Raw genomic sequence first — 71,105 nt, 5'->3', positions numbered from 1 at the left:
TGCTGGTAGTTATCCATTAACAGCACCTTTTATTGCTAAATTTAGTCTTGGTGTAGAGCTTTGCCTTTTATCTTTTTTCTTGTGCTTATACGATTGTACCCTGAATGCCGATGTACATGGTGTCTCAGGGGAACCCAAGGAGACCATCGACGATGGATCGAAATGGATGAATGTGAGGAAAGGCACTTGCTGTGTATGCTGTGATACTCCGATCGACTCTCTTCTGTACAGGTTGGTTTTTTATCCATTATTATTAGGGTGCAAGCTGTTGAAACATATGATTGCCTATTATTATCCAGTAGTGTTCTGAGCATGATTTTTCGTGGGTGGCGCAGATGTGGGCACATGTGCACATGCTCGAAATGCGCGAACGAGTTGGTTCGAAGTGGAGGGAAGTGTCCGCTGTGCCGCGCACCCATTATTGAGGTGATCCGAGCTTACTTCATCATGTAACTAGATGGTACGTAGAATATACAAGGAGGAGAGGAAGAAGGCGATGGAAGCTTTCTCTTGCAGCAAAGGATAATATAACCTGGACTATGATATGATGATGATGATGATTGTTCGATTTTTTTGGACACATTGGTTGGTTGGTGTGTGGGTGTGTGTATAATCCTTGGCCTCACCAATGTGTTGGTTTCCCCCCTCCTCTGATGTAGTGTAAGTATATGTGTTTCTTGGGTGGTCTTCACTGATTTATTCATGGGTTTTTTTCTTCTTCTTACAAACAAAGTTGACCTGGTGAGATTGCTCAGCCCTCTCTAAAACAATGATGTCTCACATAACATCGTCCTAATAATCGTGCTGAAATGAAATGAAATTCGTATTTGGATGGAGAAGAGCATCGTCCTATAAAAGTGCGTTGTCAGGATGAATAATTCTTGGTTGTCTGACATTTTTCATACAACCAATTTGCATAAGAGGGCCCGAGGATCCGTTTACCTGTTTGTTTATTAAATTGGAAACCATTTGGATCTATTTACACAGGAGGATCTATTTACTTGTTTGTTTATAAAATTGGAAACCATTTGGATTTTTTTTTCTACTTTGCAAGTGATTTAGAAGGGAAATTTCTGCTGAGGACCAACATAACATTTTCCTTTTTCTGTCACAACTGACAACCACAATATGCACCTAATCTTCCGGATGGCGTTATATATGGTCCTTAATTGAAATTTTCCTTTGTGTGTTTGTGGCAACTGTAATATGCGCCTATTATTCAAGGAAAGTCTTGGTGTAATGTACACATTTCCACGATTTGAGTTCTCTGTATGATTCAAAATGTCGTGGCGTCTGAATGCTCCATTTCTATTTCTGTGTTTTTCAAATCGTGTGAGCCAAAGATGCAGTTGGATTCTAAATTAAGAGGAGGCTGTTTTGAGACGATTTAAAATGATTTGCAGTTGTGTAGTAGTACAAGAGCAAGTTCAAGCGGCAGGCGTCCTCTCCCACTCTTCAAATTTTAAACCCAATCCCATTGCAATCGCTATCCGATACCGGTTTGCAAAAAAGACGAACTCGCCAGATCTCCTCCGCCGCTCGGCTTTTATCTAGACCTCAAGAGAATCTTTGGAAAAACTACGCCCCTCTGGATGCCTCCTCTTCGTGGCCGCCCGAAACTCACCCCCGACTCTCTTACATAGGCAAAGATGAATGACCCCTGCTTTTTCCTGGCCAGAGTCTATAGAACGCCGTATGCAAAATTAGTCTTTTCACGCATATATAGACGAGACAAAATATGGCCGTTGCAAAATATGGCAGCAGTTTGAAAATAGCAACTACAGTTTCAAGTTTGGCAGCAGTAGTACAAGAATTTGAGAAGTCAAATTTGAAGAGTTTGTTGGGCTCCTCACGGCTATAATAACTCCTCTTCGACCTCTGCCAAGCGGGCCCCACCCCTCGGTGACCGACGGGCGGTAAAAAAAGAAAAGAAAAGAAAAAGGAAGGCCCCAGCTTTCACTTCCAGGCAGCACACGAGTGGAGTGGCGAGCCATGGCGACTCCTGCCGCCGCTCCGCCGCCATTCTCCGACGCGACCTCCTACTCCGACTCCGGCTCCGATGGGTTCGTATTCCTGCACCCTCCTTCCTCCGGCGGGTCCTCGGACGAGGACGATTCCTCCCCCTTCTACGCCCCTAGATTGATTAGATTACAGATTAGAAAAGATAGATCTCTGATGCGTCTGCGGCTGCAGGTCCGGCGACAGCGAGGAGGAGGCATCTCCGATGGTGTGGGATTCACAAGGTACCTACTTTTTCCCTCCCCCCCTGCCACTATCTTCTGCACCATTCAGTTTCACTTCATGTATGGGCCTAAAATTCAGTTTCACTTCATGGAGTATCATTCATTCTTTAGAGGAAATTCAGTTTAACTTCATGGAGTATCATTTTTTTAGAGGAAATCATGGAGTATCATTCATCTTTTAGATAAGATTTCTCTGCATTTTACTTCATAACAGCACATTCTTTGTCCCCCCCCACCCATTCTCATGTGAGATTGATTCTCTCCCTGTATCTGACTTTTGACTTTGGGCATGGAGCTTCAAAGGTCTTGCGATATTCCTATGGTTTTGCTCCCGCGTCGTCGTCGTTGCCAACGTTTCTGTCTGTCCCTGCGCAGATTTACGCGCCCAGGCGGAGCGTAACGACGAGCAGCTGCTGGCCGCGATGTCGGTCGATCCTGGCCGTCTTCCAGCTCTCAACGATCTGCTCCTCGAGGTGTATGCCGTGCTGCGCCCCAAGCCCGCCGACTACCAGCAGCGGAACGCCTTGGTTGATGTCTTCAACAAGATGGCAACCAGAATCTTTGGTAAGAGATGATATAGCTTACCTTTCTTACTGATAATGTAGTCACTGAATAGCATGATGAACTTGGCTCGCTGAAAAGGAAAATATATACCATGAGGAACTTGGATCCGAGATTTTTTCAAATACTCTCTTTACTCATTGCTATATCACCAAGTCACTGTTAGAAAGGTGTATCAGCACAGCTTGTATGATGCTGTCTACAATAGGCAATGTCCCAGGCTTGCATTTTATATATTCTAGGACGAGAACATCACATGCCAATACGGATATTGCGGAATATATTTCACTGTATACTTTTTAACAAGTGATGTTCTGATTATTGTGTGAGCATTTGTCTCAATTTGACCTCCCCTCTTAACAAACTGTTGCAGGTAACGACAACGGGTTTCCAGTCGTGGAAGCATTTGGGTCATTCACAATGGATTTATTTACTCCTAAAAGTGACCTGGATCTCTCTGTCAACTTCAGTGCAGACATCGAGGATCAGTGCCCTCGCAAGAAAAAGATGAAAGTTGTCAGGAAATTCGCCAAAGTTCTATACTCCCTTCAAAGTAACTACTTCCTTGAGCTGAACATTTTCACATTAGTCTCCTGTGCGTCCATTCATCGGTTATAAACTTTCAAGCTCTTCACTCTGCATTCTTATGTGGTTTTATCTTCATCAACATAAGTATCACCCGCTCTTATTGAGAAACAAACTTGATACTGAAAACTCTGTAGAACGCTTATATCGCAACAGTAATTACAGTTTGGGGCTTGACAACATTGCTTGTTTTTGGTCCTACCATGTTACCATAGTTTGTTCAGAGTTTTGTCGAGTACAGATGAAGGAAACAACCTTATATTCTCAATTTCAGGGGACGGAATTTACTGTGGGGTTTTACCTGTTGTAAGTGCTAAGGTGCCTATTGTGAATGTTATTGATCGGGGAACTGGCATCGAGTGTGATATTACGGTTGAAAACAAAGATGGCATGACAAGATCGATGATCGTCAAATTGATTTCTTCACTTGATGAAAGGTTTCAGATACTAAGTTACTTGGTAATGTATCTTCATTTGATCATTTTCCTAGCTGTAACATACCAATGGCTGCGGGTTATTCTGAAGCTATGTGACAACAGTAACTCTTGGTTTTTCTGTTTATGCTGCAGGTCAAGACCTGGGCTAAGATACATGATGTGAATAGCCCGACAGCGCAGACAATGAGCTCGATGTCAATCATTTCCTTGGTTGCTTTCCATCTGCAGGTACCAAGAATGTATTCATTTTATTTAGGCTCTATTATTACATCACAAGTAATTATACCCCCAGTCTCTCGTTTGTTTTGACTAGTGACTAGTGACAAGTCACTGCATATCTAGTACTCCCTCTGTAAACAAATATAAGAGTGTTTAGATCACTATTTTAGTGATCTAAACGCTCTTATATTTCTTTACGGAGGGAGTACCTAACATCTTAGCTCAGCAGTCTTGGCATTTAATACTACTTTGATTTGTTTATCTGATTAGAAGTTGAATATTCTTACTGCTTTTACAATGGGCAGCGCAGACCCGCCATCCTCCAATATTGCCCGCGTTCTCTGCCTTGTTAAAAGGTTTGTGTTCTTACCTTTTCTTCTGCTGCTGTATCTTTTTTACCCAGAAAGGATGATGAGATAACTATCTTGTTTTGGCCCCTTGCAGATGGTTCAGATTTCGCAAGTGTTGAGAAGAACATCTCGCTCTTTAAGGGGTTTGGGAGCGCAAATAAAGAATCGGTAGCTGAACTTTTTGTAACACTAATGAGTAAGGTGAGTAATTTTTATGTTCATTTTCTATTCTATTCATTTTTGCTGTGTAAGTTATGTTCATCATACTTAAAGAATAGCTGACCTTGACCTTGTGCCCTGCAGCTACTATCAGTGGAGAGTTTATGGGAGCACGGGCTCTGCGCTAGCAATTTCGAAGCATCGTGGATCTCCAAGACCTGGAAGAAAGGAGTTGGTAATCTAAGTGTAGGTGTTCTGCACATTGACTAGTACTACTAATAATAGGTAACAGAATGCCAGCCAGACTCATTGTGCCCATTATTATTATTATTTCTCTGGTCCTTCTCATCATATAGGTTGAAGACTTCTTGGACCGGTCGCAGAACTTTGCGAGGGCTGTAGGGAAGGCGCAGATGCAGAAGATCTGCACATGCCTTGTAATTTGCACTTCGAACCTGACAGATTTCATGAAGGGCCACATCGACGCGTCGAAGCTCAAGACCCGCCTGTTTGGGCGCCTGAACCCCGACGATCTGGTCAGCAGGCCTCGTCCGAGACGCGGCAAGAGGGACCTTAGCCCGGAGGGCAGACGCGGGATCCAACAAGAGAGGACAAAGCGTGCTGCACGCCACGAGGAACCGGCACACCAAGTTAATGCTACGCCCGGCACTGCTCGTGTTGCCACGGTTCTGCCTCCCTTTCGACATTGTCGATTCCCGGGCATCCAGTCTGGTGGCGCGCAGTATGTGCATAAGCCATGGTGGCCCTTTAGGATCGTCCCTTCAGGATTCGGCTATGGGATATCCGTTCGGTTGCCCCCGAGAGCCCCCCATCCTGGGCCGGGAATATTGGGGCGAGCCCCGGGTGATCTGATACGACCGAATAGTGGAATTCAGCTGCCGAAGCAAGGCTCGCTTCTCCCGACGCCATTGCGGGAAAGGTCTGCCAGCACGCGTCGTCCGGGCAGCGGTGAAGACGAGCAGCTCCATACAGCACCGTGAGCGGAGGGACGGTGGAGTTCTTCATATTAGCTTGCTGGTCTAGGAATGCAGTTTTAGCTTGCATATGCTTTTAGAGCTGTGCTGACTGCCAAGACTGTATTGATGTATCCTTGGGCCTCATTGTAAATGCCTTTCGGTTGAAGAAAAACTGAAGAAGCTCCTCAACTAATCGTATTATTAGCTACTAGTACAACACTTGTTTTTTATGGTTTTTTCTTGAGGGGTAGCTACAACAAACGCTCTTTTTATTGCACAGCCAGAGAAGAGTTGCAACTTTGACATATAATAACTATCATCACCTGCCGTTTCAGTTTTGCAACTTTGACATACAAAAGTTTACAACTTTAACATATAAGGGTTGCAACTTTGAAATACAAAAGATTGCAACTTTGGCAAATAACTATCATCAAGCACACGCGCAACAATTTGCTTCCAAAATTGAAGATCGCAAATGACATGGCGGGAAAAAAAAAGAGAGACGATGGCAAAATAGGCACCCAAGAGTTTGAATCTGTAAGCTAGAATTCTGAAATCGAATGCTTCTCCCACTGCCCACAAAGCCACTGCTATCTAATCCACATACATAATCCCTCACCAAAAAGGGCATATTCAAATTGATTGCGAGCAGAACAAACCACTGAAATTGGATTCATGCAATTGCTTCGTGCTTAGTCTTCCTTATTACATGGCGATTTTGATTTCGTCACATGCGCGCAAAGACCAGACCTCCTGGGACTGGGAGGGACTTGCGCTTACAAATTTGCTTGCCCGGGGAGGGCTACTTTGCGTTTCCTACGGTAACAAATATTGATCCGCTGCTGCTCGCGAAGACCCCTCTTTTGTTCAAGCTTGGTTTGCGACTCACATGTCGCTGAAGCCTCCTTCTGCTCTTCCTCCTCGTTGCACAACTGCTCCTGCTCAGCACACAACATCCCGCCATTTTGATTTCGAAGCATCTGACCAAGAGCACAAAGACTCATGGCAGCATCATTTTCCTCTGTAGAAAATGGTGGTGCATCCTCTTTGGCAGCAACATCATTTTCATCAGCACAAGAATCACCCCCATAACCACTTTGGTCCAGCGGCGCCCTCTTCTCTTCATTCTCGTATCCATCTTGGTCCATCTCATCATCAGAATCCAGAGCCGACGCCTCATCATCCGCCATAGAGGCCAACGACAGCTGACCGAGGCATTTTGGTGCTACTGTGGCATCCCGAAAATTTCTCCATCTCGACAACGCCCACATGGATCGCGGTGTAGAAAATGGGTGGCTAGATAAGAGGTGTGCTCCTCCTCCTCCCCATGGCTTTGGCTCCGGATGGAAACCTCAGATCCGCTGGATCGGGCGATGGAGGCGTCCTCGCGTCTTTCTCCTCCTTGGGGGCATCGTCTCGGAGCCGGCTATGACCGGGAGACCGGTGGATGGTGGCATCTTTGCCGTGTGGTTTGCTGAGGCAGGGCGCTGCTTGTTTCTGTTTTGGCAACGATGATGACGTCGAGAGGAGCTCGGGTCGCTGCATGGACTTCGGTAGTCGGTCCTTTCCGGCGTGTCCGAGGTGCTCTTCCGTAGGTTGCTTGGTTACTTTGAAGTCGGAGCTGTGGTGGAGTGGATCCAGGTGGTGACGATGGCAGACACTCGGTGGTCGTTTGCGGAGGGCATGATCGACGCAAGTCCTGCATATTTCCCTTGCGAAGAAAGGACCGACAAAGTCATTTCGTCTCTGGTAGCAGTGGCGTGCCATCAGTTCGTCCTGGGATAGAAGACGATCAACTTCCAAGGAGAATACAGTTTTTTATGGGTGGTTTGTGATGCTGGACTTTGGTAATTGATCTAGTCTCTTTTTTTATTGAAGAAGAAAACTGCTAAACCTCTTGGTGAGAATTCGCCTTGGCTACTGTTAATTCATGCTTACCTAATAGCGCTTGCTCACATACATATTACAACCGCAGTATAATTGGATAATACTGGGGTCATGAGGTGAAGTAGGTACCACATGCCCTGCTCAAGGGATGAGATCAAAACGTCTAAGTTACTGATCATAACTTTCTTGGTAAGGTGTAGTTAGGCCAGACAAGCGACAAGTTTTCTAAATTAACTTTGTACGCTTAACTGATGTACATAATCTTTGAAGAACCCCATCGCGAGGGCAGGTGATTCCTGCAGTTGATTTAAAAGAAAAAAAGATGGTCCAGTCTATAAGGAAAATGCAGAACATAAAACCACACATTCCCGGATAATTAGGAAGGAAAACCGAGTGAAAACCCAAAAAAAACACTAGTATTTTGGCTCGCGACATCACATCAAGGAACGCCTTCTAAGCCAGACATAAGAGTGCCATGGTCCAAAGCTACAAGGCATGGCTCAAATGCAACTGAACTGGCCACTAGCCGCTCACAAATCTAAGCCATATCAAGCCTCGTCACCGCCTCTAAATTGAAGCACCATCGGCTAACATTATCGTGTTCGAAACATCCTGTAGGGTTCAACTTCGACTTCCCCCAATAGGATTTGGACGGCGGACAGATTGGAGAAGTGCGGATGGCCAAATTGTGGCCTTTGTACACTTTGCAAGCGGGAGCAAGAGTCTGTTGATCACCTTTTCTACAAATGCGGCTTCTCTATCCGCCTATAGGGATTAGTCAAGGACTGGCTGCAACTGCTGAGCATCGATACATCCTCATGGCACCTCTCGGACAACATCGAAGAGTGGTGGGTCGGCCTCTCCGACACATCTACCCCCAACAGGAAGGCGATGGCCTCGCTCACCATGCTCGTCGCCTGGACCATTTGGAATGAGAGGAATGCGCGAGTGTTCCGTCACAAGAGTGCCCCACCAACGGTCCTACTCGCCAACATCAAGAAGGAGGCCATGCTTTGGGTAATTGCGGGTGCTAGAAAGTTGGGATACTTGATGAGCGAGAGTAGTTGGTCACATTCACTTGTGTTGTTGCGGCGCTGTCTGTGTTGTAATACAACCATAAACTCTATTCCTCTTATTAAATGAATGAGGTAAATCTTTTGCCTCTCTTCAAAAAAAAAAACTTCGACTTCCCAGCCATGCCTGCCAAGGTGCTCAACGCCTCTATCACTTGCAGCGCGCGAGACTATTTTTCCTGTACTTGTCGAGGTAGGTTTTCATCTTTTACTCAACAACCTCCACTTTGCTCATCTCTGACAAGTCGCCAAAAAACCTCCCAACAACATATGCTCCATGTGCTTGGCCATCGGGACGTGTTGCATGCCCTGTTCTTCTTTTCTACACTCGTGCTACGTCGCTGAGAGTGAGAGGCACCATGCATCCTTCTCCCGGTGCAAAGGCGTTGGGATCCCAGGCAGAGGGCATGGGAGACCACACTACAAACCCCGTGGTGAAATTCCTTCACAGGTAACAGTGGTGCATCAACCTGTGTCACCTCAGCAAAGGCTTGCCGAAGATCCCTATCATGGTCGAGCTGCGTACGTCGTGCATACAACTAGGTACGTACTCGTGGCCTTGACTTGGACTTGGAACTGCGTGCATGCATGCTGCTACCAGTGTACTACTACTACTTAATCGATTGGTCAATTCCTCTAGAATATTGACCTAACCACGTGATGAAATGTTGACTTGACATGCATCCCTAAATGTCTTTTAGCGCCGGATGTAAGAGCATCTCCAGCCACGCCCACAGGGAGACCTCACCAGACGATTTTTTTGCATCGACACCGAAAAAAGGGCCCAGTCGCGTCCCAGGAGTCCGATTTTCGCCGGCCTGGGCCGAAATCAGCACCGGCGGATCCAGGCCGAACCCGGCGCGCTGAGGGGCGCCCGGGGGCGCCGGGGCGAGTGGTTTTGGCGCGAAAAAGCCGCGGGCCAGCCGCGTCAGCGACACCGCGCCTCGTCCTCCCCCAACGCCTCGGTTTCCCTCGCGGGGAATCAATGGCAAGGCTGCCGCCGGTCAGCCTTGCCATTGATTCCTCACGGGCGGCGCGTCACGGGACGGCGCGCCGACGCCTCCCCTCCCTCGCATGCGTACACACGGGCGCGACGCGGCTATATAAGCTGGTGGCCTCGCTCGCCTGTGGCCACACTAGCCCCGCCCTCGCCGTCGAGTTTTACCTCTCCCGAGCGCCGCCGCCGAGCCCTCCCTCTCCCTCTCCCTCTCCCGTGAGCCGCCGCCCAGCCCCTCCCTCTTCCTCCCCCTCTCCCGATGGCCGAGCGTTTCCCCAGAGACAAGGCGGCGGCCAACGGCTTCGGCCGCCGCACTCTCCGCGAACGGGAGTCGTGGCTCCTGTTCCAGGCGAACATCCCGGCGCCGCCGGACATGCGCGCCGGGCCGACGGGCTGGAAGCTCAGCAACGGGGGAGTGCCCATTTCCCCGTTGCCCGACGCCGTGGCTAAACCCTACTACTTCGCCGATGAGGTCGAGGTCGTGCGCGCCTCCCTCACCGACGCCCAACTCTCCCTCCCCCAGTATGCCGCCGACAACCACGCGGCTTGGGCGGCGTACTCCCAACGCCGTCAGCAGCAGCGGCTGGCGTCCACCAACGGCGCGACGGTGGTCGGCGGCCTGAAGAACAGTGAGGGGCGCCACATGTGGTGGGGCGTCCCCGGCCGCACACTCGAGGGCGTGCTGACGCACCTCGAGGGCGGTAACAACCCGCCGTTAGCGTACCCCCCGGCGAGGGCGGACGCCGCGGCACACCGCCGACGCGACGTGCCATGGGCGCCAAGGAGGTTCGGCTCCTCCTCCTCTTCCTCCTCGCGCTCTTCCTCGCACTCCTCCGGCACTCCGGTGCTGCTCGGCGTCAAGGCCGAGCCTGCGGTGGAGACGCCGCTCGGCCGGCGCACTCGCAGGGCCGGCATTGTCATCAACGAGGGCGGCCGGCGCGCCTCCTCGTCGGCTCCTCCTCCATGCTTCGTCAAGCCAAAGACGGAGCCGGGGCTCGCGCCGATGAAGGCGGAGCCGGGTCTCCCTGCCGTGAAGACGGAGCACGGCGAGGTCGAGCTCGACGACGACGCGGCCCTTGAATGGGCACGCCAGGACTCCCTGAAGATGGCGAGGGAGCGCTAGTGTGTCGCCCTGCGGCGCTTCGTGGAGCGCCGCCGGGCCGCGACGAAGGAGGAGTCGTCGTCATCGACGACAGCGACGTGCCACCGCCGCCACCAGTCCGTCATGGCGACGTCGGGTCCAGCAGGGGCGCCCGCGTCAAGGAGGAGAAGGCCGACGATGACAACGGCGGTGACGACGACGGCGACTACTCGGCGTTCAGCCAGTTTCTTTTTTAGATTAGTTTATATATTTTCTATGTAATGAAAATCCATAAACTTTGTCGAAATATATGCCCAAGTTGAACGAAATTTGTCGTGTTTAGTCGAAATTTGCTATATACTTTTATTTTTTGAACGCGCCTGGGGGCGGCCCTGGGGCGGGCGGCTGGGGACCAACTCGCCCCCAGGCTGATTTTTTGCGCCGGCTCACCCCCAAGCGGCGATTTTAGGCGCCCCCTGGGGGGCAAACGGCTGGAGATGCTATAATACTTAAACTTTTTAACTAATAAAACGCCCTTTATCAGAAAATAAATATTTTTAGGGGTTAAAATTGAACCAAAAATTGCATCCATATATTGCATCGCGCCTAACTCTGATGTACTTAGGCATGCATGCGTGCAGCATGCGTACGTACGTTGTTTAGGTCCATGGCAGGTATGGTCTACGTGGATCTATCGATCTGAACGCATGTATTGATGGTCATAAGTAGCTGCCTCCTGCTCATGCATGCTACTCGCGACTTTGACTCTCTATATAGGAAGTGCATGTTCATTGGTCCATACATTCCTTCCTTCCTCTAGAATGTTGACTTGACCACAAGAAAGAATCGGAAGAAATGTTGACTTGACATCCATCCATGCATGCAACTGCAAGCATGGATGGACTAGCAGAAATGACCAGCTCGACCATGCATGCGCGCATGCGTTTCCACTAACTAACTGTTGCTCGAACATTCCTCGCCGACCAGTGGTATGCATGGTACCTCCTTCCTGTATTCTCGAATGCACAAGAGCATGTATACTAGCTGGTGTATTTCGTTCCTATAATTCAGACCAGAAAAGTATATATGCATGCGCATTTGACCTTTGAAAACTCTCCTCTCTCCAAAAGAAGATTCATTGTTTACAAGACAAGGGCTATGCAATATCATACCATGACAAGTTAGTAACTGACTTAATACTCAACTACCAAAACATTTCATATTTAGGAACGGAGGGAGTAGATGACATGTTGTTTAGCACACGGAATTGCCCACTAGAGATCGTCAAGCACACTGTGTGTATCACATATATAGTATGTGTGATAAGCAACTTCACATTTGAAATTGAGCTACGATTCTTTAGGTCGTTACACAAAAAAACACAATCCAAAAGAACAAAAGCACACCGTGTGTCTCATTAAAGTCAGGTGATGAACTTAGGGCATCTCCAGCCGTTCGGCCCTCCAGGACGCCTAAATAGAGTGGCCTGGGGGCGTGCCGGCGCTAGTTCGGTCCCTGGGGGCGACCTAGCGCCCAGTCACGCCCCCACGCGCCGGCCCCAGGATGCAGGAAATTTAAACTTGGTCGTTCCCGCTCACAAAAGACGCCGGAAATCCGGCGATCGGACGTAGTTCGCATGCGCAATGATTCACTCGGCGGGGTCGGCTCCAGGCATTGGCGGAGTCGGCGTGCGCGGGCTCGGCGGTGTCGGAGCTGCTTCGGTGCTGGGCTGTGTCGGCGCGGCTTCGGCACTGCTGGGCGGCGACGTAGAGGCGTCGTTTGGGATTGGCGTCCGGGTGGTCGTGGGCGTCGTGGGCGTCGTCGGCGTCGTCGGCGTTGCCGTCGGCAGCTCGTTCAGGATGAGGCCGCGCTGCACCAGGTACCACGCCTTGAGCTTCTCGTCGTTGCTCTGGAGCATGTCCGCCCCGCTCATCAGAAAAGCCATGTCGGTGTTCCTCTTCTTCGCAGCGACGTTCGTCCGGAGCAGGTCGAGTTTGATGGCGTTGTTCTTCATTAGCGACGACCACCGCGCCTCGGTCTTCTCTTCGCGCAGGACGGCCCGGGCCTGCGCGTCGGCGAGGCAATGCTCGATGGACTCCTGCACTCGCGCGGTTGCCGCGTCGGCGTTTTTCCCCTTCTTCGCCAACTTGTGGCCGTCCGGCCGCCCCTCTGACGCGCCCGGAGTCGGCGCGTCCGGCTTGTATGTCTCCTTGGCCTTGTCGAGGGCACGCCGGACTTCCGCCCACTTCTCGCACTTGTCAATGCGCTTGTAGACGTGGAGGTGCTTGAAGTCGGCGTCTTGGTTGTCGCCCCGATACATGGCGAACATACGCAGCAGCTGATCCTCAACGCTGGCGCCGCTCTCCGGGCGAGCCGCGACCTCCTCGACGATTCCATGCCATTTGTTGCACGCCAACTGGACACGGCCCCAATGGTTCGCCATCGCTTTGGAGCCGCGCTGCATGTAGACGCCTTTGAAGTAGGGGTCGACGAGCTTCCGTTCGTCGAACTCGGCCTTGATGCGGTCCCAGTACGTCTCCAAGCTCTGGTTCGCGCCGGTGGTCGGGTCGAGGCAGACGACTTTCCATGCTTCGGCGAGGCATTCCTCCTCCTTGGACGTCCACTTGATGCGCGGTTCGCCTGACCTGGCCGCCCGCTTCTTCTTCTTCTGGCGCCCCTTCGTCGGAACAGGAGCCGGCTCCTCCTCCTCCTCCTCGGGTTCCTGCGCGTCCTTGCCGTAGACGTAGCCAAGCTCGGCCTCCATGTCGCCTCTGAGATCCACTACCTCGTCCTGGGTGGCGAACCCGGGAGAGGCGGCGGCCGCGGTCGATCCTGTCGCGATGATGTCGTCCATGTCGGCTCCCGTGTCGTCGGCGTCGCCGAGGTGCGAGAAGGGCAGAGGTCCACGGTAGAGATGGGGTGTCGGCGTGGACGCGTAGGAGGCGGGCGGCGAGTAGTTGTATGGAGGGTACTGCACGCCGACGAAGGCGGGCGAGGGCGTGCGCGTAGCGGGGTGACCATGAGGGAAGGTCACGTTCGAGTTGAACCCACCGTGCGCGTCGCCGCCGGGCGACGATGAACCCCATGGAGATCCGGCGCCTTGCTGTCCCCAGGGCATGTACTGGGCGTGGCTGACGACGGGTGGATTCATCCCCGCATGGTCGACCGATGAGGAAGACGCCGCCAAGCGCGCCGCGTTGTCGCGGGCCCTCTTGGCGATGGCCCTGTTCTGCCTGTCGGCGGTGACTGCTTCGCGCCGCTGAACTTCCACCCTCCACTCGGCGTTCGACATGCCCGGCGGCTTCGATGGCGGCGCCCTCGGCTTCCTCTGCTTCGGCTGGACCACGGCGCCAGTCGCGTTTGCCGCCGCGCGCGGCATGGTGTACTTCTTCGGCGGCATGGCGGCGACTGGAAGGCGAGCGGGAGGGGGTTTGGCGGGAGAAAGGGGGAGAATGGCGGGAGGAAGGCGAGCGAGCGGGAGAGATGCGAGGGAAAAGCATCAACAAACGGCGGGAAAAGGCCCTCGGGTCGCCTCCAGGGCGGGCCCACGCGCCTTTTTCGCTTGCGCCGGCTCCCCAAGCGCCCCCCAGGGCGCCGGGTTCGGCCTGGGTCCGCCGGCACCAGTTTTGGCCCGAGTCGGCGAAAAACGGCCTTCTGGGGGCGCGACTGGGGCCTTTTTCTGGCGCCGGCGCGACAAAATTGCCTGGGGAGGCCCTGTTGGGGGCGCGGCTGGAGATGCCCTTAGCAAGAGACGATCTATATTTCGGGTCAACAGCGAGAGGCCTATGATGTGATGACCTCATCAACCTCAAACCTACGGTAGTGCGAGTGAGTGCATGACAGTGTGAGTCTACGTCATTAGCTCTACCCGGCATTCGAAAACTATGGCTAACAGATGCCTTGCGCACACAAAGTAATAATTCAATGCCCATTCAGAGCACTCGACCGAGCGTCATTGAAAATAGCAATATCTTTAGGCATCCTGCTTGCAGATTAAGCTAGGGTTTCGGATACCGTCCGTTGCATGAGAGCCTTTCGACCACTCTGCTTAGTTAACTTGTTCACCTTAGTCAAACCTAATCAGTATAATTTAGTTAATTACCACTAGATAGGGTTTCAGATGCCATTCATTGCATTTGCATACGCTCAATCGAAGCCTTGTTAATTAACTAGCAGTCTAGTTACGTTAGTTTTTCAGCCTCTCCGCAATAAATAAATAAATAAATACCTTTTTAGTTTAGTCAAATCTAAGCTAGAAAGGCTCGACGGAGAGAGCCTTTCATGTTTGTGTCCGGACGTATATGTTTACATGAGCAAAAACAGAAAAGAAAGAAGAAGAATGAGATTATAGTTTTGCCGGCCGGGGCCTTTTGCATGCCCTTTCTTTCTTGTCATGCGTGCCAGCTGAATTCAGTTGGCATCTCTATTTCCTTTTCAATATGTGCATGCATATTGGATCAATGCCCTAGCTAGAGCTAGATCATAGCTAAGCATAAGCAACGTATATCATGTGATCACATGTTAGCGGCTATCAATGATTCAGAGCACGTTATAGGTCGCCGATCTCTTTGTCATGTCATGCAGGATTTTGTGGACATGGATGAGAGCGATGTCTCGCCCATGCCGACTCAGAAAAAGATCGAGACCAGCATTTAAGTGGAATTGTGTGTGTGGAAAATTGAAGTACTATAGTGGCATACTAGTTTTGTTTTTCATACACGTTTTTACTTAATTTTTTAAGAGGGGTCATGAATAAGTGATAGGCAAATTTCATTTCAAAAAGGAAGTTACAAAACATTGACACCCTTGTTTCCTAAATAGACGATGTTTTGGACACCGACATGATCTCCATTCTCCAATATGCTTATTTGGCTTTTCATATATAGTTGCATGCCTTGAAGCCTTGAAGGACGACGCCTGGATCTCTAAAATCAACACCTCGACCAAATTCTCTATTGCACACATCCGGGAGTTTGTTGAGCTCTGGGCTACCATTCATGATTTCCAGCTCCAAGATGGCATTGATGATGACATCTCCTGGAAACACACTGCTAGCAGCCTCTACTCGGCGGCCTCCGCATACAAGGCCCAATTCCTTGGCCTGACTCACTCCCCTATGTTGGATATGGTTTGGAAGGTTTGGGCGCCGCCTAAAGTCAGTTTTTTTTGCTTGTTTGGCCATGCAGAACAGGGTTTGGACCGTGGACCGGCTGTCCAAGCGGGATTGGCCAAACTGTGTCCCTTGCCCTCTTTGCAAGCAGGTCCAGGAGTCCGTCGACCACCTTCTCTTCAACTGTAGGTTCACGGTCAGAGTTTGGGGCATGCTCAAGGCATGGTTGCAGCTTGATCACCTTGACACCTGTTCCCGGCACCTCTTTCGGTCCACTAGGGAATGGTGGATTGGGCTCTCAGACAATTCGGTGCCAAATAGGAAGGCCATGGCCTCCCTTGTCATGCTAGCCTCCTGGACCATCTGGAATGAGCGAAATGCTCGCGTCTTCCATCAAAAACGCGCCGCCAATGGTTCTCCTAGATAATCTCAAGAAGGATGTGGCACTTTGGGTGGCGGTAGGAGCAAAAAAATTGGGGTCAATGATGCCGCGAGAATAGTTGTTTTTGTTCCCTAGGGATGTTGCAATTCATTCAAACTCTTTCTCCTTTTGCCTCTGTTTCAAAAAAACAAAGTTGCATGCCAGCAAGAAGATTATGATATTTCGCATCATGAAAACACTTTCCAGGGTGAACGCAATGGTGCAATTTTCAGTATTTTAAAAAAAATTAATAACAATTACCGCACATTCTGTACGACCTCATCTATCTTATCTATTTACGATTGGAGAGGGAAAAATATATTAACCGGCGAATCACATAATGCTTGGAAATGTCGACACAAACGTGTGGCACATATAAATATACCTCCCTAGGATAGGAAGATATACATAACAAAGTGACGGAACAAAGAAAAGCAGCTAGGTAGCTGTAAAAAAGAAAAGAAAAATGCCAAGAAAGATCTTGCATGGATCCTGTCGATGGAAGAAGCAAAGTGATGAGGGCGTACGTGTGTGGCGGTGCGCGGGCACACGCAGCAGCCGGAATCTGGAAAATAATCCGACGGTCGACCGGGACCAATCTCCTTTCCTTTCCTTTGCTAGGGCATCAATCATTGCCGCATCTGATGCATTTTTTTCCCGCGCATGCAGCAGCAGCAGATGCATTGCATTGCATGCGTAGAGCTATTGCTATATGCTACCTTTGGAGAACACAACTCGTGCTAGGCACTACGTCTACGTATGTCTGAATAAAAATCTCATCTCAGCTCCCCGGATGTGTGGCTGATTTAGTTAGTTAGCCAACACACTCCCCGGCGCTTGTATTCTCTGATTACCAGCTGGCAGGCCCAGACCTCCTGGACTGCTTCTGGTGTTGTACTGCTCTTCTTCTTCTAATAAAGATCGGCTTTTGGCCCTTCGGAAAAATCTCAGCTCAGCTCAACTCAACTCAAGATTTGTGGTGGAGGTGAGATCATGGGTGGGTATATATATATATATCGCACCATCACTATCTATATATCACATGCTAGACTAGTCTCAGTGGTCGTTTCCTATTCGTGATTCGTCGTATGTGTAAGCTTGACATGTCACTTTGATATTCATCACTGTGTATATATATAATACCTCTTAGCTCTCTTGGGTGCATATGCACATGATATATATATATAGGGAAAAATAGTAATTACAAAACAAAAGTTCAAACCTTTTGGGAACAAACTTGATGTTATTTTGTACCCATATAAAAACGTTTTGACCAAAAAAAAACTCTCGTTGACTTCAGCGCAAAAATAAAAAACTTCCAAGGACAAAAGGCGTAAATAGTACTCTCTCCGTCCCACAATATAAGAGCATTTTTAGCACTACACTAGTGTAAAAAACGCTCTTATATTATGGGACGGAGGGAGTAACTTGTATATTGTGTTGTTGTGGTGGTTTTCGTCCACAATACCCTGACAGGTATTCCTTGGCAAAACTTATTATAAGAGTATACGACTTGATAAGGGCATGTACAATGGTTGATAAGATAGTCTTATCTTAAGTTTTGCATGTAATTTAGAGATAACAAAAAAGAGAGTCTACAATGGGTCATCTCTTAGTCTTATCTTCAATAACTAGCAATTCCTAAAAACGTGATGAGACATATTGTGCTAAGAGATCATCTCTTGTCTTCTCTTAAATAAGAGAAGACAAGCCTTTTCTTATGAGTTCTCTCTCCTCCAACTCATCATTGATCCTACGTGGCACTACTAAGATAGCACCATTGTACATGCCCTAATGCATATGCACCGGAGAGCCAAACGCCCGCCTCCAGCCTCAGTGGTCGTTTCTTATTCGCCGAATGTAAGCATGACATGTCGTGTTGCCTAGATATACTATTATGTGTGTGTAGCATATGCTAGGATGCAATATCATACTATTTAGCATAAAAAATCTTTTATTCCCACTTGTTAACTACACACCACAGATCGTACGGTGGGGGTTAAGAGCTGATGCCACCTTCAATCACCGAGTTTATAAAAAAGAAAAAAGGTACCAAATTCATATGTATGTGTAAGTTATGGGGGCACATTGTTTTGTCCTTTAAAAACCGACCATTATATATATATATATATATATATATATATATATATATATAAATCATACATGTAGATAGTGGGGTTGGGTATGTACATACATGTGAAATTCGGTTGCAAAGTATAACCGTTCACGACAAGGGAATAAAAAGCAATGTAGTCAATTCATATGTATGAATGTATGTGTGGATGTACTTGTGCTAAATTAATCGATGACGCAAATCTTTTGCCTCTCCTTTCGGAAAAACTCTTGAAGAATTATTTCGGAAAACTGTGGGCGTGATTTGGAAAACAAGCGGCAGAGAAAGCGGTCAGAGATGAGATACGGTGGTTTTTGTACAGGAAGGAAAATAGACCCTTTTTTGCAAGAAAGTGATGGGATGAGCCTCCATCTCCATGTGTTTTCTTTCAACTGTAGCAAATTCCTATCAACATTCAACAGTCAGGTCAGGTCATGTACTAGTGTAGTGTCGTGTAGGTAGGAGGAGGTGCACGTGGCAGCTCCTGGGGCGTCTGGTCCTCCGGCGTGGACAGACAGATCAGCTACACGTGTCGTCCCTCCGATGTGGGTGGGTCAACGCAGCCAGCAATGGAAAGCAGAGCGCCTTCTCTGCTTCTTCTTCCTCCTCCGGCCTATAAATAGATACCCTCCTCTGCTCTCCCTCCAACTCATCCGCAGGCTCTACTCTTCCCCACACACCCCACCTTCTGCGTGCTTATCAATGGCCGAGAGCACCAGCAGCCATGCTCACCATCCTCAGCAGCAGCCCACCGTCGCCACCTGCAAGGCATCGGAGGAGCCGAACAAGGGCGTGCGGCACCTGTGCGAGCGCGGGGTGACGGCCCTCCCGCCGCGCTACGTGCTCCCGCCCTCCGACCGCCCGGCCCCGGCTGCACCGCGCGGCATCCCGGTCATCGACATGGCGCGCCTCCGCTCCACGGCCCCCTCCGAGCGCGCCGCGGAGCTGGCGCGGCTCGACGCGGCGTGCCGCGACCTGGGCTTCTTCCAGGCGGTGAACCACGGCGCGGGCGACAAGGCAAAGGCGATGCTGGACGTGGCGGCGCGCTTCTTCGCGCTGCCGTTCGAGGAGCGGGCGCGGCACATGTCCCCCGACATCCGGGCGCCGGTGCGGTACGGCACCAGCTTCAACCAGCTCAACGACGGCGTGCTCTGCTGGCGCGACTTCCTCAAGCTGCTCTGCAACCCGGCCAGGCTCGACGACGTCGTGCCATCGTGGCCCAACAACCCATCCGACCTCAGGTACGTACGATGGCAATGCCACTTACTTCTACTAAGCTCTGACTAATCACCAACTTAATCAACACATTACTTGATGATGTGATGTGTATCAACATACATATGATTTGTCGCTCTATGTGTGGTGTCTTGGAGTATTTAGCAATTTGGTATTCCCTCTCACTAAGCTAGCTGATAATGATAATATTACTATCTAAGGTAGCTGGTAATAGGGTCGCGCTCATGAACTTCTCTATTATAACATCACTGCAGCATATTTTTACATCATATAAATTTTATCTTACGTTACAAGTCAAACGAGAACGTAAGAAAACCTTCCTTCGAAAATTCCAAACGGAAGAAGTATATATTAGCTGCAAAAGAGTATTTTATATTACATAAAATTACAAACGTAAAAACATACTTCCTTCATCCCGTAATATAAGACGTTATTACATCCAATATACACATATATTGAATGTAATAACGTCTTATATTATGGAACGGAGGGAGTAGTATACATCTAAATTTCTCATAGTGAATCCATGTGAACAATACAGCATACATAAAAAAATGCAATTTTTGTGGTCTTATGAATTACATTTTGAATTTTTCATGTTGAATTTCTCATAGTGAATCAATATGAATATAACTATTTGTATGCCAAAAGCAATTTTTAATGAAATGTTGGTAAGAATACCCCGGGTTAAAAGTAGCTTATTACGACCCTCGGTGATGAATAGCATTACTAGCTGTAGCTGGTAATATTATTCTGTTGTCATTCTCAATTTTTTATATTCTGCTGGTATAGCAATTTGTGCGGTTGTGGAACTCACTTGCTTTAGTTATTATATTTTGTAGTAGTAATTAACTGTGTGGTTGTGGAAGTCACTTGCTTTGGTATAGTAGCAATAGTATTCTTCTTGTATAGGAGTAGTATTTTTGCACATAGGAGGGGATATAAAAGAGATTCTCCTGATAACAACAAAAGCTAACCAAGGCAGTAAACTAGAGCAGTGGAAGCATCACACTGCTTTTATTCCTCTTTTAGGATTTTTTTTTTAAAAGGCCAATCTCAATCTTGAGCAATCTCACAATGGCAGTGAAAGTATACATGTGCTGTCTGCTGATGCAACCAAATCCAAATCCAAATCCAAACACAGAGGGTATCTAGTCTAGCAAGAAATAATTGAGAGAGAAACAAGCAAGAGAGAGTGAGAGAGAGCGCAGCCTTTTGCATCGTAGGTGTCAGTCTCAGTCAGCAGGAGCCACGCCACAAAACAAACTACTTTCCGGCTGGACGGCCGGCGGCAGCATAGGAATGGGATAGATAGATAGATAAAAACGAATCAAATCCCCAGGAAGATCCGCCACTACATATATTCACTTTGTCGCCTGCCAATCATGGATGGATGTTACTGTTATTTTCTCTCCATTCACTTTCTACCGGCACCCTCGGCGCTGACCTGTGGGCCCCTCTGTTGTTGCAGGGAGGTGATGTCGGCGTACGCCCGCGCGAACCAGGGTTTGTTCCGGGAGCTGATGGAGGCGGCGCTCGAGGCGATGGGGATCACCGGCGAGGGCGTGCTGGAGGAGCTCGGCTGCGGGACGCAGATGATGATGGTCAACTGCTTCCCGGCGTGCCCGGAGCCGGAGCTCACGCTAGGGATGCCGCCGCACTCCGACTACGGCTTCCTCACCCTCCTCCTCCAGGACCAGGTCAATGGCCTAGAGGTCTGTCAGGGCGATGACGATTGGCTCCTCGTCGACCCCCTCCCCGGAGCCCTCATCATAAATGTCGGCGATCACTTCGAGGTTCGTACATACACACATCTCTCGAGGCATACAAAATTTAAAGACTATACTATATATCCGTATATATGTGTGTGTCTAGAGAGCTGGTTGTAATTTGTTTTTATTAGCTAAACACATCTTCCCGTCGTGGAGATCTTGATGCAACCTGCAAAAATGTTTAGCCCCGAGACCTCTGCATATTTGGAATGCACATGACTAGTAGCTCTAGCAAAATAGAGTAGAGTTGCCGGAATTGCAAAACTGTTTAGCCCCGACCTCTGCATATTTGAAATGCACACGACTAGTAGCTCTAGCAAAATAGAGTAGAGTTGCCGGAATGGCGTCTGTTTTTGCCGATTATAAATAAAGATACTTAGTTGAGCAATCAAATCAAGGCAAATCAGACCGGCCTATGTTTGTGCTAATTAACAAATGTGTAGCCTAGATTGCTTGCTAGATAGCCCGACGATTCATGATGGGCAGACAAATATATGGTACAGTAGTATGGAAGAAACTAGCTCGAAAAGTCAATCAGTTTGCCGACGCGTCTTGTTGACAAAAGTTTCAGTTCCAAGAAGCTAGCTACGCTAGCTAAGCATGCATGCATAGACTATAGTCTTTGATCACACTCTAGTAGTTCAACTCACATGGAAAGATAAGATAATTTAAGATTAGCAATATATGTATAGCAAGTCTTTTGACTTTGCTCCATCATATCACTTCATAATTAAATGTGTGAACTCCACAATATACGTATGCATATATGCTCAACTTTTGCTCTCTGTAAGCAAACCAACATGACGATGCTTCTTCTTTTGCGCATTAAGCAAAGGTGCATCTCCTCCTAATTAATTTTTTAATTAAGATGAAAATATTCTTACACGATCTAGCCTAGCCTATCCACCAGAGAATGTATTCTTATTCGACACAATGAATCCAGCATATTTTTATATTTGCACCATGTCACTCACATCTTACGGCTCACACCACTCGTCACTCCACAAGCATATACTTTGGGGCCTTTTAGCTTGTATGATTGTTCATAAAAATAGAAGGCTTGGGATGCCATGTGCTCTTAAATCCTACGGAATCAGAAAACTACATGAATTAATAGCAGACAGTGTGTGGTACCCTGGCAAAACAATGAGAGTGAATCAAAACCCTCTAAAGTTTTTCCGAAACAAAAATAAAACGTCTAAAAGTTTCTAAGAAATACCTTTGAAGTAAACAACCCCCATGAACTTCCTTACCTGACGGTATGTTCCATAAATATATGTGTGTGCAGATATTCAGCAACGGGCGGTACAAGAGCGTGTTGCACCGGGTGCGAGTGAACTCAACGCAATTGCGGATCTCGGTTGCGTCGCTGCACAGCCTTCCACCAGAACGGGTAATCGGCCCCGCACCGGAGCTTCTCGCCAATGGCACCCCACGGTGGTACATGGACACCGACCTGACCACCTTCCTTGACTACCTCGCCTCCGCCGAGGGGAAGCACAAGACCTTCCTCCAGTCCAGGAGGATCACTACGTAATCATCTCGTTGACCGAACCAACTAATTGATGTCGTTCAAACAGACCATCGAGGAGGATCATAAAGGATTGCGATTGCCGAAAAGTGCCCTTAATTAATTAGCTAGGTTCATTCTTGATTTTTAGTTATTTAATTATTATGAAGAGCGTCCATCAATTGATGAACGTTCTTATATAGTATGTATGTATGGTACTCCCTACGGAGTTAGCTAGTGTTGTGACGCATTGAAGATGTATGTATTGTTTTTGGTATCTATATATCTTTTTTGTTAGAAAGCAGTACCTATGTATGTGCCAATATAATGAGTCTATTCCACTTTGGTCATGAGTTTGTTGCGGCAAATTAACTAGGAAGGTTGAACATAGTTGGTTTTTCTAAGAAACATGCTCTTGCACCAAGACCGAAGGGTTCTAAACTAGCACGGATAAAAATATGTGTTCAATGGTCTACGATTTGGGTTTCACTTTTTGACGTGTGTCGTTGACTCGTGTGTGGCAGATTCAATCTTGTGCGATTTCTTGGCTCTAGGAATGGAGAAATAAATTTCGACATGTGAAATGTGTAGATAGAGACGGCTCTTCTAATGATCTTGGTACATAGTATCGTTTGGTTCTCTCGCTCGAAAGCCATTGTGCCATCCGGTTGTTTTTTCACGGTGTTTCACGATCAATAATAAAAATAATACATGGTCGAGTGCCAAAAAAGATAGCTTCTAGCATCAGACTCCAACTGGGCCGACCTTTTTAACTAAACGGGCCACTATTGGGCTTGTGTAGCCGTTTCATTGGCGCATATCGTTCATTGTATGGGCGATACCTAACACAACATAAAGCTGACGCATGGTTCCGTTGGCAAATAAGAATTTGTCGGAACCCTTTCACGACAAGTCTAGCTTTATAGATAGTAAGACCTGGAGCCATAGTATGATATATGTAGCTTGGTCATGCGTGTGTGGTCAAATAATGCTCGAATGGATGTGTGAGTATCATATATCACTAGTGGCCGGGCGCGCCTCTACCTCTTCTGCATGCCTGTGCATACCAACCTAGCTATCGTAGGTGAGAACGTGTTTGTAGAGTATTAATCAGGCGCAACAGTTAAAAAAAAGAATGCTTGGAGGAGCACTGTAGCAAGAGATATTTTAGCCATAAAGCATAGGTCTATATTAACAGACAAGTCTTATAAGCCGGATAAGTGATTTGAAATATACATCCGGCAACTGAAATCAAAGCCGAACATCTAGCAAAAGGCGGGCAATCTCTACAAGGGAGACACAGTTCATTGCATTAGCAGAAGCAGGCATAATACGGAGTGTTAACTAAACACGATAATGGTTGCTATATATAGGCGGTAGGTACTGCCATCGGTATTGCGCCTAGAGACGATGGACGGTGAGGGAGAGGCGGCGCCCTACCTTGCGCTTGAAATGGAAGGTGCAGACGTCACCTTTCTGGATGTTGGCATGGTGGCGAAACCATGAGCAGTTCATCATGACGGTGTCCCTCTTGTCGGTTCCACAGCAAGGAAAGGAGGTTGCATCCGATGTGAGTCTTTGGGGAAGAAAGAAGGAGCGCGACTTGAGTGGATTTTCTCTTCTTCTCTCTCTTCTGAACAAAGATATTTGGTCTTTCCTAGCAACTGCAGAGTACCTCGGGCTCCCTCCCGCCCACATGGACAGCGCCATCGAACGCCCATAATTTCCCTCGTGAAGAGTGTAAAATTATGAATGACTAGTTGTTACACTAGGTGAAGAGTGGGGGCCATAGCCCCCTCCCCCTTCCTGACGACTCATTATATTTTTTTCAAGATTTGTGTATCTCGGAATTCATTATGTGTCCAACAAGATATTACCTGATTTTACTGAGGCAAATCGATGTTGTCCATCTACATCGAGCAGCTTGGTGGCCTTAAAAGAGTAATAGGGGGATATCACTCACGGTTCTCGTTCCAGTTCCAGTCCTGCCATACAGAGAGATATCTACCTACATATTATTATATACAACTTGCATAATATACATCGTTGATCCTAGAAGAAGGATAGAGAGTCGTTTTTCGGAAGCACAACTGCGTTTTTTTTCCTTTTCGGGAAACAAAAATATGCTTCCAGCAGAAGCAAATGTTTGCGTTTCTCACCGAGAAACACCTTTTCTAAAATAAGTGTCACAATTTTGAAATATGTTTAGTTCGATCCTAGTTCAAACCCACGACACTTATTATCAAAATATTTCATCATTTTTCTAATACATGGTCAACATTTTTCCTATAGAAATTTAGCATTTTTCAAATGCTTGATCAACATTTTTCAAATACGGTTTCAATTGTTTTTCAAATGCTTGGTTAACATTTTTATATGCATGATAAAAAAATTCATAAGTTTGAAATACATGGTCAATATTTTTTTCTACATACATTAAAATTTTTAAAATACTTGATCAACATTTTTCAAATGCTTAATTAATATTTTTATATACATGATAAATAAGATCATCATATTTTTAATCCATGGTCAAAAATAATTCTATACACATTAAAAAAATTCAAATGCTTGATTAATATTTTTAAAATACTTGTTCATAAAAAATTCAAACACTTGATTAACATTTTTTAAATACATGATCAAACAATTTATACACAGTTTTTTATACATTTTTAGTATCCGTGATAAACATTTACCATTTTTCAAATGATTCATCAACACTTTTCTCAAATGTTTTAAAATTGTGTTTTTGTAACATATATATTTAGAATATTTTAATGTACAAACAAAAATTTAAAAATAAAGGAATAAACGAAACAGAAAACCTAAAAGAAAACAGAAAAAGGAGGCTGTGGCCTCACTCTGCTGGGCCGGCCCATCTCGCTCCCATTCCGAAAGGGTTTATCCCCTGTCGCTGAATGCAAGACATAGGGCGCCCGCGCGTGCGCACACACACACATTAAATATTGTCTGTGAAATTTCAAAAATGTTGGTATCATTAAATATTGGCTGTGACATTTAAAAAATGTTTGACCTGTTTAAAAAAATGTTAATGACATGTAAAAAAATGTTTATGTAATGTAAACAATATTATTGGTATTGAAAAATGTTTATCCCTTTTAAAAGTTATGAATTGTATACTGGGTGAAGACGGAAGCTGAGATTACGCAGATTAATTCCTTGTGTTTTCCGTCCCTTATCAGGGTGCGCACAAGTGTCAAGATAGCCAAGAACACCAGCCTTTCTCTTCACAGTTTGATCCTTAGACAAATAATCCGGACATGAACTTCATGTAGATGTGTATGCGTACAAGTTAATCCTTGCTGCCATCCTTGCAAGCTGCTTTGCAGACTCGACGGAGAGGCAATACTCACGTAAGCGAATTAAATCTGACTTGTTCCATGAATTAGCAATCAATCTATATCTATATCTATACCTACTAATCTATATCTATATCTATACCTATCTATTAATAAAGTAAGGTGCGTTTCGTCAATTTTTCATCCGTTCACCGCCGAAAACATTTTTTTCTATCCGAGGTGGTATTAAATTCATATGCGTTTGTCTGCCAGAAAAAAGGTTTTTCCAGAGGAATTTCGTACGTGGGCCGCGCGCGGTGGCCCAGCGAAGCTAGCCCACTTATTTTTCTGCCCACACAGCTGCGAAAATTATATTTTCCGCACAGGGCGACCAATAGTCGGAGCGTCGCACAGGACAACCTATAATGGGCTGGCCCGTTTTTCCTTGTTTCTGTGTTATATATATATTTTTATTCTCCTTCCCCTATTGCTTTTTTACTTCCAAGTTTCTTTTTCTTATAATTTATTTCATAAATTCAATATTCTGAAAAAACGTTTAGAATTTCAGAAAAAATCAAATTATAGAAAATGTTTAGAATTCCAAAATTTGTTTCTATTTTCAAAAATATTCCGGACTTGAATTGTTTTTCCATTTTTTTGTATTTTATTGTTTTTTCAAAAAATTCAATATTTCTAAAAAGAAAACGGAATCAAAATAATGTTAAAAGATACACATTTTCGAAAAATGTTATGAATTTTCAATGCTTGTTCACATTCTAAAAAATTGTTCACAAATTCAAATAATGTTCATATTTTCACAAGAATATTGGTGTTTTCAGAAATTGTTTGTGATTTTTAAAAGATATTGCTATGTCAAATTTTGTTCACGATTTTCTTAAAGTGTAGATAGTTTTCAGAAAACTATTCAAGATTTAAAAAATGCATCATATTTCCTACAATATTCAGAAACTTCATACCTTAAAATATTGTCGATTGAAAAGAAAAGTAGATTAAATAACTCATGGGCCTTCTCTAGCGTACGATGATGACGTAATAAAACTCTTTACTGCACCGGGTCAATGAATGAAACAATAGTGGATTTATTATTTCACACCCGGCAAAACGGAGAAGCTAAATGTTCATTTTTGTGTGTGCATAGGGTTTTGCTTGCACATATAATTCTCACTGACTTTAAATGCATACTAATTTCTCTCCCGTCGCAACGCACGGACATATGTGCTAGTCATAACTTATATCAATTGCCATCCGTGGTTTCCTTGGCCTTTCCGGTTTGTTTCCTCTGTAGAAGTAAAGAAAATGATTTGTCTTTTCCAAACCATAAAAATTGTGTTGGGACCAACCACTTCTGCGGTGAAAAATTGAAGAAGATCCACGGGCAAGATCGACTAGTATCCCAATTCCTCATGCAAGTAATACTACCCTCTCCTTTCTGGTTTATAGGGCTTATCTCAAAATTTTAGTTTTTCCATTTTATAAGGCTCAATTTGGTTGTTCTCCATCACATGTTCAGACTTCAAGGTGCATTAAATCATTGCATGCAAGTATTAAGAGAAAACTGACCAATGCATGCACTTTATGCATGCATTTATTGCAATTAATGCATTCGTAAACATAATTTTTTGAGAAAAACAAGAGCATTAATTGGGTGCTTTTGCAAACTATAAAAAATATTCCACCACTCATCATCTATTTTGGTTGGTGAGATTTTTGAATTGAGCCTTATAAACCGGAAAGGAGGGAGTAGTAGGAGGAGCTAGCTGACTCGATTTGGCAATTGGCGTGAACATCCAAGTAGCACTGTGTGTACAAAGAACAACAATAAACAAGCTTCCTGCTTATTCCGCAGCGGCGAGATATTTCCTGTACTCTTTCCTCAATCTAAGCGATAGATCGCATGAACATGCTTTTTTCTTTCCTCAATCCACGTGCAATACAAATAAAAGAAACATGGGGAGAGTTGGCCTTAGCATGCACGAAATATGAGCCTGATCAAAATTGGCCTTCCCGTAGCAATAGCAATTGGTCTGATGGCCTCGTGAACATGACTTCCCCGGGACTGGGACCTTGGATGCTTTCTCAGATGAATTTTACACGGCCACTCCGTTCCATTGGATTTCCTTGCATGTCGGACGTCCACCGACGCGCAAGCCTCAAGGGAAGGACGTCCACCGATGGCTATGCTGGAATAATTAGGCAGAAACTAAAAATCTCTAGTGATCTGAAGTGTCACAACAAGAAAACATATTGAAGGAAAGTATCACCATATATATATATATATATATATATATATTTGTGGGTTTTCAACCTAGTGTTAATATGATTGTTCATCCCTTGACTAAGCCTCCTAGTCAGGAGGTATTTGGCAAGCATGTTAAGGCTATGGGTTTACGAATATTTGAATGATCGTTTGGGACAAGTGGAAGATGTTGGAATTATGTGTCCTGCAACTATATTCAAATTACTAGAAATTACTAATATTCGGAATACCTCATTATGGAATTTTTATATACATGTACTTATGCATGGAATTATTACTTGCTGGAACGTACTTAAGTTTTACATACTTAAGGAAGCTGGTCGACTATCAATGGAATACAATATACTATTCATATTGGAAAGACTACCTGGGTACACTGATGATTGGAAGGAGCTAAATCGTATAATTAGATTACAGCCCTAATGTTGATCTACATAATTAAAAGAATTTACACTCTATTATGACGCGTTGCTCACAAGCGCGTGCTCCGGGGACAAAATGGGTAGAATCCGTTAAACAGACAAATATGATTGTGGTTGGTAATTTAATCTGGACTCTATCCCCGAAACTAGCTAGTGGAAAAGACTAGGAATCTTATATCTGTATAAGAGGTGAACTCTTTGAAAAGACAATATAAAAAGGTCCCTACCCCCTAGCCTTAGATATGCGAATTGTGAGCGGCACCACGAATAAGCGCAGAGGAATAGGGATAGACCGAAAACCCTAAATTCTAACAGCCATGTGCATAACTGATCCGATCCATCAGGCCAAAAACTGAAGTTGCCACCTCCCTCCCTTAAATCCATAACAGAAAGTAAGTAAATTTGCAAGTTCATATGCGAAAAGAGGCCATTTTCTTGCCATCCCTTTTTAGATGCCAAATCCAAAAAAAAAAAAGCAAAACTTGTCATGCTATTTATGCTAAAAAGTAGCCGATCATGATGGACGCATGGCAAAATTTGTAAAAACTTGCCACCTGAAAAAAAACGACCTAGTAAAAAGAGTACAAACACACTGCTCAGTAGAATGATCACGCGGAACCTGCGTGCAACCTGAAGCTACCTCATTGGCTTCCCTACGAGGCTACGAGCATAACTCAACACAAAGCGGGCAAAAGCTTCTCACAATTAAGCCTGCAGGGAGAGGCCCGACTTACCCAGATGTTGGTGCCGAATTTGTAGTCTTTTTAGCAGAAATAAAAAAAAATTACATTCATACCTGTAGATCACCTATCGTGTAGGAGTATTTTCTTTCTTGCTAGGGATATCTGCGCTGCGTGAGTGCTTTGCTTCTGGAATTGGTTCGTGGGCCGGCGGGAATCCTAGGGCGGGGAACCGACCGGTAGGATCGAAACAGGTCACGTGCATGCATGCATGGTTCGACCGATCGACCACCGTTGGACGTATACGTACGTCCGTCCGGATCGATGCTTCCACCCGTCCCCAGGACTCAGTCATGCCATGCACTCGCACCACTCCAAACAACATGCATGCAACGTACACAAAGGGTACGTCGAAGCATCCAAGGTCAATCATGAACGCATGCATGCACGGTCAGCTCAGCTCTCAAACGGCTCGCTAGCTACATGCATGCATATGGGTATGGGTATCCGATGAAACGCTTCTTTGGTATGCATTCCTGCACGGTGCACCGACACCTGCGTTCGTAGCTAGCTTAAATTCAGCTGGAGTACGTAGCTAGTTTGCTTGCACTAGTTGTAGGTAGCACTCCACCGAGCTAGCTAGCAAAGCCATGGCGGCGTTACCACCGCCACTCCTCACGATCCCTGTCGACAAGCCCGCAGCCCCGGCCACGCAGCACAAGACCGACGACGGCTACCACACGCCCACCTCGCCGCCGTCTCAAGCCAAGATGATCTGCCCGCCGGCGCCGACGAAGATGAAGCCACGCAAGAGGAGGAGGAGGAGGCAGCTGCTTGAGATGCCGCCGGAGGCCATCTCCTTCTCCGAGGAGGAGCTGGACGCGGTGTTCAGGGAGAGGACCACACCAGCGGCAGCAGTAGATCCTGCTCCTCCTCCTCCTCCTTCTTTCTCTTATTCTGGCAGTGCTGAAAGCGAAACGTCGACCACCAACGGCGGCAGCTGCAGCAAGAAGAGGAAGCGATAGATCAACTACGTACCGGTATATTATATATTGTAGCTAATGGAGTATATTTCTACCCCAGCTCCACTGATCTCTAGATAAAATACAGACCTTGAGTACCACCGTCCCGTCACAGGAGTTCAGGCCAGCTAGTGTTTTGTCTTGCTCTTAAATGAGTCAATTTGTACGAGTACAAAATTACATATATATCCCACACTAATTTGTACTCCCTGTGTCCCAAAATACAACTTTGTACTAAATCACCGACACTTATTTTGAGACCTAGGGAGTTCTACATATCATTGGGTTCTCCGGAAAGGCATTGGTTTTGCCACACACATTGTTTGTTTACATGTTTAGACGTTTAAGGTGGCTGTTGTGATGGTGCCAGAGGCATGTGACGGGCGTTGCTGTCAAGCTCAGAGATGTTCTGCTATCTTTTCAGTTTTGTCATGTCGGTTCTTACGTGACTTATACTTTGTTTTTTATGATATGAATGAGACGCGTATTACCATGCAAAAAAAATTCAAGACGGTCTGAAAAGAACAAGACATGTGATATATAAGGCCTCTTCCAATGCAAAGTTGTTTAGATGAGGTGCTAAATGCATTGAATAGCTTAGCAACTCAACTCCCTAATGCATAGGTGCTTAACTTGTTGTTGTTAAGCTCACTTTATTTAATAAGTTAGCACCTAAAGTCTTTCATGCATTGGTCAAGTTGTTTCATTTAAGTGGTTTGCCTAAATTCACGTGCTTCCCATTGATTCTTCATGGGATCACCAAAGTGCTCTCTCTCCTCCTTAATTGTTGTGCCATGTCATTTTTTCACCACACACGACCTATGATCGAAAGAGAAAATTTGTTCACCTCGACGAGGCGAAGAAAACTGATGTTGAACATTTTTTCATCTGAGATAATCTTTAGGGTCGAATCACTAGTGCCAAAATAGTGATAACTCGCACCATGTATCAGGCATGGGTGTATATGGGTGTGTGGTGTTGGGTGCCATATCTTTGTCATGGTCGGGCCGCATTGTGTTGGCTATAACTTTTTCATACGGCCTCAGATTGACATGATTCAAAAAGAAAATTCGTTTGCCTTGACGAGATGAATAATTTTCATGTAGAGCACCTTTTCATGTGAGGTCGTTATGGTTGCATAATCGGATGAACAGTACACCGACTTTCAGCACTCAGAGCACAATTCTGGCCCCCGAGACGAGCTCGGATGGAGATGACCCAAATATCAACATTGTTCATTTCGACGAAACGAAAACTTTTCATGTTGGGTACTTTAATTTTGAGGCGATCTCAATTGTGGTTTTTGCCATGCCAAAATCTGGTGTCAACACTCAGCAAAGTACAATTTGTTGGTACTGTCTTAGCAACATAGTGAGTAACTACAATACATATGAAAGAATAGTTTATCGGACCCAAGCAAGGGTTTGTGTTGAACATGCATAAGGCATGGAACATTGGTCCGTCGTCAGTACATCTTTACGATATAGTGAGCACCACCCAAAGAAAATGTGGCAGTGATGTTTTTCATGTGTGAGCAAGATATCGAGCAAAGTGTTATTTCTTGGTGTGGCCAACCCTAGTGGTCGAGCAAGGAGGACGAAGCCATAATACATTTGGATTCAATGGTGCAACAATAGTTCAAGCTTGATTAGCATCGATATAGAGGAGAAAATATCCAGAGAAGTTTGAGAGGAATATAAGATTTATGTATTTGTGTTTGAGATGGCAGGTGAATATTTTGATGTCTTGAGAAGAACATAAGACGAGTTAAGAAGTAGCAACAAGAACAGTATATTGTATAGGTTACGTTTTGTTTTGGTTCAGTTTCCATGCTTTGATGATGTCTCATGTTTAGTGAAATAATTTCCTCCGTAAACTCCTTCTGGTTTGAACAATCCAGTAGTTGATTAGGTAGGAGAGTTTTGTCTAATATACTTGTTCTGTAACACTGTTTATTTGACCACTGGCCTGAGTCAAACATTCTTCATTTGTCATCGCACGCACACTCTAGAGCATATTCCATTGAATCTAGCCTCATGGAAAATACATTTGTTTATGTTACGACGTTGGCATGCACTAATCCTATAGAAAATTCCTCCATTTTTTCCATGGTGCAACTAAAGAACTCGTTTTTTGATTCTTGTAGGATTCATTATGATACGTCATCTCAATCCTATGTTTTCTTCTTTACCGTCCCAGGACCAAATAGACCAGCTATTGAACCACATGATCAAACAATAAAGGCCTTTTCTATGAAAACCAAATAAAAGAGCAATGGCAATTACTTGAGGGCCCTAATAGATATTTTATGCACTCTATGCTTCCTATTTATTTACGGTCAAGATAAAAAAATCACAATTAACATATGTATATAGAGGCATATATATCAAGATTTTTTTAGACACATACGCTCTAGAGCTCTCTATTAATATGGCTCACTATTAATATATTTAAAGATGCCAAAACAATTGCAAATGTATAAAAACGCAATTAACATATGTATATATATAATGGTACGTACTAATTCACTAAGAAAGATTTAGTGCAACCAATATTTTCTTACCAAGCTTATAAATACAATTTTATGAAACAAAAACATATTTTTTTGCTGAAAAAACACAATTTTAATTTAGGGAAGTATACTTCTTTTAATGTTTCGAAGATAGTAACCACGGATGCCTAATAGGGAAGTAAAACAGATGTCGAAATTGTGACCTATGTCATTGTCTTTAAAATTCTAATAGCACGATCATATGGTAAATTGTGCTGAATATAATATAATTTTTAAGAATAAAAATTTTATGTTCATAAATAAATCAAAATAATTAAAAAAGCTTAGTATAAATAGCCAACAAAAACTAGAGAGTTCTCTCACAAAGAAAAGATAATAGAGAGATATCATATAGCGAAAGATAAAGAACTGTTTGATTAATAAGTAACATAAATTATGAGGTACCAAAAGATATGTCAATGATTATCACTGAGTGTAATTTCATTCATGATACATTTTATGCCAGGCTTGATGTGGTCCGGCAAGTCCAGTCCTTAACTAAGCCTCGCTTTGGACCAGTCGGACCTAACTATCCAGTGGGTCCTTTTTTGAGGATCGGTCTGACAGCACCCCAGCTCGGTGAGGACCAAGAGGACCAAAATGATCGCTGTTGTTTTGGATTTTAAGCATAAGTGGAAGATAGTTAAAGAACGAGAGGAACAAACAACTTGATTGATTTCTTGGGAGCAGAACATGCATGTTAGCCGAAAGGTCATGTATGAACCCTGGTTGAGCTGTTTGCTCGATCCTTTTCATACAACCTGGTTATTTTTAAAGGGCAGCTGCTATATGAAGCAGTGGAAGGACATCTCCAATGCTAGGCGCCAGTGGTTGATGCTAGGATTTATTTCATGATACCAGTTACGTTAGTTATTCCGAGCGCCCGGTGACGCATCGATGTCAATAGATGCATCGAGCGCTTGCTCGTTTCCTGGGCACACGAGTAAAGAAATGGGGAGCCGGGACTACTTATTTAGAGCCCATGATTAGTGCCGAGCATTGGAGGAAAATGCGCTTAGTTATCTTTATAATTTCTGATGTTTTTTTACTATAAGCAGCTGCATAAGAGTCTAGCATTGTAAATGCTTGATTTTTTTTGTAAATACGAGAGCATCGGCATTTCTACAGCGGATGGACGAGAAGTTGCATGGGTGGGCAAGAAGTTTATCCAGAGGGGCTTTTTCAATCCAATGCAATTGGAGAGATGTCTTCTGCTAAGCGGCTGAGCAGGGAGGGGCACTTGTTATCAGATGTGGAGATATGGCTACAACGGACACTCAAGAAGAAAACCTTGGCCTAGCCTCTTTGCACAAGACGATCTTGCGCCAAAACTCTCGTCTGCTATGGCTACGGGATGACGATGCGAGCACTTACTTCTTCCACTTGCATGCTCCTCGAAACAGGCTCCTGCCCCGCTTTATAAATAAAGCAAAAAACACCAAGAATACATGGTGGAATGATACAATGTGGTGAGGAGGTCCTCTGAGACAGCAGATCCTAGATAACATGCCAACATAACCCCACGCGACTAAGCTGCCGACACACTAGCACAAGACTAACAGATTATTACGCCATGACACGGCCTAGGTCCCCTAGCTAGCCTCCACGACAGCGCCCTCAAGACGGGAACGCGAGCACCGCCGCTGCCGAGCCCGAGGTGGATAAAGCTTTTCACCTGGAAACTGTGACACGAAGAGAAGAACACGGCGACGTCTTCCACTTGCATGCTAGCGACGATGGAATCACGTGCTCAAGCTGCACGACGGCACGGTAAAGGCCTCCTCTCAAGAGGCCATGGATGAGTTGGCGGTCTCCTATTTTGCGGGCATGTTGGGGGTTCCGGTCCAAAGCACACACTCCATTAACATTGACCACATCGAATTTTCGGCAATCTATCCCATGCCATTGGAGTTCCCTTTCTCTGACAAGGATATTTGGGAGGTGGTTCATGGGTTGCTGCCCGATAAGGCACCGGGGATTGACTGCTTCTCGGCTAGGTTCTATCAGGTTTGGTGGTCCACGATTAAAGTGGTGGTAATGCATGTTGTGCGCGCCTTCAACAATGCAGACGGCATGGGTTTTGAATGCCTGAATGAGGCTTTCAACACTCGCGTCCCCAAGTGCGACGGAGCTACGTACGGATATCCAGGATTATCACCCTATGAGTTTGATCCACAGCTTTGCCAAAATTCTTGCCAAGGCGAGGGCCTCATACATAGCTTTCCCCTTTTTCGCTGCCAAATTTGATTGCGCGCGCCTAATTGAAGTGCCTTCGTTGGGGGACGATCGATCATGGACAACTTCATGCTTGTGCAAGCATCTACCAGATCATTGCACTACCGCCGGGTAAAAGCGGCGACGCTCAAGGTGGACACGGCAAAGATCGACTTTCTGACTTAGTCTCTTGGCCATTCCTCCTTGAAGTTCTTCAAAGGCACTATCAGATCATTGCACTGCTCGCTCTACGTCCTCATCAACGAGACGACGGTGCCAATGAGGCTTTCCGGCACGGGCACGGACTACGGCTTCCCACATGCTCTTCATCCTTGTCATGGGTGTTGTGTCAGTTTTGTTCTGAACGGCGTCCCAGTGCCGCTTTTATATTTCTTTACAGAGGAATTATATTAGGACAAGATTCCATCACAAGATAACAAAAATTTCATTTCTTTCTTGGTGCAGCAGCAGCATACCCTTCCATTCCCTCCCATCCCACCACACTTCAATTCAGAGACCTCAATTCCTTCCTCTCTACAGGAGTAGTATTTTGCTACAACTACCGTCGACTAGTCTCTCAAAGTCTCTTGTGTACATTACATTACAATTACACGAGTAGAGCAGAGTATATCAGGCTACGACGAGGTCGAGGGTGTAGTCCCACAGCTTCTTCCCCAGCTCTGCGTCCTTGGCCTTGTCGCTCGGCTCGTACAGGTTGCTGTCGCTCCAGTACTTCCCCGACACCCCCTTCGCGTCCGGGTGCAGCGCCACGTAGCACTGCGTCGCAGCCCCCTGTCGTTCCAATTCCCAAATCCAAACCAAATCAAAATCACCCCAAGAGATCCTAGTTACTAGTATATCAAACAAAAAGGTCCAGCCAAGCCAGATTTCTTCTGCACACTGACTTTCAACAGACTCCCGTTAACAAATGATGATCTCTACATCTTACATTATGGGACAGAGGGAGTACATCGCTAAACATAGGAGGAGAAGACCGACAAAATCATACTCCTATATCAAACTACTGTAAAATGGACCCCTGTGAAGACGACTGAACATAGTGCAAAAGTGTACCTGTTTAGCGTTCTTCAGCACCAGTTTACCAAGCGTCCGATGGAGAACTGCACACGACAAAAACAAGTCATCATGATATCGCTCACTCCAGTTTCAAAAGCCCCGCTGGACTCGACCATAGAGATATGATTTCAACCAACAAAGCAAATGTATCATTTTATTAGTTTAATATAGCAGATTGCGGTTATTTGCATCGGTTTGATTGCTGTCTGCCATTTCTGACACGCTGTTACATTTACTGCGTTTCCATTTTTGGTGCTGCAGCCCACAGGTGCCATGAGTTATGTAAAGCAAGAAGAAACGTGAAACAAGGAGATTTCTTGGATGAAAACAGGAGCACTGCATGATATTACCATCTATGATGCTGTGGTGGCGAAGAAGGTTCGTGATGATAGATCCAGGATGCAGAGAGTTTGCAGTGATGTTAACACCCTCTTCCTGTTATCGACAAAATGTTTCTTGCATCATGAATCATAATTTGACGCTCAATCAAAGCTACATATCATACTGATACAACTCTGAAAACAGACAAAACCCGTTATTAAGAGCAGACAGTTCAGCTTTCAGACAATGGGTTTGGATGCATATTGTTTGCTGACAATTTCAGACCCAGATAAACAATGAAAGAAATGAAATCATGCAACGAAGATCGCGTTGTGTGGAACAACAGCTCAGGTCTCTTTTGTTTCAGCAAATGCTGTGATTTTAGAGTATAGCTGCAAATTGATGATTCTTGCTAGCACAAGTACTACTGTTGGAACAAACATGCATGAACACAGATCTAACAAACACGAAATAATACAAAGCAAGGCAGGATGCAACGTCAGAACCACAAAATCTAACAAATGGACAAACCTTAAACCTCCTGGCAAGTTCATTGGCGTGTAAGATGTTGGCAAGCTTTGACTGCCCATATGCTGCGATGGTGCTATACCTGCACGACGCAAGGTTGAAACAGCAAGTGACTCTCGTTTGTCTTGAAATAACGTAAATGGTACGGGGAAACATAATGACTGCACGGAAATTACATACTCTTCCTCATCATTCAGTTTGGCAAAACGGATGCCTTCCTTGTATGCAAACCTGTGCCCCTCTGACGAAACATTAACAATTCTTCCTTGCACGTTTGATTCACGAGAGGTCTTCTTCATGGTCTCCAGCAGAAGATGTGTCAAAAGAAAATGCCCTGAATATTATGACACGAGAGTTAGGTGAAACAGAAATGAACTAGAAGGGTCAGGTGAAGTAGAAAATGCAAGCTTGCAAGTGTCTGCAAACTTGTTTAAATGAAGTGTTTCTGTATCAGGGTATGTTAACCGGTTTCATCAGCTAGTCAAGTCGATGGGATGGGAGTTTGTTTGTAATCATACCGACATGGTTGGTTGCAAACTGCATCTCGATGCCATCCTTTGAGAGGGTGAAAGGAGTCGCCATTACCCCTGCGTTGTTGCTGCCAGCCAGAGAAAGCAAGTTAAGTGCCTAACTGAATTTAATGGCCTAACTGAACCTGAACCCCTGTCTGAACCTTAACTATCAAGTTAAGTGCTTTTCGCATGATTGGAAGTAGAGTAGAATCGAGGCTTACATGAGGATGTTGAGGGGGAGGCCCCTGGCGGCGAAGTCGACGGCGAACTTGCGGACGGATGCCAGGGAGGAGAGGTCCAGCTCCATCAGGTCAAGGCTGGCGGCGGGGGTCTCCGCCAGGACGGCCTGCCGCACGGCCTCTGCGGCGGAGAGGTTGCGGACGGCCATGACGACGTGCGCCCCGCGCGCCGCCAGCACCCGAGCCGTCTCCGCGCCGATCCCGCTCGACGCACCTGCCAGCCGATTCACCGAAATCGAATCAGATGGGAGAGGACCAAGGAAAAGGCGAGGGGGCGGGTGGAGTGGGTACCGGTGACTATTGCGGTGAGCCCTGCGGCGGAGATGCCGGCGGTGACCTGGTCGGCGGTGGATGCCCAGGAGAAGCCCGAGGCGCCCTTGCGGCTGAAGAGCCAAGGCAGCATCTTTTCTTCTTCTTCTTCTTCTTCTTCTTCTTCTTCTTCTTCTTCTTCTTCTTCTTCTTGCCCGACGAACGGAATGGAATGGAATGGGTGAATCAAATCAAGCAGAGACGGCGGGCGGCCGGCCGGCGGAGAAGAAGAAGAATAAGAAGAGCAAGGAAGGAAGGAAGGAGTCCACCCCTGCAGTCTTCTTCTTCAATGCAACGACGGACACAATGCCCTGGTCAGGCATTTTTTTCCATACAAATTTTCCATCCTATTTCTACCCCATGAAAAAGACTGCTCATTCATTTCTCCCTATATAAAAGTGAACTAGACACATCTAGTAGTATATTATTCACCTAATGAATCAAGCCAACGGGCACATACATGCCAACGGGCACGATTGAGAGTGATATTGCCCTGCAAGTCGTAAAATATTACCCACCGATGCCACTTAAAATCGTTACACACAGGGGAATCGCCCGACTGGGCCGGCCCATTCAGTAGGGACCTCCTATATTGGATTTGCTATAAAAAAAGGAAGTCAGGCCAAGCCTACCGTGAAACCCTAGGCCCACACACAATCCCTCCATTCCTCACAGAAAAAGAGGCAAGAATCCCCCCTCCGCCGCTAGCCATGCCGTCGTTCCAAGGCTGGATAGATCTGCCGCCGGAGCTCTTCTGTCGCGTCGCCGATGGCCTCGACGACCTCAGGTTCTACACCAGCGTGCGCGGCACCTGCACGGCGTGGCGTGGCGTGCTCCCGCCGCCCTCGCCATCGCTGCTCGTCCTCCTCCGCGACAACGCCACCAGACGTCGGCACGCCGCCATCGTCTCGCTCCCCGCGCACCTCTCCTTCGGCCTCAAGGCAATCCCCTCAGGCTCGTCCTGCCCCAACGCCTCGCCCCCGATGCGCGGCTCCTTCGAGTTCACGGCCACCTACCCGATTAGGAGCTGCCTCGGTTGCGGAGGCGGGTGGCTTGCCCTCTCCGTCTGCCTCTACGACGGCCAAAGCCTGCCACCCTCTTCCACCCAGTCACCGCCGCCGAGATCCTCCTACCGCCGCTCATCTACGACACCCGCTTGCTCTCCAAGATCGTCTTCGCGCCTGACCCTGCTAGGGACGACTTCGTCGCGGCCACCATCTGCAACATCGACAGGCTCGCCTACGTCACCGCGGGGGCCAGGAGGTGGGCCATCCCTGACCGCGTCCGTCTTGCCACCGGAGACCAGCTCGTCGATGTCGTCTACCATCAAAATGGTCAAAATGGTATGGTTTACTGCCTCACTCGATTTGGGAATGTTTATGTGCTCCGCCTACCGGAACGCCGCCGCCGCGAACCCGTCATCATCGAGGACCAGACATCAGCAGAGGATCTTGTAACGCATAACAGGCGCATCATTCAAATGCACAATGCCGGATCGGATCTGAACGCGCCGGCTAGCGTGCAACCACTACTCTTTTCTTCGGTGAGCAGTTTCACCCCACTGTACGTAGTTGTTTCGGATTTCACGAGTGCCAAGAACCTGGTGTTCTGCAATGGCAACCTGTACAGATCTGGAGGAATGCTAGTTGTACCGTCACTTTGCATCTGGCGGGAGGCAGTCATCGCCGTATAGAGGAGGATGAAATATTTCTTCTCAAGTATAATCCCCGACGCAGGCCTTGCTGGGACGCGGTGGCTGACTTGGGGGGATACTCGGTGTTTGTTGGGAGGAGCAATGCGGTGTCAATGCATGCCGAAGGTGTTCCAGGGCTCAAGGGTAACTGTGTCTACTGGATAGGTGGGAGAGGTAGGGATCAAGGCATGGTCTTTGACATGGGGACCGGAAAATCTACACCTTGCCTTTCCTCTACGGCCGGTGTCGTTCCGGGGCCTCTACAGTGCACATTCTGCTGGTACTTTCCGAGGGAGGTAGTGAATAACTGCAATACAAATGAATTAGGTGTTTATGGGACCCGAGCAAGGGTTCGGGCTCAACGTTCACAAGACATGTCACAATGATGTGTCGCCAAGATAGCTTGGTGACATAGTGAGCACCACCGGCCTGGAAGTGATGTTTATCATGCATGACAAGAAATCTTGCAGAGTGTAATTGCTTGTTGTGTCCAAGCCTGGTGATAAGTGAGGAGGACAAAGACAACCCACTTTTCAACCCAATAGAACTGATGGAAGGATTACATTTGCAGCCAATGGTACAAACAATTTTTGAAGCTTCATTAGCAGCCAATGAAAGGGAAAAGGATGGTGAGAAGTTTGAGAAGAACAAAAGATTTGTGTGTATTTGTGTCTGAGATGATCAATGTCTTGAGAAGAATACATAATAATGGTATGTTGTGTTGGTTTAGTTCCCATGCTTAGATTATGTCTCATGTTCAGTGAAATAATTTGTTCTATAAATTCCTTGTTGTTCCAATAATTCAATAGCTAGTTAGGTAGTAGAGTTTGGTATAATCTTCCAGCTCGATCAGCGGCAAACCTTGGCACAAGTCTTGGGCGCTGCTGAAGTAGCAAAAAGCATAAATGAGTTCTTCCACATAATATTTCCAGGAAACAATGGTTTATCATGGTGATCCTGAGTACTGTTGGAAATATGCCCTAGAGGCAATAATAAATTGGTTATTATTATATTTCCTTATTCATGATAATCGTTTATTATCCATGCTAGAATTGTATTGATAGGAAACTCAGATACATGTGTGGATACATAGACAACACCATGTCCCTAGTAAGCCTCTAGTTGACTAGCTCGTTGATCAATAGATGGTTACGGTTTCCTGACCATGGACATTGGATGTCATTGATAACGGGATCACATCATTAGGAGAATGATGTGATGGACAAAGACCCAATCCTAAGCCTAGCACAAGATCATGTAGTTCGTATGCTAAAGCTTTTCTAATGTCAAGTATCATTTCCTTAGACCATGAGATTGTGCAACTCCCAGATACCGTAGGAGTGCTTTGGGTGTGCCAAACATCACAACGTAACTGGGTGGCTATAAAGGTACATTACAAGTATCTCCGAAAGTGTCTGTTGGGTTGGCACGAATCGAGACTGGGATTTGTCACTCCGTGTAAACGGAGAGGTATCTCTGGGCCCACTCGGCAGGACATCATCATAATGTGCACAATGTGATCAAGGAGTTGATCGCGGGATGATGTGTTACGGAACGAGTAAAGAGACTTGCCGGTAACGAGATTGAATAAGGTATCGGGATACCGACGATCGAATCTCGGGCAAGTATCGTACCGCTAGACAAAGGGAATTGTATACGGGATTGATTAAGTCCTTGGCATCGTGGTTCATCTGATGAGATCATCGTGGAACATGTGGGAGCCAACATGGGTATCCAGATCCCGCTGTTGGTTATTGACCGGAGAGTCATCTCGGTCATGTCTACATGTCTCCCGAACCCGTAGGGTCTACACACTTAAGGTTCGGTGACGCTAGGGTTATAGAGATATTAGTATGAGGTAACCCGAAAGTTGTTCGGAGTCCCGGATGAGATCCCGGACGTCACGAGGAGTTCCGGAATGGTCCGGAGGTAAAGAATTATATATAGGAAGTGCTATTTCGGCCATCGGGACAAGTTTCGGGGTCACCGGTATTGTACCGGGACCACCGGAAGGGTCCCGGGGGTCCACCGGGTGGGGCCACCTGCCCCGGGGGGCACATGGGCTGTAGGGCGTGCGCCTTGGCCTATATGGGCCAAGGGCACCAGCCCCAAGAGGCCCATGCGCCAAGAGAAGAGGAAAAGGAAGAGTCCTAAAGGGGGAAGGCACCTCCGAGGTGCCTTGGGGAGGAGGGACTCCTCCCTGGCCGCACCCTTCCTTGGAGGAAGGGACAAGGCTGCGCCCCCCTCTCCCTTGGCCCTATATATAGTGGGGGAAAGGGAGGGCAACCATACCTAAGCCCTGGCGCCTCCCTCTCCCTCCCATGACACATCTCCCTCCTCCCGCAGCGCTTGGCGAAGCCCTGTTGGAATCCCGCTACTTCCACCACCACGCCGTCGTGCTGCTGGATCTCCATCAACCTCTCCTTCCCCCTTGCTGGATCAACAAGGAGGAGACGTCGCTGCTCCGTACGTGTGTTGAACGCGGAGGTGCCATCCGTTCGGCGCTAGGATCATCGGTGATTTGGATCACGACGAGTACGACTCCATCAACCCCGTTCTCTTGAACGCTTCCGCGCGCGATCTACAAGGGTATGTAGATCCACTCCTCCCTCGTTGCTAGATGACTCCATAGATAGATCTTGGTGACACGTAGGAAAATTTTGAATTTATGCTACGTTCCCCAACAGTGGCATCATGAGCTAGGTCTATTGCGTATATTCTATGCACGAGTAGAACACAAAGTAGTTGTGGGCGTTGATTTTGTTCAATATGCTTACCGTTACTAGTCCAATCTTGATTCGGTGGCATTGTGGGATGAAGCGGCCCGGACCGACCTTACACGTACTCTTACGTGAGACTGGTTCCACCGACGAACATGCACTAGTTGCATAAGGTGGCTAGCGGGTGTCTGTCTCTCCCACTTTAGTCGGATCGGATTCGATGAAAAGGGTCCTTATGAAGGGTAAATAGCAATTGGCATATCACGTTGTGGTTCTTGCATAGGTAAGAAACGTTCTTGCTAGAAACCCATAGCAGCCACGTAAAACATGCAAACAACAATTAGAGGACGTCTAACTTGTTTTTGCAGGGTATGCTATGTGATGTGATATGGCCAAAAGGATGTGATGAATGATATATGTGATGTATGAGATTGATCATGTTCTTGTAATAGGAATCATGACTTGCATGTCGATGAGTATGACAACCGGCAGGAGCCATAGGAGTTGTCTTAATTTATTTATGACCTGCGTGTCAACATAAACGTCATGTAATTACTTTACTTTATTGCTAACCGTTAGCTGTAGTAGTAGAAGTAATAGTTGACGAGACAACTTCATGAAGAAACGATGATAGAGATCATGATGATGGAGATCATGGTGTCATGCCGGTGACGATGATGATCATGGAGCCCCGAAGATGGAGATCAAGAGGAGCAAAGTGATGATGGCCATATCATGTCACTATTTGATTGCATGTGATGTTATCATGTTTATGCATCTTGTTTACTTAGAACGACGGTAGTAAATAAGATGATCCCTCATTAAAATTTCAAGAAAGTGTTCCCCCTAATCATGCACCGTTGCGACAGTTCGTTGTTTCGAAGCACCATGTGATGATCGGGTGTGATAGATTCTAACGTTCACATACAACGGGTGTAAGACAGATTTACACACACGAAACACTTAGGTTGACTTGACGAGCCTAGCATGTGTACAGACATGGCCTCGGAACACAGAAGACCGAAAGGTCGAGCATGAGTCGTATGGTAGATACGATCAGCATGAAGATGTTCACCGATGTTGACTAGTCCGTCTCACGTGATGATCGGACACGGCCTAGTTGACTCGGATCATGTAATCACTTAGATGACTAGAGGGATGTCTATCTGAGTGGGAGTTCATAAGATGAACTTGTTTATCCTGAACATAGTCAAAAAGGATTTTGCAAATTATGTCGTAGCTCGCGCTTTAGTTCTACTGTTTAGATATGTTCCTAGAGAAAAATTAGTTGAAAGTTGATAGTAGCAATTATGCGGACTAGGTCCATAAACTGAGGTTTGTCCTCATTGCTTCATAGAAGGCGTATGTCCTTAATGCACCGCTCAGTGTGCTGAACCTCGAACGTTGTCTATGGATGTTGCGAACATCTGACATACACATTTTGATAACTACGTGATAGTTCAGTTAAACGGCTTAGAGTTGAGGCACCGAAGACGTTTTGAAATGTCGCGAAACATATGAGATGTTTCGAGGGCTGAAATTGGGATTTCAGGCTCGTGCCCACGTCAAGAGGTATAAGACCTCCGACGATTTTCTTAGCCTGCAAACTAAGGGAGAAAAGCTCAATTGTTGAACTTGTGCTCAAATTGTCTGAGTACAACAATCGCTTGAATCGAGTGGGAGTTGATCTTCCAGATGAGATAGTGATGTTTCTCCGAAGTCATTACCACCAAGCTGCTAGAGCTTCGTGATGAACTATAATATATCAGGGACATATATGATGATCCTTGAGATATTCGCGATGTTTGACACCACAAAAGTAGAGATCAAGAAGGAGCATCAATTGTTGATGGTTGGTGAAATCACTAGTTTCAAGAAGGGCAAAGGAAAGAAGGGATACTTCATGAAACGGCAAATCAGCTGCTGCTCTAGTGAAGAAACCCAAGGTTGAACCCAAACCCGAGACTAAGTGCTTCTGTAATAAGGGGAACAGCCACTGGAGCAGAATTACCCTAGATACTTGGTAGATGAGAAGGCTGGCAAGGTCGATAGAAGTATATTGGATATACATTGTGTTGATGTGTACTTTACTAGTACTCCTAGTAGCACCAGGGTATTAGATACCGGTTCGGTTGCTAAGTGTTAGTAACTCGAAATAAAAGCTACGGAATAAACGGAGACTAGCTAAAGGTGAGATGACGATATGTGTTGGAAGTATTTCCAAGGTTGATCAAATATCGTACGCTCCCTCTACCATCGAGATTGGTGTTTGCGTTGAGCATAGACATGATTGGATTATGTCTATCGCAATACGGTTATTCATTTAAAGAGAATAATGGTTACTCTGTTTATTTGAATAATACCTTCAATGGTCTTGCACCTAAAATGAATGGTTCATTGAATCTCGATCATAGTGATACACATGTTCATGCCAAAAGATATAAGATAGTAATGATAGTACCACCTACTTGTGGCACTGCCACTTAAGTCATATCGGTATAAAACGCATGAAGAAGCTCCATGTTGATGGATCTTTGGACTCACTCATTTTTGAAAGGATTGAGACATGCGAACCATGTTTGTTGGTAGATATTCATGAAGAAACTCTATACAGATGGACCGTTTGGACTCACTTGATTTTGAATCACTTGAGACATGCAAATCATACCACATGGGCAAGATGACTGAAAGCCTCGGTTTCAGTAAAATGGAACTAGAAAGCAACTTGTTGGAAGTAATACATTTTGATGTGTGCAATCCAATGAGTGCTGAGGCATGTAGTGGATATCGTTATGTTCTTACTTCACAGATGATTTGAGTAGATGTTGAGTATATTTACTTGATGAATCACGAGTCTGAATTATTGAAAGGTTCAAGTAATTTCAGGGTGAAGTTGAAAGATCGTCGTGACAAGAGTGAAAGGATCGATATGGTTGACTAGAGGGGGGGGGGTGAATAGGCAACTACCAATTTTTAGCTTTTCTTTATCAAATTAAACTTTGCATCAAAGAAGGTTGTCTAGATGTGCAGCTAGGTGAGCAACCTATATGATGCAACAACAACAAGCACACAAGCAAGCAAGGGAACAAACACTAAAGAGCATGCACAAGTGAAGGTAAGAGATAACCAAGAGTGGATCCGGTGAAGACGAGGATGTGTTACCGAAGTTCCTTCCTTTTGAAGGGAAGTACGTCTCCGTTGGAGCGGTGTGGAGGCACAATGCTCCCCAAGAAGCCACTAGGGCCATCGTATTCTCCTCACGCCCTCACACAATGCGAGATGCCGTGATTCCACTATTGGTGCCCTTGAAGGCGGCGAACGAACCTTTACAAACAAGGTTGGGGCAAACTCCATAACTTTATCGGAGGCTCCCAACAAGACCACGAAGCTTCACCACAATGGAATATGGCTCCGAGGTGACCTCAACCGTCTAGGGTGCTCAAACACCCAAGAGTAACAAAATCCACTAAGGATGAGTGGGGGAATCAAAAATCTCTCGGTGGAAGTGTAGATCGGGGCCTTCTCAGCCACTCCTGAGCAAATCAACAAGTTTGGTTGGCTAGGGAGTGAGATCGGGCGAAAACAAGAGCTTGGAGCAATAATGGAGCTTTAATGGTGGAAGAGGTAGGTCAAAGGGGGGAAGAATACATCCTTTTATAGTGGGGGAACAATCCACCCGTTACCCCCCACTCAGCCCCGCAGAGAGTGGTACTACCGCGGGGGCAGGGCGGTACTACCGCTCCATAAGCGGTACTACCGCTCCCCCTCAGCGGTACTGCCGCGCTAGAAGAGAAGGGGCTGGGTCTGGGACCCAGAGCGGTACTACCGCGAAGGCAGGGCGGTACTACCGCTCCCAAGCAGCACTACCGCCACTACTACCGCAGCTAGTACCGTAAAACCCGACACAAGAAAATGTGCACTAGAGTCGAGGCGGTAGGAACACGGAGCCACAACAGCACTGCGGCTGAGGCTATCCAGCGGTACTACCGCTCCGAGGAGCGGTACTACCGCTTGCTGAGCTTCAGCCGTACTACCGCTATACTGCAGCTAGTGCCGTAAAACCTCACACGAGAAAATGCGCACTCGAGTCGAGGCGGTAGGAACACGGAGCCGCAGCGGTACTACAGCGGAGGCCATAAAGCGGTACTACTGCTCCGAGGAGCGGTACTGCCGCTTAGTGAGCCTCAGCGGTACTACCGCTGTGGCCCGGTACTACCGCTGGGTCCAGGAAAAACCACAAAGGGAGAAGAGAGAAGCTCCATAGAGACGGAGAGAAAACGGTGGGAGAGAGAAGAACGTGTACGTGTTGATTCCACCCAAACCATACCGAAGCAGATCCCCTCTTGATAGTACGGTGACTACTATGAAACTTAGTCCACCAACAAAGTCACGAAGGAAGCTACACCGTCTTGAGTAGAGCGCCGAGGGGAAAAAAATCATTGCGTGCCAAAGGATGAATATCTGAAAGAAACCAAAGCACCCGATTAGTCCGCAAATGCATTGTCATCAATCACCAAAACACCGTAGGGATAAATATGCCCTTACAATCTCCCCCTTTTTGGTGGATTGATGACAATACGGGATTTACAAAGAAAAGAGTAGACATAGAATGCAAGAGAACCCATGCCTCTAAAAATAGACAGGCTCCCCTAGATGTTGTGCACATTCGATAAGTGCTTTGGACTGCACGGCACACATGCTAGGATCACGGCTCCCCCTATATTTTAGAGACCAACAACCTAAGCAAGATATATGAAAACAATATATATGATAGGATAAGCATGCAAGCTATAAGATACCGAGGTGCATAGCACATAAATAAGATAACACAGGTAGCATATGTCTTACACCATATGTTTGGAACTTAGGTCTCACAAGCACAAAACCAAACAACGAGAAAGCAAACGAACGACACAAAGACACACTCGCAAACACAAATCCCTAAACTCTCTCCCCCTTTGGCATCGAGAAACCAAAAAGGGAAGGGCAGAGAGGGACACGAAGATTCCAGGTGATGGGCGAGGAAGGTCCTGAACATCACATCTTTGCATCTTCATCGTGGGTTGAACAGTGCTCGGCATCGGAGTCGGTCCAGTGACAGTTCTGATGAATCCAGTCCTCCTCTTCAGTGATCTGTCCCTCAGACCCACTGACAACTGTGGCTCCCAACTGACGCATGATCTCCTTGTGACGCGTCCTGGCATTCTTCTCCGCCACATGAGTCATATACTGACCATGGGACTCCATGCAGAAGAGCTTCTTCATCTTGCGCTTGAGCTTCTGGGCCCAAGATGGTTCTGCACTGGAGTGGCTAGCGTCCTCATCGTGGGCATCAGGAGCAGCCTCACCCTCAGTTCCCATGGCAGTAGCAGCAGCAGCAGACGGGCCCCCCGTGGCAGCAGTAGCAGAAGGACCCCCTGTGTGAGGTGCTGACCAGTTGTCCTTCTTCCTCAGGCGCTTGATCTCATGTGACACCAACTCTCCAGTTTCTAGCAGCACTCTGGGATAAGTCTGTGCCCAGGCCCTCTCAATGAGCCTCATGATGAAGGGACCATAGATAGGACACTTGCGCTCAGACACGGCAGATACAAGTTCAGACCACATGACATGAGAGATATCCAGGCTTTCTCCAGTGTTTTCTTCCTTCTCATGCTGACAGAAAAGGAGCATGTCCACGAGGTAGGAGTGAACCTGATCCAGATTCCCAATGCGAGGGAAGAGAGTCTCACGGAATATGCGATGAAGAATGTCTAGATACGGACACAGCTCATAGGTCTTCTTCTCAGTGACAGGGTGAACCTTCACAGTGCAGTAGGGCCAAAGAGCTTGCTTGTGGGTGGAAGTAGCATGGCGGTGAGGACGGAAACCGACAGGAGTCTCAAGCCCGTTATCCACCACGTCAAGTAACTCCATGAACGCCCCCCACTTGACAGAAAGCCGCTTGCCATTGGTCATCCAAGTCAGAGTCCTGTCGCTATCTGTTCCAAGATGGACGGTGGCAAAGAATTGAGCCAACAAATCCGCATCGAAATCCTTGTTGAACTGCATGATCCTGAGAATGTTCAGCTGAGTGCACATCTGAAAGGCTTCTCCAAAGTACTCTGGATCCTTCTCCATAGCATCGGTGTCAATGGAGCGAACATCAACATAGAGATTCTTCTTGGCCTTGATCACATCAAAGTAGATGGCAAACTGAAAGCGGTTCCAGAACGGACGGTTGACCAAAGTGGGTTCTTGGTCCACCGTATAGGGGTTGCGGCGACGCTTCTCCCAAAACTCCTTGCTGGTCATCTCAGTCACAGGCTTCCCTTTTGGCTTGTTGGCGGCTCGCTTCGAGTGCTGAGGAGGTGGAGAAACAGTTGCAGAAGCACTTGCTGGAGGCGGTTGGGTGCTCGAGGAACCACCGGCAGGCTCTGAGGTCCGGTAGCGCTTGGAGGTGGCACGCCCGGGGTTGATGCGGCGACCTTGTTGCTCGGGTATGTCATCACCTGGAGCCAAACACAAAACGGAGGCAAAACAACCAGAAGAAACGAGCATAAGCCAACAAACACAACAAAAAGATCAAGGGAAGGTAGGAAAATGATGGAAATTGGCATGCAGCGGTAGTACCGTGATCAGCGCGCGGTAGTACCGCCCTAAACGGTAGTACCGCCCCAAAGGGAGCGGTAGTACCGCCCTAGGCCAAGCGGTAGTACCGCTCCAAGGGGAGCGGTAGTACGGCTTGAGGCAGATACACAGCAGTTTCAACGCGCGAGGCGGTGAGACAGTGGTTTCCTACTACCGTGGACAGATCCGGCACTACCGGCCTACCAAATTCAAAAATATTCCCGCCAAACATCAATCTAGAAGATCTAGTTGCCTTCTCCAACCAACTCAAGCCTAGATTTAGCCAAAAATCTAGAGATGCAACCAGCATTGCCCCTAAGCACAAGATCTAAAAGCAAGACCAAAAGAGAGAAGGAACGTGGGCAATACCGGCATCCATGGCAAGAGGACGAGGTGGGGATTGACTCCACCGAAGGAAATGGGGAGGAACGCCCCGGAGGAGGAGAGCCACCGGAGCCCTTCCGCGGCGGAACGGTGCTGGAGAGAGAGAGGCACGAGGGGGCGAGAGAATGGGTATGGGGGAGAAGAAACCTCCCCCTGCCCCGATAAAAAACCTTCAGCCCCCGTCCCGCAGCGGTAGTACCGCGCTGGGGCGCGGTAGTACCGCTCATAGGCGGTAGTTCCGCTCTGGTGTGGCGGTAGTACCGCTTACACGGTAGTACCATCCATCACCAGCAGCAGTACCGCTTATCAGCGGTAGTACCGCTCGCCAGCAGCGGCAGTACCGCCCAGCACACCGCAGCAACTAGACTACATGGCTTAGCTCAAAAAAACGGAAACCCGCAACAAAAGGCAAAGGAACACATCAGCAAGAGGCCAAGAAACCTCTCTTCAAGAGAGGGCGGTGGCCGAAGCCACCTATGTTTGAGTCAAGAGGTATGGCGCCGCGAAGATTTTAACCTTGGGCCCATGACCAAAACTCGTCTTTTGAGCACACGTGCCATCAGCAATGGCTAAAGTGAAAGACTTGATCAATTTATGCATAATGGGGGGAGGGAGAGTTCATCGAGAGAACAACACTCCCCCTATGTCCATGCCTACACCTAAACTAGACACCAAATTGAGCGTGGTAGGGTGTGCACGGGTTCAAGCAACATTGCTCGAATCAATGATATTTAGCTCATGCCTTAACTCGCGAAATCTTGCTTCATCCAAGGGCTTCGTGAAAATATCTGCAAGATTGTCATGAGTGTGGACATAGTTGAGCTCGATCTCTCCTCGCCTAATGTGATCCCGGATGAAGTGATACCGAATCTCAATATGCTTCGTCTTGAAGTGTTCCACCGGGTTGAGAGAAATCTTGATGGCACTTTCATTGTCACACCAAAGAGGCACTTTGTCACAAGTGACACCGTAATCCTTTAAAGTTTGCCTCATCCATAAGAGTTGTGCACAACAACTACCGGCCGCAACATACTCCGCTTCGATGGACGAGAGAGACACACAACTTTGCTTTTTGGAAGACCAACTTACCAACGAGCAACCAAGGAATTGACATCCTCCGGAAGTGGACTTCCTATCCACTTTGTCTCCCGCCCAATCGGAATCCGAGTACCCTACAAGCTTGAAGTTTGATCCTCTTGGGTACCATAAGCCAAAGTTTGGGGTATGAGCAAAATATCGAAAGATTCGTTTGACAGCCACATAGTGACTTTCCTTAGGTGCGGCTTGAAACCGTGCACAAATTCCCACACTCAACATGATGTCCGGTCTAGATGCACAAAGGTAAAGCAAGGATCCAATCATGGAGCGGTATACCTTTTGATCCACCACTTTACCATTGGGATCTAGATCAAGTTGGCACTTGGTGGGCATTGGGGTGGGAGCCGGCTTGACGTCACTTAGCTTGAATCTCTTGAGCATGTCTTGAGTGTATTTGGATTGATTGATGAAGGTTCCTTCTCTTCTTTGCTTCACTTCAAACCCTAGAAAGAACTTCAACTCCCCCATGGAGGACATCTCGAACTTTGAGGTCATGAGAGCGGCAAATTCCTCATTGAAAGCTTTGTTAGGAGAACCAAAGATAATATCATCAACATATAATTGGCACACAAACAACTCCCCTTTGACCTTCTTAGTAAAAAGAGTGGGGTCGATTATCCCAACTTCAAACCCACGGTCTTGTAGCAACTCGGTAAGGTGGTCATACCACGCACGTGGGGCTTGTTTAAGGCCATAGAGTGCCTTATCGAGTTGATACACATGATCGGGAAAGTAGGGATCCTCGAACCCGGGGGGTTGCTTGACGTACACTAATTCATTAATGGGACCATTAAGAAAAGCACTCTTCACATCCATTTGATGTAACTTAAAGTTATGATGAGAAGCATATGCAATCAACATGCGAATGGATTCAAGACGAGCAACGGGAGCAAAGGTTTCACCGTAGTCGATACCCTCGACTTGGGAGTAGCCTTGTGCTACCAAACGAGCCTTGTTGCGAATGATAATCCCATGGGCATCTTGCTTGTTCTTGAATATCCACTTGGTTCCAATGGACATTGTGGTTCCCCGTTGGCCTTGGCACCAATCTCCACACTTTGTTGCGCTCGAAGTTGTTGAGTTCTTCATGCATGGCATTGAGCCAATCCGGATCTTCGAGCGCCTCATAGACCTTGTGAGGTTCCACACAAGAGACAAACGCGTGATGCTCACAATAATTTGCTAATTGTCTACGAGTGCTTACCCCCTTTCTTAAGCTTCCAAGCACGTTCGTCATGAGATGATCCTTGGTGGAGAGCTTGGAAGCAACTTTGGCGGCACGACGCTCTAATTCCTCCTCGTCGGTGAGTTGAGGAGCGGTTACTTGATCATCTTGAGCGTCGTCATGAACTTGTTCTTGGTCTTGAACTTGCTCAAGGGAGAGGACTTGACCTTGGGCATCACTTGGTGTGTCAACACCGTCTTGAGTATGATCTTGCCCTAGGTCTTGTTCATGAGGTTGAGGGCCTTCACTTTGTTCTTCGGAAGTGTGTGGGCCTTGGGTTGGTGATGGCTCCACTTGAGTGGGGCATTGTCCTTCTCCTTCGGCCACAAGGGGTTCCTCAATGGGTAGGATGAAACCAACACCCATTCTTCTTATGGCTTGAGGAGGAATTTCATCACCTACATCACAAGTGCCACTTTGCTCCACTTGGGAGCCGTTATTCTCATCAAACTGCACGTTACACGTCTCCTCAATAAGTCCCGTGGATTTATTGAGGACACGGTAAGCATGAGAGTTTGTAGCATAACCAACAAATATGCCCTCATACGCTCTAGCCTCAAATTTAGACAACCGAACACCTTTCTTGAGAATGAAACACTTACACCCGAATACCCGGAAGTACTTGAGGTTGGGCTTGTTACCGGTGAGTATCTCATAAGGAGTCTTGTTCAAACCCTTGCGGAGGTAGAGCCGATTTGATGCATGACACGCGGTGTTGATGGCTTCGGCCCAAAAGTTGTACGGAGACTTGAACTCCGCCATCATGGTCCTTGCCGCATCCATCAACGTCCGGTTCTTCCTCTCCGCAACACCATTTTGTTGAGGGGTGTATGGTGCGGAATATTGATGCTTGATTCCCTCATCACTAAGAAACTCATCCAAGGTGTAGTTCTTGAACTCGGTGCCGTTGTCACTTCTTATTGTCAAGATCTTTGCATTGTGTTGACGTTGTGCTTCATTGGCGAAGTCAATGACGGTTTGTTGGGTCTCGCTCTTCCTCTTGAAGAAATACACCCACGTGTACCTTGAGTAGTCATCCACAATCACCAAGCAATACTTTCTACCTCCAAGACTATCGAAGGATGGAGGCCCAAAGAGATCCATGTGAAGGAGCTCCAAAGGCCTCTTTGAATAAATGATAGTCGTGGGAGGGTGAGCCTTCTCATGTAGCTTTCCTTCGATACAGGCACTGCAAGCACGATCTTTAGCAAAACTAACATTCGTTAGTCCACGGACATGGTCCCCCTTTAGGAGACTTTGCAAAGATCTCATATTGACATGGGCTAGATGGCGATGCCAAAGCCATCCCACATCAACTTTAGCCATTAGGCATGTCGCGGTCTTAGTGGGTCGCTCCGAAAAGTTAATCACATATAGACCGTTCTCGACATGCCCAACAAAGGCTACTTTAAGAGTCTTGCTCCACAAGAGGGCCACGGTATCGATATCAAAGAAAGTGGCAAAGCCCATGATTGCAAGCTGACGAACGGAAAGTAAATTGTATGCAAGGGACTCAACAAGCATGACCTTCTCGATCGTGAGATCATGAGAGATGACCACCTTGCCAAGTCCCAATACCTTAGAAAATGAGGCGTCACCCCACTCGACATTGGTGGGCATAGATGGAACCTTGTGCACGTCCACCACCAAGTCCTTGCTTCCGGTCATATGATTTGTAGCTCCGCTATCGAGCAACCATGATCCACCACCGGAAGCAAACACCTGCAAGAGATCAATGCTTGGTTTTAGGTACCCATTTTGTAATGGGTCCTTTGATGTTAGTAACAAGGGTCTTAGGAACCCAAATAGAACATTCAACGTGCTCATGAAGAGAACCAACAAATTTGGCATAAACATGCCCATCACTAGCACGGCACAACACATAAGAAGGATTAAAATCGCCGGCTTTGTTGGGTGTGGTGACATTGCCCTTCTTGACTTTGTTCCTCTTCTTCTCCTCGGGGACACTTTCTCCCGCCCTCACAAAGGTTTGCATGAGGGGAGGAGGTCGTTTGGTCTTGTCATTCTTCTTCTTGTTTTTGGAGTCGGAGACGTACCCAACCCCTTCCTTCGCCACACCTCCCTTTTGGTTGATCAAGAGATCATTGAGGTTCTTCTTGCCTTGTATGCAAGTCGCAAGGCCTCTCTCAAGTTGCTCCTTCAACTTAGCATTTTCCTCAACAAGATGTATATGCTCACAACACGGGTTAGTAGCATTTGCATTATCAATTAAAACCATATGAGGAAAAGTTGCTTTCTCCTTAGTTAGCTTCACTTGGAGTTGATCATGAGAATCCTTGAGACTAGCGTGAATACCCTTCAAGGCCTTGTGGGCCTTGTCAAGTATATCAAACTCCTCTTTGAGTCTAGCAAGATCAACTCCGAGTTTGGCCTTCTCGGAATTTAGCACACGAGAAACAACGAGGGCATGATCATAATCTTTCTCTAACTTAGCATGATCAACGTTGTATGACTCCTCAAGAGCCAAACGAAGACCACGCTCTTCCTCAAGAGCATTGGAAAGGTCCGAAATCTCATCGGCATAGTCACGACTATGCCCTTCCATCTTTGAGATGGTGTCTTCGTGGGCCTCGATCATGTCATTGGCCTCGCCAAGTTGTTCCAAGAGAGCAACAAAGTGCTTCTTGGATTTTCCCTTGAGTTTGCCCATAAAGGCCTCAAACTCGTTAGCCTCCACATTAACTCCCTCAACTTCATTAATGCTCTCCGATGGGGAAGGATGATTAATGATGGTAGTTTTGATGTTGGAGGTTACCTTGTTGGTGGCTTTCGCCATGAGGCACTTGGCGTTGATGCTCTCGTTGGGTGAGTCGAAGAGAGACACTCGTGACGTTGTGGCAATGGCGACGGAGGCCATGGCAACCGACTCATCATCTTCATCATCGTCATCATCCTCATTGTACTCTTCTTGCACAACCAAGGCCTTGGGAGGAGTCTTCTTGGTGAAGTTGTTCTTGTTGGGGAACGACTTGGCCTTGTCCTTTCGAATGAGTTTGCCACCATTGTCTTCCCTCTTCTCATACGGGCATTCCGCAACGAAATGACTCACGTTGCCGCAATTGTAGCAAGTCCTTACACGTTGCTTGCCCCTCGTGCCACTCGAGGTGTTTTTGCTAAAGTTGTTCCTCGAGTTTTTCTTGCTCCAAAATTGCCTTGAAGCAAGTGCCATGTGTTCATGATATGCATACTTTGTATCTTCGGGGTTGCTCTCCTCCTCTTCCTCTTCTTCTTCTTCCACGGTGAGCTTGGCCTTCAAAGCAAGGTTAGACTTCTTTCCCCGTTGAGAACGGAGCACCGCATTGTCGGCGGTCTTGTCCAGAATGTTCATGGCCACAAACTCATCCAACACCTCGCTTGAGGTCAAAGTGTGGAAGTCCGGTCTTTGGCGGATGACGGAGGACATGGCCTTGTGGTAGGGCATCATTGCCTTGAGGAATTTGCACTTGATCCAATTGTCATCCGTGTCCTTTCTCCCGTGATCTCGTAGTGAGACCGCGAGTTTGGTGACTCTCCGATAAAGCTCACGAGGTTCTTCATCTTCCTTCATTGCAAACTCATCGGCCTCATCTTGTACCACTTCATAGTTGGAGCGTTGAATGCTTGCGCTTCCCCGGTAGAGAGACACGACACAATGCCATGCATCTTTGGCCAAGGCGAAGGGACGAAGATGAGGTAGGTCTTCGGGTGGAATTGCATCTTGAATGATGAAGAGAGCATTCTCATTGAATTGATTGTCCGCGGCTTCTCGAGGAGTGAAGTTGCTTGGATCATGTGGGTAGAAACCTTCTTCAATGATTCTCCAAAGGTTAGTGTTCACATGATTTAAATGACGTTTAAAGCGGTAAACCCAAGAATCAAAATCCTCATTTTTCACAATCTTAGGAGGAGGACCGGCATGATTCAAATGAGTAGAAGGAACCGGTCCACCATACACAAGTGGTGGTTCCACATGGGCAAAGATGCCGGTGCCATTCTTGCCACTAGAAGAAGGAGCCTTTTCACTACTAGCTTCCCCCTTGTCGGGGATAGCATCCGACACCTTGTTGGTGGGATCCCCCACTTTCAACGGTGCGGTGGATAGTTTGAGCCCCTGAAGAAATTTAGTAAACATGTTTTCAACTTCGGTCGTCATGGAGGTTTTCAATGTCTCCAAGGCTACATTGAACTCCTCACGAGAGACCAAAGTTCCCCCATCGCCCGTAGACGAGATAGGATTCACACCGGAGTGTTCCTCCACTCCGTCTACGGTATTAACCATACTCTTTGGACGGTGAAGTCCTTAATAAAGAGACGAGGCTCTGATACCAATTGAAAGGATCGATATGGTTGACTAGAGGGGGGGGTGAATAGGCAACTACCAATTTTTAGCTTTTCTTTATCAAATTAAACTTTGCATCAAAGAAGGTTGTCTAGATGTGCAGCTAGGTGAGCAACCTATATGATGCAACAACAACAAGCACACAAGCAAGCAAGGGAACAAACACTAAAGAGCATGCACAAGTGAAGGTAAGAGATAACCAAGAGTGGATCCGGTGAAGACAAGGATGTGTTACCGAAGTTCCTTCCTTTTGAAGGGAAGTACGTCTCCGTTGGAGAGGTGTGGAGGCACAATGCTCCCCAAGAAGCCACTAGGGCCACCGTATTCTCCTCACGCCCTCACACAATGCGAGATGCCGTGATTCCACTATTGGTGCCCTTGAAGGCGGCGACCGAACCTTTACAAACAAGGTTGGGGCAAACTCCACAACTTTATCGGAGGCTCCCAACAAGACCACGAAGCTTCACCACAATGGAATATGGCTCCGAGGTGACCTCAACCGTCTAGGGTGCTCAAACACCCAAGAGTAACAAAATCCACTAAGGATGAGTGGGGGAATCAAAAATCTCTCGGTGGAAGTGTAGATCGGGGCCTTCTCAGCCACTCCTGAGCAAATCAACAAGTTTGGTTGGCTAGGGAGTGAGATCGGGCGAAAACAGAGCTTGGAGCAATAATGGAGCTTTAATGGTGGAAGAGGTAGGTCAAAGGGGGGAAGAAGACATCCTTTTATAGTGGGGGAACAATCCACCCATTACCCCCCACTCAGCCCCGCAGAGAGCGGTACTACCGCGGGGGCAGGGCGGTACTACCGCTCCAAAGCGGTACTACCGCTCCATCTCAGCGGTACTGCCGCGCTACAGGAGAAGGGGCTGGGGCTGGGACCCAGAGCGGTACTACTGCGGAGGCAGGGCGGTACTACCGCTCGCAAGCAGCACTACCGCCACTACTACTGCAGCTAGTACCGTAAAACCCGACACGAGAAAATGCGCACTAGAGTCGAGGCGGTAGGAACACGGAGCCACAGCGGTACTGCGGCTGAGGCCACCAGCGGTACTACCGCTCCGAGGGGCGGTACTACCGCTTGCTGAGCTTCAGCCGTACTACCGCTATACTGCAGCTAGTGCCGTAAAACCCGACACGAGAAAATGCGCACTCGAGTCGAGGCGGTAGGAACACGGAGCCGCAGCGGTACTACAGCTGAGGCCATAAAGCGGTACTACTGCTCCGAGGAGCGGTACTACCGCTCCTAGGAGCGGTACTGCCACTTAGTGAGCCTCAGCGGTACTACCGCTGTGGCCCGGTACTACCGCTGGGTCCAGGAAAAACCACAAAGGGAGAAGAGAGAAGCTCCATAGAGACGGAGAGAAAACGGTGGGAGAGAGAAGAACGTGTACGTGTTGATTCCACCCAAACCATACCGAAGCAGATCCCCTCTTGATAGTACGGTGACTACTACGAAACTTAGTCCACCAACAAAGTCACGAAGGAAGCTACACCGTCTTGAGTAGAGCGCCGAGGGGAAAAAAACATTGCGTGCCAAAGGATGAATATCTGAAAGAAACCAAAGCACCCGATTAGTCCGCAAATGCATTGTCATCAATCACCAAAACACCGTAGGGATAAATATGCCCTTACAAGAGGATAAAATCTATGATATGATCATATAGATGAATATCTGAATTACGAGTTTGGCACAGAATTAAGACATTGTGGAAATTGTTTCACAACTAATACAGCCTGAACACCATAGTGTGATGGTGTGTCCGAACATCATAATTGCACCCTATTGGATATGATGCATACCATGATTTCTCTTATCGAATTACCACAATAGTTTATGGGTTAGGCATTAGAGACAACCACATTCACTTTAAATTGGGCACCACGTAATTCCGATGAGATGACACCGTATGAACTATGGTTTAGAGAAACCTAACTGTCATTTCTTAAAAGTTTGGGGCTGCGACGCTTATGTGAAAAAGGTTTCAGGCTGATAAGCTCGAACCCAAAGCGGATAAATGCATCTTCATAGGACACCCAAAACAGTTGGGTATACCTCATGTCTCAGATCCGAAAGCAATAAGGGATTGTTTCTTGAATCAGGTCCTTTCTCGAGGAAAAGTTTCTCTCGAAAGAATTGAGTGGGAGGATGGTGGAGACTTGATGAGGTTATTGAACCGTCTCTTCAACTAGTGTGTGGCAGGGCACAGGAAGTTGTTCCTGTGGCACCTACACCAATTGAAGTGGAAGCTTATGATAGTGATCATGAAACTTCAGATCAAGTCACTACCAAACCCCGTGGGATGACAAGGATGCGTACTACTTCAGAGTGGTACGTAATCCTGTCTTGGAAGTCATGTTGCTGGACAACAATGAACCTACGAGCTATGGAGAAGCGATGGTGGGCCTGGATTCCAAAATGGCTCGAGGCCATATAATCCGAGAGAGGATCCATGTATGAAAACAAAGTGTAGACTTTGGAAGAACTCTTGATGGTCGTAAGGCTATTAGTACATATGGATTTTAAAAGGAAGACGGACAATGATGGTAATGTCACCATTAAGAAAGCTCGACTTGTCGTTAAGAGTTTCCCGACAAGTTCAAGGAGTTGACTCGGTGAGACTTTCTCACTCGTAGTGATGCTAAGAGTCTGTTGGAATTATATTAGCAATTACTGCATTATTTGTGAAATCTTGCAGATAGGATGCCAAAAACCATTGTTTCCTCGACAATTTTTGAGGAAAGGTTGTATGTGATACAACCGGAAGGTTTTGTCAATCCTGAAAGATGCTAATAAGTATGCAAAGCTCCAGCAATCCTTCTAGGGACTGGAGTAAGCATCTCGGAGTTGGAATGTATGCTTTGATGATGATCAAAGATTTTGGGTTTATACAAAGTTTATGAGAAACTTGTATTTCCAAAGAAGTGAGTGGGAGCACTATAGAATTTCTGATGAGTATATGTTGTTGACATATTGTTGATCAGAAATGATGTAGAATTTCTGGAAAGCATATAGGATTATTTGGAAAGTATTTTTCAATGGAAAGCCTAGATCAAGCTACTTGAACATTGAGCATCAAGATCTATAAGGATAGATCAAAACGCTTAATGGTACTTTCAAATGAGCACATACCTTGACATGATCTTGAAGGTGTTCAAGATGGATCAGTCAAAGAAGGAGTTCTTGCCTGAGTTGTAAGTATGAAGTTAAGACTTAAAGCTCGACCCGGCAGAATAGAGAGAAAGGACGAAGGTCGTCCCCTATGCTTTAAGACATAGGCTCTCTACAGTATGCTATGCTGTGTACCGCACCTGAAGTGTGCCTTGCCATTGAGTCAGTCAAGGGGTACAAGAGTGATCCAAGAATGGATCACAGGACAGCGGTCAAAGTTATCCTTAGTAACTAGTGGACTAAGGAATTTTCTCGATTATGGAGGTGGTAAAAGAGTTCGTCGTAAAGGGTTACGCCGATGCAAACTTTGACACTAATCCAGATTATTCTGAGTAGTAAACTGGATTCGTATAGTAGAACAGTTGTTTGGAATAGCTCCAAAGTAGCGTGGTAGTTTGCATCTACAAGATGACATAGATTTGCGAAGTACATACGGATCTGAAAGATTCAGACCCGTTGACTATAACATCTCTCACAAGCATAACATGATCAAACCCAGAACTCATTCGAGTGTAATCACATGGTAATGTGAACTAGATTATTGACTCTAGTAAAATCTTTGGGTGTTAGTCACATGGGGATGTGACCTTGAGTGTTAATCACATATCGATGTGAACTGGATTATTGACTCTAGTGCAAGTGGGAGACTGTTGGAAATATGCCCTAGAGGCAATAATAAATTGGTTATTATTATATTTCCTTGTTCATGATAATCGTTTATTATCCATGCTAGAATTGTATTGATAGGAAACTCAGAATACATGTGTGGATACATAGACAACACCATGTCCCTAGTAAGCCTCTAGTTGACTAGGCTCGTTGATCAATAGATGGTTACGGTTTCCTGACCATGGACATTGGATGTCATTGATAACGGGATCACATCATTAGGAGAATGATGTGATGGACAAAGACCCAATCCTAAGCCTAGCACAAGATCATGTAGTTCGTATGCTAAAGCTTTTCTAATGTCAAGTATCATTTCCTTAGACCATGAGATTGTGCAACTCCCAGATACCGTAGGAGTGCTTTGGGTGTGCCAAACGTCACAACGTAACTGGGTGGCTATAAAGGTACATTACAGGTATCTCCGAAAGTGTCTGTTGGGTTGGCACGAATCGAGACTGGGATTTGTCATTCCGTGTAAACGGAGAGGTATCTCTGGGCCCACTCGGTAGGACATCATCATAATGTGCACAATGTGATCAAGGAGTTGATCGCGGGATGATGTGTTACGGAACGAGTAAAGAGACTTGCCGGTAACGAGATTGAACAAGGTATCGGGATACCGACGATCGAATCTCGAGCAAGTATCGTACCGCTAGACAAAGGGAATTGTATACGGGATTGATTAAGTCCTTGACATCGTGGTTCATCCGATGAGATCATCGTGGAACATGTGGGAGCCAACATGGGTATCCAGATCCCGCTGTTGGTTATTGACCGGAGAGTCATCTCGGTCATGTCTGCATGTCTCCCGAACCCGTAGGGTCTACACACTTAAGGTTCGGTGACGCTAGGGTTATAGAGATATTAGTATGCGGTAACCCGAAAGTTGTTCGGAGTCCCGGATGAGATCCCGGACGTCACGAGGAGTTCCGGAATGGTCCGGAGGTAAAGAATTATATATAGGAAGTGCTATTTTGGCCATCGGGACAAGTTTCGGGGTCACCGGTATTGTACCGGGACCACCGGAAGGGTCCCGGGGGTCCACCGGGTGGGGCCACCTGCCCTGGGGGGCCACATGGGCTGTAGGGGGTGCGCCTTGGCCTATATGGGCCAAGGACACCAGCCCCAAGAGGCCCATGCACCAAGAGAAGAGGAAAAGGAAGAGTCCTAAAGGGGGAAGGCACCTCCGAGGTGCCTTGGGGAGGAGGGACTCCTCCCTGGCCGCACCCTTCCTTGGAGGATGGGCCAAGGCTGCACCCCCCCTCTCCCTTGGCCCTATATATAGTGGGGGAAAGGGAGGGCAACCATACCTAAGCCCTGGTGCCTCCCTCTCCCTCCCATGACACATCTCCTTCCTCCCGCAGCGCTTGGCGAAGCCCTGTTGGAATCCCGCTACTTCCACCACCACGCCGTCGTGCTGCTGGATCTCCATCAACCTCTCCTTCCCCCTTGCTGGATCAAGAAGGAGGAGACGTCGCTGCTCCGTACGTGTGTTGAACGCGGAGGTGCCGTCCGTTCGGCGCTAGGATCATCGGTGATTTGGATCACGACGAGTACGACTCCATCAACCCCGTTCTCTTGAACGCTTCCGCGCGCGATCTACAAGGGTATGTAGATCCACTCCTCCCTCGTTGCTAGATGACTCTATAGATAGATCTTGGTGACACGTAGGAAAATTTTGAATTTATGCTACGTTCCCCAACAAGTACTACCTTTGTGTTAAACCACTCCTATTTTTTATGGCACGAGTTTATACCGTAGAAAGCTTCTTATAGATGTTATGGTTATTATGGAAACCAAGACTTATTCAACATTGTTGTAGGGAAGCATAGGTAGCTGACAATATCTTTTGTGTGGTGAGTCGTTTCACTAAAGGAAAGCCAGGTCCTTAATTATATCACCCCTTGAGCCCATATTCGACAATATGCAGCACTATTCTTGGAAATAAAATATAATTCATAGTTTACATTGGAATAATTGTGTCCGAAAAGTGTGCCCCTTGTTCAACAGTCTTCTATGCAACAACACAACGCAGTATGCAGGTGGGGCCCACCCACCAGCCCAGCCCTGGTCATGCATTTTTTTCCATACAAATTTCCATCCTATTTCTACCCCATGAAAAATACTGCTCATTCATTTCTCCCTATATAAAAGTGAACTAGACACATCTAGTATATTATTCACCTAATGAATCAAGTGTGCATGCCAACGGGCACATACATGTCGGTCGGGAAACATGTTGTCATCGCCCGTGGTGGTGGTGGAGATGACTTGGTGATGCGCCGAAAAGGAAGTAGCCGGCCCGTCGCAGCCCATCTGTTGTGGGCGTCCGTGTCTAAGTCACAAGATCCTCAAGAACCTTACCACCCCCTTCTTCAGTGCAGGTTCTTAATGTACGCTCTTACATACATACGCGATGTTAATGAGGCGGGGTTGGTAGGCAAAGTGGGGCTTGCGGCAATCGGTGAGGATCACAAGTGAGACGAAGTCATGCGGGCCTTGTACAAGGCTTTCGAGAAGGAGTTTTGGTCACAATGAGACATAGGTACCATCATAAACCGGTTTTCTCTTTGTTTGCCATTGATATCAGGTGATACTACAAAGAGGAGTCCTGATGAGTTCATAAGGGATGGACCTAGCAGTTCTCACATCTTTTGGTTGGGCTTGAGAAAGCTTCTAAGGCATGTCGTGTCATCTGGAGCGATTTCCGATTACTATGTCCTTCATGGAGGGGTAGTGCCTTGCCAGGCGGGTATCCCCCTCTAAGTAGAGCTATTGTTCGTCACCAACCTAAGGGTAACATCCCCTGGTTTTGTGGAATTCCTTATACTTTAGGTGTAGTCCACATATCCCTCACTTTAGGTGTAGTCCACATATCCCTCGAGTCCCTTCCATATTAGTTGGGTAGACCGTTCCATTTATAATTCACTTTTTGAGAAAATGATATGCATCTATTATAAAGATTCATCAGAAAATACAAAAACACCTCAATAAAAAAAATACATATGGGTCCCTGTACCACCAACCACTACCGCCGCCAGAATGATCTGTCGATGAGCCGCTATCGCTTCTCCCTAGTGGAGTTGGCATGACCTTATCGATGACAACTAGGAAGTCTGGGCTGAAAAAAGACACGGCGCGCCTGTTTGGGCAGGTCCATGCCCGGATGGCCAGTTTTTAAATTTTGCTTCTTATTTTTCGTTTTTTTCCGTGTTTATATTTTTCTACTTCAAATAATTTTGGAATTCAAAATAGTTTCAATTTTTTTTTAAAATGACAATTTTGAAAGCAAATGTTTGTGGATTGAGAAAATGTTTGCATTTTTAAAAAAATGTTCGCATATTCAAAATTTTTTCGCAATTCTAAAAACAAATGTTTGGGAAAATAATGTTCATGATTTTTAGAAAAATGTTTGTATATTTATTTTTTATAATGAAATTGAACAAAATTTTACCAATTCAAAAACTGTTCATGACTTACAGAATAGTTTACTAATTCACAAAATTGTTCGTTGTTCAAAAAACAATCATACATTTCAAAAAATGTTCGTTAAATAAAAAAATGTTCTGAATTAAAAAAATTGTTCCACCAATTTCCAAAAAAATGTTTGTCAATTCGAGAAATTTTGCCTATTCAAGAAAAATGTTTGCAAATCATATAAAATGTTCATGAATTCAAAAAATGTTTATGATTTAAGGAAATGTTCAAAAAATATTAAATTGTTCATAATTTCAGGCATGTTCACGAGTTTATATTCATGATTTCGCAAAAATGAGACTGATAGTGTATCTCAGTGATGCTGCAAAATATGGGCAGGACCATTGGAGATTTTGATTTTTTTCTCAAGTTGCAACCTATAGGCTGTTTTTCTAGTCTATACCTAATAATAACGAAGCTATTGCTTCTGGCGGTAGATCGTGGATATTTCCCTCAAAGTTGCAAAATATTACCCACCGATGCCACTTAAAAACGTTACACACAGGGGAATCGCCCGCCTGGGCCGGCCCATGCAGTAGGGACCTCCTATACTGCGCTCTGTGAGCTGCGAGAAGACACAGGGCGCCCGTTCGGGCCAGCCATTGTCCAGGTGGCCTGTTTTCTAAATTTCGTTTTTATTTTTTATTTTTCTCTTCCGTTTTCCTTTTTTCTACTTTAAATAATTTAGTACTCCAAAAAATTCTCAAAATTAAAAAAAATGAGAATTTTGAAATAAAATGTTCAATACATCATAAAATTGTTTGTGTATTCAAAATATGTCCGTGATGTTGTAAAAAATGTTTGCTTATTCAAAAAATGTTTGAATTTGGAAAAGAAATATTTGGAAAATCAAAAAAAATTATGATTTTTTAAAAGGTTCGTGCATAAATTTTTTTGATAAAATTGGACAAAATTTGGTCAATTCAATAAATTTTCATGAATGGAAAAATTTCTAGAATTAAAAAATTGCTTGTTAGTTAAAAAATAGTTTACTCATTCATAAAATGTTCGCTGATTCAAAAAATGATCATGCATTTAAAAAAATGCTTGTCAAATAAAAAATGTTCGTTAATTTCCACAATTGTTCCACCAATTTTCAAAAAAATGTTCGTTGATTTAAGGAAGCTGTTTAAAAAATGTTCACAATTTACTAAAATTGTAAATAGTATAAAATGTTGAAGAATTCAATTTTTTTCTTGATTTTGTAAAATTAAAATAAATTGTAAAAGTGTTCACGATTTCAAATATGTGCACGAGTTTAAAAAAATGTTTGTGATTTCACGATATTGAGAGTGATATTGTATCTCGGTGGTGCAACAAAATGTGGTCATAGCCATTGAAGATTATGATTTTTTCTTCTTCCGTTGCAAAGCACAGGCCCTTTTGCTAGTAATAATAATTATAAGAAAGAGGTTATTGCTTCTGTCCGTTCGTCCAAAAAAATACCCCTAAAGTTGCTATAAATTACCCACTATGCCACCCATAAGTGAATAAAACAATTCAATTTTTTCTTTTCAAAGTCGTCGCCACGCTTCGTTGTTTTATAGATGTGATACCAATATAAATCACAGACGCACAAGCACCATAGTGGCTAACGCCTAGCTTGTCTGACTTTCCCCTCCATTTTTCATGCATGTCCTCACATATGCGTTCATGCACCGGCCCATGTGAAGGGCTTGACTCCCTTGTTCTTTTTAATTTAGTTTTTTTTGTCTTTTCTTCCTTCTATAAACTAATTCGGGATTTCAAATTTTCAAAGTTGCGAGTTTCCAAAAAATGTTTGAGAAATCATAAAATGTATGTGAATTCAAAAAATGTTCAGGAAATCATAAAAGTTTTGTATATTCAAAAAATGTTGTAGTTTTGTAAAACTGTTCGCAAATTATAAAAAAAATCATGATTTGGAAAAAAATGGTCAAGAAATAAAATCATGTTCATCATTTTGGAAAAATGATCATGTATTCAAAACATAGTTGGGAATCTGAAAAAAATGTCCATGAAATTTTAGAAAATGTTCACAAAAAATAAAAACACAAAATTTAATTTTCGTTCCTTATTTTTTATCATCGTTTCAAAAAAAATTGTCAAGAATTTTTTTTCATGGATGTCAAAAAATGTTCGTGATTTTTTTGAGTAAATCCAATTTTTTAAAAAAAATTGGTTGTCGATTCGATAAAATGTTCACCAATTCAAAAGTCTTTCGGGGTCTTTATATGTCTAGGCACTAGGAGTAGTTCGTGGTCGATGAGATTTGTTTTAATGTTTAAAATATTTCCTTACGCAACATAATGACAAGTGTGGCGTGTAGTGGCAAGCTCATAGCCTTGGGATTTACCACGTCGAATGCATTTTGATCACGTGGACATCGCGGCCATCATTACCGAGGGTAGGAAGAAAAATAAGTGGCAACATGATAAGCCACCATGTTAAAATAGAGGACACTCGATCATATATCAGGATATCGAGTCATACTTATTTTGCTAGCGCATAATTTTTTTTGTCTCCCGTTGCAAAACACGGACGTACCATGTATGAAAAAGAAAAGAAAATAGACATGTCGGAAAGATTATGAGCACACACGTTGGTCGAAAAGTTGGTGCTAAGGGCCTGTTTGGTTTCAAATAAGTCACCAACTTATAAGTCGAAAAGTGAAAAAAGTGACTTATTTTGCCAAACAGACCCAACTTAGTGGTACGCCGAAAAGGAAGTAGTCAACCGGTCCCAGCCATTCTGTTGTGGGGGACGACCTCAAGAACCTTATTGGCCCTTGCACGGTGCAGGCTTTGGGAGGCACTAAGATGGGGTTTGTACTTTGGGAGGCATTTGTCTTGTGAGAGTGCGGGTGTAAGGCTTTCAAGGAGCACTGGTGGCCATGATGAGATTAGCCATACACATCATCATAAAATGATTCATTCCATGTGTTTAGCACTGCACTGATATTGGGCAATACTACAAGAGGATTGCCGTAGCTTTTGTTAGGCTCTAGGATAGCCTGTGTTGTCCTTCTTCATGACAGGGTGGTGCCTTGCTATACAAGAATACATCTCCGAGTAGAACTATTGTTCCCCACCAATCTAAGGGTAACATCCCCTTGTTTTCTTTTTTTTTCAGAACGCTCAAGCAGAGCCCGGCTTTGAATTAACAAAGCCATCAACTGGCCAGGAATTACAATTGCCCATACAACGAGAAAGAAAAAACAAAGAAACATCCCCTTGTTTTCTGGGTTTCCTGATACCAATGTATGCCTTCCACAGTGATTGGGTAGACCGTTTGAAATGACCTGTAGTTCAGAAGAGAGCGGGGATTGTTTTTCGATTATGCGTTGCATTCCTGCATACAAAATTGGAGTGAACTTAAAACTTTTAACTAAACTTAAATGAATTTGATCAAATTACAAATCTGGGCATGACCTTTGTTCAATACTAGAGTTGTGATTCACAGTTTAAGAATGGGCTGAGCATTGTGAAGCTTACAGAGATCAGCTTCCCTGGTAGGGTATTGGAGATTGTCGATCCCAAGCTGCTACAGGAGTTGGAGCCTTGCCAAGAAACTCCAGTGGCCATGAAGGAAAATGGTATGCACACTTTGCTATCTATGCTAAACGTTGGCCTTTGCTGCACCAAGCAAACTCCGGGTGAACGAATCAACATGCAGGAGGTTGCTGCCAAGTTACGTCGAATCAGGGATGATTATCTCAGAAGCTGTTCTGTTGCTTCAGTAGTACGTATTAGCTACTTAAGGGCCTCTTTGATTCGTTGGATTTTGAAAACATAGGAATAGGAAAAATATAGGATTGAAGTGGCATGCCGACTTGAATCCTATAGGATTAGCAATGAGTGTTTGATGGCATAGGAAAAACAAAGGAATTGTAAAAAGAGGTTGGAGTGGATGTTAGATTTCCTATGAAATGTAGTACGAAAGATTCCACAGGAAAAATTCCTATGGGATTCAATCCTATGAATCAAAGGACCATCATAGGAAAAAATCCTAAGGATTTCAATCCTCCAAAAATCCTATAAAATTCCTTTTAATCAAAGGAGCCCTAAATATAGATTAGTACTTTTGGAGAAAGTCAAGCGGTGAACGCTATGTTTTCGTCTTACATTGAAAAAGAAAACACTTCGACAGAACGTGGCATACCTTAAATCTCCTGGCAAGTTCATTCGCATGTAAAATGTTTGCAAGCTTCGGCTGCCCATATGCTGCAATGGTGTTATACCTGCACGACGCAAGTTTGAAACAGCAAGTGACTCTCATTTGTCTTGAAATTATGTAAAAAAAATTAGAAAGGAGGATAACCCCCGGCCTCTCCATCAAACGATGCATACAGCCATCGTCTAGTAAATAGCAGGGGAAAACATAATTACTGCACGAAAATAACATACTCTTCCTCATCATTTAGCTTAGCGAAACAAATGCCTTTCTTGTATGCAAACCAGTGCCCCTCTGACGAAACATTAGCAATTCTTCCTTCGATGTCTGTCAAAAGAAAATGCCCTGAATATTATGACATGAAGAGTTAGGTGAAGCAGAAATGACCTAGGAGGGTTAATTAGGTGAAGTAGAAATCTCAAGTTTGCAACTTGTTGAAATGAAGTGTTTCTCTATAAGGGTATGTTAACTGGCTCCATCAGCTGGTCAAGTAGCACATGGAAGTTGGTAATCATACCGGCATGTTCAGTTGCAAACTGCATCTCGATGCCATCCTTTGTGAGGGAGAAAGGAGTGGCCATTACCCCTGCATTGTTGCTGCGAGGAAAAGCAATAGTTAATCAGGGGACACGATGTAGCTATTATTGTTCTTGAAACAGAAATACACTAGTTCAGATTACTAAAGAAAGGTACAATACACGATGTAACATACTCTTGTATCCAGGATCAAGTGATGTCTGCGCAAATACTTGACTAATACTATGATCTTGCATCCGGAACACCAGCACTGTCATACCGACTCTAGAGGGAACTGTTCCAAACCCTTCCATGAAATTTCCCATGCCTATAGCCTCCTCAAAATTGGGAAATCTGGACGATTGTCCCTCAATTCAGGACTGAAGGTATCGCCACAATATATTTTCTCTACCCTGTGGAGCCTTCCTACACATAGTCCAACCAACATGTTATATATGGTCCAAGTTGAGGTACAAAAGAAACCCTGAAATTAAATTGGCTCGATGTTGAGTTGTTGACAGAAACCTGCAGAAACTGTCAAGTTGCAGCCAAACTGATGTGCCATCTCGCTGAACCTGAACCTGAACCAAAGTGCATACCTGAACCTGAATTTGTGCTGGCGGCGGGGGTCTCGGCGAGGACGGCCTGGCGCACGGCCTCTGCGGCAGCGAGGTTCCTCTAATGAATGGATTTGGGCAGGGAATCCGATGAGATATGGACATACCAGGCAGGGAATGGGAATTATTTGCGAAAATGTTCCTCTAATCTCAGCACAAATTCACCTGCATGAACAGTAAATTCTGAAAAACTATTAACCAAACTCAAAAAAATATGTTTTTTTAAGAACATCAACAAGTTTTAGAGCCTCACAAGGGGATTGGAGAGGTTTGGAGGGGAGTTCAAATCCCAAGGAACCGAACAAGCTTAGGAAGAGGAAGTATCTCACAGCCCAGATACCGCACCAACAAAAATCTCTTCTTGCATCTGCATCCGACGAAATTCAGACAAATGAATCAATCAAATTCTCTCCCTCTCTGTCTGTTTTACCACAGATAGTATGATGACTAGTCTCGCACACTCAGACTCAGCTGTTTGTTGTACATTGCATTACACCACTGGCTTGAGTTTTTTTTTTTTTTTTTTTTTTTTTTTGAGAAACGGCAATGGCTTGAGTTCCTCCCATCCTTCATCTCATCTCCTCAGCATCTATCGACCATCAGGCGACGAGGTCGAGGGTGTAGTCCCACAGCTTCTTGCCCAGCTCCGCGTCCTTGGCCTTTTCGCTCGGCTCGTACATGTTGCTGTCGCTCCAGTACCTCCCCGACACGCCCTTCGCGCCCGGGTGCAACGCCATGTAGCATTGCGTCGCAGCCCCCTGTCATTCCAACACGATGGACTCTGTAATTACTGTAACATGATGGACACACCACCCTGTGAAGAAGAACGAACATAGTGCCAACATGTACCTGTTTAGCGTTCTTCAGCACCAGTTTACCAAGCGTCCGATGTACAACTGCATCCGACAAAAAATATTATGATGATATCAGTGAAGCTACAATTTCGAAAGCAGAACTTGGCATTTTATTAGTTTCACAGCTAAAGCCTAAAGGTTATTTGCATTGTTTTGACTGATGCCTGCCGTTTCTGTCTCTCACCCTTGCCATCTAGTGTGTGTGTTTCCTTTTCTTTTACGGTGCCATGAGTTATTCAAACCTCAATCAAAGCAAGACGAAGAGTGAATCAAGATGACTTCTTGTATGAAAGGAGGAGCACTGCATGATATCTCCATGCTGCCAATATATGTTTACCATCTAAGATGCTGTGGTGGCGAAGAAGGTTCGTGATGATAACTCCAGGATGGAGAGAATTCGCAGTCATGTTCACACCCTCTTCCTGTTCGACAAAATATTGAATCATGATTTGAGATACTTGGGCTGAAACAAAGCTATATATCATACTGATAAAGAACTGAAAACAGACAAATCCAGTTATTAAGAACAAACAGTTCAGCTTTTAGACAATGGGTTTGGATGCCGATTGTTCCCCGACAATTTCAGACCCAGATAAACAGTGAATGAAATGAAATCCTGTCATGAAGATCGTGTGGAACAACCGGTAAACGTTCTCTTAGTTCGGCAAATGGTGTGATTTTAGAGTCCAACTGCAGACTCTTAGAAAAAATGCAACTGACAGTGCTTGGTAGCATAAGTACTCATGTTGGAACAAACACCGACATAGAACCGGCTGGACCTAAAAAACTCAAAATAAAATAAACCCAAGGCATGGCCATAATGCCATAATGACATACCTTAAATCTCCTGGCAAGTTCATTGGCGTGTAAGATGTTGGCAAGCTTTGACTGCCCATATGCTGCAATGGTGCTATACCTGCACAACAGCAAGGTTCAAACAGCAAGTGACTCTCGTTTGTCTTGAAATTAAGTAAATGGTAGCGGAAAACATAAGAATGACTGCGCGGGAATTACATACTCTTCCTTATCATTTAGCTTGGCGAAACGGATGCCTTCCTTGTATGCAAACCTGTGCGCCTCTGACGAAACATTGACAATTCTTCCTTCCACGCTTGATTCACGAGAGGTCTTTTTCATGGTCTCCAGCAAAAGATTTGTCAGAAGAAAATGCCCTGAATATTATGAGATGAAGAGTTAGGTGAAGCGGAAATGAGCTAGAAGGGTTAGAAGAAGTAGAAATTAAAAGCTTGCAACTGTCCGCTGAGATAATTAAATGCTCTAGGATTGGCAGCAATTTTGTTTTAATCATAGGTTCAGAGTTCAGGAGCAGCAGTAGTACAGCAATGATACATCAAGGGGCTTATATTAAGGCACAGCAATGATACACTATTCTGAAA

The 71,105-nt window shown here is 45.7% G+C and overlaps 4 protein-coding genes and 1 pseudogene across 5 annotated transcripts in view; 3 read left to right on the top strand and 2 right to left on the bottom strand.

The window, feature by feature from the left end:
- The window catches only part of LOC125550130, a 9,421-nt gene extending 3,671 nt beyond the window's left edge, over window positions 1–5,750 (top strand). Inside the window, exons 6-16 of the mRNA XM_048713046.1 lie at window positions 129–231; window positions 336–449; window positions 2,194–2,243; window positions 2,619–2,807; window positions 3,178–3,357; window positions 3,664–3,848; window positions 3,959–4,054; window positions 4,356–4,401; window positions 4,490–4,596; window positions 4,699–4,800; window positions 4,911–5,750. Coding sequence (XP_048569003.1) covers window positions 129–231; window positions 336–449; window positions 2,194–2,243; window positions 2,619–2,807; window positions 3,178–3,357; window positions 3,664–3,848; window positions 3,959–4,054; window positions 4,356–4,401; window positions 4,490–4,596; window positions 4,699–4,800; window positions 4,911–5,555 — 1,817 coding nt within the window. The 3' untranslated portion in view covers window positions 5,556–5,750. The remainder of the gene's footprint in view (window positions 1–128; window positions 232–335; window positions 450–2,193; window positions 2,244–2,618; window positions 2,808–3,177; window positions 3,358–3,663; window positions 3,849–3,958; window positions 4,055–4,355; window positions 4,402–4,489; window positions 4,597–4,698; window positions 4,801–4,910) is intronic.
- A 13,101-nt stretch (window positions 5,751–18,851) lies between these two features.
- On the top strand, window positions 18,852–23,081 carry LOC125550129 (probable 2-oxoglutarate-dependent dioxygenase SLC1). The gene is made up of 3 exons (XM_048713045.1): window positions 18,852–19,454; window positions 20,921–21,245; window positions 22,510–23,081. The coding sequence occupies exons 1-3, from the start codon at window positions 18,916–18,918 to the stop codon at window positions 22,756–22,758; spliced, it is 1,113 nt and encodes a 370-aa protein (XP_048569002.1). The 5' UTR covers window positions 18,852–18,915; the 3' UTR covers window positions 22,759–23,081.
- Window positions 23,082–35,626: 12,545 nt separating this feature from the next.
- On the bottom strand, window positions 35,627–38,496 carry LOC125550128 (short-chain dehydrogenase TIC 32, chloroplastic-like). 2 transcript variants are annotated; one of them, XM_048713043.1, is made up of 9 exons: window positions 38,342–38,494; window positions 38,169–38,308; window positions 37,860–38,091; window positions 37,645–37,724; window positions 37,307–37,460; window positions 37,130–37,208; window positions 36,628–36,712; window positions 36,275–36,321; window positions 35,627–35,992 (listed from the first exon to the last, which is right to left on the bottom strand). In XM_048713043.1, the coding sequence occupies exons 2-9, from the start codon at window positions 38,278–38,280 to the stop codon at window positions 35,831–35,833; spliced, it is 951 nt and encodes a 316-aa protein (XP_048569000.1). In that variant the 5' UTR covers window positions 38,281–38,308; window positions 38,342–38,494; the 3' UTR covers window positions 35,627–35,830. The 2 variants fall into 2 exon arrangements, with proteins under 2 accessions (XP_048569000.1, XP_048568999.1); XM_048713042.1 differs by having other exon boundaries at window positions 38,169–38,496.
- A 370-nt stretch (window positions 38,497–38,866) lies between these two features.
- Window positions 38,867–40,265, top strand: LOC125550125 (annotated as a pseudogene).
- A 28,926-nt stretch (window positions 40,266–69,191) lies between these two features.
- Window positions 69,192–71,105, bottom strand: part of LOC125550127 (short-chain dehydrogenase TIC 32, chloroplastic-like) — a 3,624-nt gene continuing 1,710 nt past the window's right edge. Inside the window, exons 4-8 of the mRNA XM_048713041.1 lie at window positions 70,727–70,880; window positions 70,546–70,624; window positions 70,046–70,130; window positions 69,704–69,750; window positions 69,192–69,612 (exon numbers count right to left, since the gene is read on the bottom strand). Of these exons, the coding sequence (XP_048568998.1) occupies window positions 69,454–69,612; window positions 69,704–69,750; window positions 70,046–70,130; window positions 70,546–70,624; window positions 70,727–70,880 (524 nt within the window). The 3' untranslated portion in view covers window positions 69,192–69,453. The remainder of the gene's footprint in view (window positions 69,613–69,703; window positions 69,751–70,045; window positions 70,131–70,545; window positions 70,625–70,726; window positions 70,881–71,105) is intronic.

This window comes from Triticum urartu, chromosome 4, assembly GCF_003073215.2.
Source record: "Triticum urartu cultivar G1812 chromosome 4, Tu2.1, whole genome shotgun sequence".
Taxonomy (NCBI): Eukaryota; Viridiplantae; Streptophyta; class Magnoliopsida; order Poales; family Poaceae; genus Triticum; species Triticum urartu.
This window is presented reverse-complemented; position numbering and strand designations above follow the sequence as displayed.

Coding starts and splice junctions, on each gene's coding strand:
- LOC125550129 (XM_048713045.1), top strand. CDS start 18,916: ATGGCCGAGAGCACCAGCAGCCATGCTCACCATCCTCAGCAGCAGCCC. Junction 19,455..20,920: donor AACAACCCATCCGACCTCAG/GTACGTACGATG, acceptor CTGTTGTTGCAG/GGAGGTGATGTCGGCGTACG. Junction 21,246..22,509: donor ATGTCGGCGATCACTTCGAG/GTTCGTACATAC, acceptor ATGTGTGTGCAG/ATATTCAGCAACGGGCGGTA.
- LOC125550128 (XM_048713042.1), bottom strand. CDS start 38,280: ATGCTGCCTTGGCTCTTCAGCCGCAAGGGCGCCTCGGGCTTCTCCTGG. Junction 38,092..38,168: donor GCTCACCGCAATAGTCACCG/GTACCCACTCCA, acceptor ATCGGCTGGCAG/GTGCGTCGAGCGGGATCGGC. Junction 35,993..36,274: donor TGCTGAAGAACGCTAAACAG/GTACACTTTTGC, acceptor TTGGAACGACAG/GGGGCTGCGACGCAGTGCTA.